We start from the raw sequence: 72,089 nt of genomic DNA on the forward strand, positions 1-72,089 counted from the left end.
CTTTTCTACCGCTTCTCAGTCATCCTGCTTTCTGGAGAAGGAACAGCGCGTATGGACAGAGAGGAATTATTTTTCTGTGAGAGTCGAGGATGCTCCTCAGTTTCATCCTGCGGTCTGAGCAGCCGTGCTGTATGTGTGTTCTCTGAACCGCATGTGTTAAGTGCACTTAACACCATATAGCTGTCAAAGAGCCCGACTGCTCTTTTACAAAAAAAAAGACACAAGAAGTCCCTGCAGTGTGGTCGGCTGCTCTGCTCCGACCGGCTCCGACCGGCTGCTTCATGTATTATTTTTATCCGTGGATGCATCACTGTCACATTAACGGCGCTGCCTCGGTCTAATGACTGTAAACAGATGAGAGTATTAACCTCCGTCTCACACCAGCGGTTAGTTGGTGCCGGTGCACAGAGCTTGAACCGATAGAACGGTCATCCCCAATCAAACCTCTACACTCTCGAACGGTCATCTGCCTGCTGTGGAATGTTTGATAATGTTGTCATGGTAATCTGTGTTGATTTGGTGCACGAGACTCTCGAGAAAGCTGGCGCGTTACCATGGCAACGGCATCGTTTTGGATGAACATCCCAGCGTTCGGTTGTGATGAAGAGCTTCTAACTCTTTGTCCACACAGGAGAACAGTCTGTGTTTACATGATGACAATATCAAAAGCCTATGGAAGCCAAGCTAGGTTTAACCACAGAAATATAACAAGTGTATATAAGTGTTATATCTCTATGGGTTCAACCACAGAAATAGAACGGATAGAACCGTCTTTCCCACTCAAATCAACTACTGCTAACTTTTCTTTTCCACTAAAGGTAGGACTGAGCTATGTTAGTTCCCAGTGGGAGGACCGTTCTACCCAGGCCCCCTATTTCTGAATACAGTCACCAAAATACGTTACACCAACCTCCGTGGTCTCTATGGTTACGTTATTAATTCAGTCGGTTGGAGACAAACGCGTGAAGGCTACACCGCGAAACAGACATGTGAAGAGGAGTTTGAAGAAAGAGAAATCTGTCTGTGAGTTTCAGTCATTGTGGAAAAGATGAATTCACCTTCCTCACTGAAAGTTTTAAAGGTCCCATATTCTCCTCTGTCCCGTGTTTAGATAGACCATCCAACTCCTTTATAATCACAGAGGCAAGGGGAGTCCTGTTTTACACCATGTGGACCTTTAAAAGCCAGTTTAGACCAAAGATTTGCGACGAGACGAGTTGAAACTTGCAACTACTTGCACTGCGCCGGGTCTGAAACCTGCCAGTTTACACCAATGCGACTAGACGAGACGGTGTATCGTTTCCATAGCAACGACTCTCTGTACTTCCGTTCTTACTGCCGGCTTTTCAGGCTTTTTTTTGCAGCTGGATAATTTGCAGCGTCTTAACATATGAATGAGGATAGTGATAGTGAGTTACTTGCTACAGTTGCAGTTCTAGCATTGATGAAACGGCGTAAAAAAAAACGAGAGGGTTGAGAATTTGGAGCCGTCCACGGGGGCTTCAACGGAACACCCAGGGGGATTATGCAAATTTAATGGCGTGAACTTGAGACAGGAGATCTCCCCTCTTTTGTCAGTTTCTCCCGTCTATTCCCGGAGCAGTTCCGTCGTTTAGAGGAGTTGGTGTCACCCCCTTCGCTACGAGCTGATTGGCTGTTGAAACAGGTGACAGGCGACGCCACCAGCCGGCTGGAGTCGAGCTGAGACGGCCAGTTCACACCGCTGCAACTTTTCCCTGCAACCGTCTAAAACGGTTTCGTCTCGTCGCGAATCTTTGGTCTGAACTGGCCTTAAAGGAAAGAGTGTGTCTTCTGCAAAGTGTGTGGAGTTGGTTTCTGCGTGGAGCGTCGGGTCGAAATGAAATGATGTCTGCTACAAAGAGACAGATGAGCAGTAATGACATCAGGATGATGGCATCAGGAACAGAAGCATTGTGGGCATGCTGGGAAAAGGAAGATCTGCACTATATTTTAATTATTCTTTATACAAGACGCCAGAGTGCAGGAAACGAGTCTCTGAATGTCACATGTTCTGTTGGAGGATCTCCACTCCCTCCGCTTCGGTTTGGAAAATCTCTGTTTCTGGACTCGCAGAGTTCAAAGTATGAACTGTAGTGAAGAAGCTGCCAGGCTTCTGTTTACTGTAATTATACTGACGCCTCTGAATGAATGTGCTGATGATTTCCTGATGTTAAAATGACACACGGAGCCGAGGAGTTTCCTGATGCTTTGAACATTCGCTGTCGGATGATTTATGTGAGCCGTAGCTGCATTTGTTTCTGTGGATTTTAGATGATTGGTAGTATATGTGTACACCACATCCTGATATTAAAGGTCCCATCTGGTGTAAAGCAGGACCCCCCTTGCCTCTGTGATGATAAAGGAGTTGGATGGTCTATCTAAACATGGCGAAAGTATCAAAACTAAATCCACACAATCCATATTAGAAAAGCGAGCCTCTAAGACCCTGTTTACACTTGGTTTTAAAATGCGTCTTGGGCAATCGGATCACAAGTGGACAGCCGAGACACATCGCCGTTTACACCTGTGTTTATCACGCGTCTCCAAGGTGTCCAGCTGACCACTTGTGTTCAGATGTCGTTACTGCCTACGTCACTTCCGCTAGAAGGTCAAAGGACGCCGCGCACAGTTATTACGTCAGTCTGTCGCCAGACAAGCGCCAGATTTGTTTAGCACGGGCTAGCTAAGAAAACAACAACGTTTCAAGAACTAATACACATGTACGGGCTCTTCCAACTGTTGAGATTGACAGGACCGTTGGCGCGCTGTCACCAAAACAACCGCCACGTCCTGCATTGATGACGTATTTTCCTGTTACGTCCTTGTCGGATGCATTAGCGTTTACACTACAAAAGATATGTGGTCAAATGCGTCCCAGACCACCTCAGCAAGTGGTTTGAGTGATCGGATCACAATGCGTCTTGGTGGTCTTAGTGCTGTCCACTTGTGATCCGATCGCCCAAGACGCATTTTAAAACCAAGTGTAAACAGGGTCTAAACGAGCCGTTTGGACTTCCGTAACTTTGTGGCGTCACAAAGGTTCGCTCATTATCATTTTTGTAAGAAATAATAGATTAACAAAGTGTTTTTGGTGCATGACACCACACACACAGCTTTGAATGGACCTCAAGACACAAAATAAAACACTGGAGAATGGAGAATATGGACCTTTAATTATGCTAAACCTGTGGCTAATGCTGTCATCACCTGGTAGCTAATGCTAGCCTCTGTATAAGTAAGAGCTTCTGTTGAAAGCTTAAGTCAAAATGTGTAGCCGCAGCCCGGATTAAAGGCTTTTAAACTTTTGCAACAAAGAAGTTTGTCTTGGACTTTTCTTTTGGGGAGATCAGTCTTCTTACCTACAAACAATCAGCTTCATTCCCTCTTTTGCCTTTTGACACCAAGCGGCCAAAACCACAGGTGGGTTTTGAAGTCAATCAGGAAGTGGCGGCAGGCGGCGGTTCCTCTAACGTCCGCTAGAGTCCGGCTCCAAAAAGACTCCAAACCTCCAACTCCATGAAGTCAACGGACCACAACCCAACCTCTGATACAAATATAAAGTCAATACATTTTTTCCACAAGAAGTTTTGGTCTCAGTAGCTAATTTCACTTCTTATAATGTGCAATTTTCAAAATAATTGCGTCATTAACAGGATATAACAGTTATAAAACGGGGTTGTTTTCCTAGTGATCGACAGGTCGTTGATAACGGGCCAATAGCAGGCGGAGCTGCGGCTCTGTGTCGACCCTCGGCTTCACTCTGGCTGCTCCGGCTCCAAAAAATGTCAACATGGCGGCGACCGTAAACCCGATCTTCTGGCTTCAGAAACCTGCGGTGACGTCACTCACTGCTCCATCTGTTCATCAGTCTGTGTGACAGACAGCAGATCTTGTGTTGAGGACGGATGTTGTTGTTCAAAGCGACACGTCCATCTTCCCCGGCGCTGACTCGGCTCATCTCCAGGTTCTCCTCTCTTCAGGGTCAGAGAGCCGGAAACCACAGCAGACAAACCCGAACCTGCCGCCATTTATACCTTCAGCTCTCCACCTCTCCTCCCTCTTCCCCCTCTCCTCTGTTTCTCTCCCAGCTCTTCTCTGTCACATCGTCCTGTTGGACCACAGGAGGATTTCTTCCATCTGTCTGGATCTTGTGGTGGGAAAGGACTGATATTGTTCCACTGATATTTCATTAATAATCAGATATCAGCCAGTCGGTGTCGTCCAGCTCTGATCTGATGGATCTCATCATGATGTTGTTTCATTACATATTTATTATATGATTCTGACCTGTAACTGTGCAAGGAGAGACACTGAAAAAAAATGACTTCAAAGTTTTTCTCCTGACCTGAGAAAAGTAATATTGATACTGAAGTGGAGGTGAATATTTTATTTGATCAATATGACACTGACCGAACAGCATTTTGAGAGCATCTTACTTCCTTAATGTGATGTATTTCCTGTTGAAACAGGATGTTGGGGCGGGACACACCGCAGGGAGGGATCAGTCAGAAGTGTAAACCAATGGGAGATCAGTTAGGGAGAGAAAGGCAGTTTGATTGGATGGGAGGGGCGGAACTGTTCAGAAATCTGTGATGTTTTATTGGTTGTGTTATGTGAAAGTGGCTCCGTGGCGCAATGGACAGCGCATTGGACTTCTAGGTGAACGATGTGATTCAAAGGTTGTGGGTTCGAGTCCCACCGGAGTCGAGCTTTAGGAGGTTTTCCTTGGATGGTTTTTATTTCTGCCTCCTGGTGCAGCGTGATGTCACTATTAAAGATACTGTGTTTTCCAGGAAGGAAAAGGAATGGGATTTTGATATAAAAAGGCAAGAAAATTGGCATTTATTGTTAAATGTGCGGACATATTTTACAACATGCAAAATTAGCTAAAAAGGTAAAAAAGTCATTTTTCATTTCATTGTGACTTAAAGGATAAGGCCCGTGTATTTTAATGCATTTCTTACCGTCAACAAATCCTATGAAAATAACCAATGCAATATAAGCATATAAGCATATAAGCAATGCATTAAAAAACACCAGCCTGATCCTTTAAACACAACTGACTGCTCACGCCGCGACACGCTGGTGTGTTTCCAACATTACTAAATACAATATCCAAATAAAGAAAGGCTTTTTAATATTTTTAGAAGAAGTCGTCTGGATTATTTCATCTTTTCTTTCCTGTGATTGTCTAAACTTTCTGGGTCTCGTTGTGGCAAACCGCTCCCGTCTGCTGCTACAGCTAAACTTCAGCAGTGTGCCGGACAGCAGGTGACCCGTCACAGCAGGAAGTGGACAGAGAAGTTCCTACATGACTCACATGTGTTGACAGACTGGAAGACAAACTTTCTCCACCTGCCATCATGTGTTTGTCTGCAGTTTCCTCTATCGGCCCAAGTCAGATCTGCTGTAGGCAGAGGTGAGACCGAGTCGACTTTGATCGAGTCCCAAGTCAGTCTCAAGTCTTGAAGCACGAGTCTCAAGTCAAGTCTCAAGTCTAAATGTAGAACAGCAAGTCAAGTCCATGTCATTAATGTCAAGTCTCAAGTCTAAATGTAGAACAGCAAGTCAAGTCAGAACAAATCAAGAGTCCAGTATCAATTTAATATCTTAAAGAAAACTAAATATCTAGGACTTTTCAATGCAATATGGTTTTAATAGGATAAAAACTTGGTAAGAGCATCATGAGTTTGATTTCTATAATCAGTTTCAACTTCAATAAATTCAATCATTCCATACAAATTCAGAAAACAGAATTTAAATTCAGTCGTCCGCTGGAACAAATCTCATCACTTTCAATCTAAGTCATTTACACAAACATAAGATCTCAAGTCAAGACTTTAGAAACCTTTTCAAGTCATCAAAGTACAAGTCAGAGTCAAGTCCCAAGTCACCAGAACCCAAGTCAAGTCAAGTCTCAGGTCTTCTCTTCATGCAGCAAGTCAAGTCTCAAGAGATTAAAACTGGGACTCAATTTGCCTCCGCCTCTGCTTCCTGTGTGTTGGACTGAAATAATGTTCAAGTCTTCTTCTGTGTTTCAGTTTTACAGCACCAGTCCTGCTAGTTTCCCTCCTGACTCCCAGTTTCTTCTTCTGTTAATACGAGCTAGACAGTAGCGCTCGGTGATAATTCAATATTCTGGTTTATGGTGGAATCATATGGTGATGATATGGAGAAAATCACGACTATGGGAAATCACGACACACAATTCTGCCGTCTGAACTTCATGATAAGAGGCTAATTTTATTTAAAAACTCGGACAAAATGAGGTATATGAAACATTTTAAGGAATATTATTTGAAAATGTAAAGTTTTGTTTGACATCACACCGAACATTACCATTCAGTTCAATGGGATGAACATCAATTTGATTATTTAACGTGATTTTGCAGACGTGAGCCATATCGCGATATATATCGATATTGAAAATAAATCCTTATGATTATCGTGATATTGATTACACAGTTGAGTTATACTGGATCAGTTGCTGCTGCTCTGTTATGTTGAAGTTTATTCTGTTGGAAAGCTGAATCACTGACACATAAAACTGAATACAAATGATCTTTTATCTGCAGGTAGCAGCTTTGCTTTGAGTCCAAAATTCAAGTAACTGAAACAGAACCGACACAAACCAGAACAGTGCCACTATAATATTCCTTTAATATTCCTTTAATATTCCTATAATATTCCTGCAGGGAGTCACAAATGTGTCTGTGAATTCATAGAGACCTTAATGTACTTTATGGTCTGCTTTATCCTCTATTGTATCATTATAATATTTCCAATATTCCTATAATATTCCTATAATAGGGAATATGATGCTCAATAGTGAGTTTAAAGTGACTATCATACTTTATGGTATGCTATGGGATCATTATAATACTTATAAAATATTAATATAGGAACTTCTATTTCTTGTTGTGATGGTTGTGTGATATTCTTCTATAATAATAATAATACATTTTATTTTTAAATCGAAGCACTTTACAGCATAAATCATCAGTATATCATACAGGTTCAGTTTGGCTGTTTTGGGATGGAAACCAGATTTAATCCTCATCTTTCCTGATTCTTTGTTTAAATCAGGAATCAGTTTAAAAGATCAAATCAAAGTGAACAGGAGGAAGAGGGGATTTCTGACATGACGGAGATTTAAATCCTTGCTGAAGTCTATTATCGGTGCTGAAATAGTTTGTAGAAGACTGGAGGTGAATCCACTAAAGCCTGACAGGAGTTGCAGGCTGAAGCCATCTCCCTCCAGCTTCACATTCATTTTCCACCTGAATAATTTAAACGTCTGTAAATCTGTTTTATCATCTCAAATATCCGCAGGGGGGATTGGATTTAAAAAGAAGAAGAAGAAGTGTGTCTCTTTACTGTGGGAGTTCTCTAGGATCTTTCATGATTCCTCATACGAAGAGGAACCACAGTAATCCTGCAGTGCATTTTACACGGATAGAAATCACAGCAAAACTGCAAGTCCCTATAGGAATATTACAGGAATATTACAGGAATATTACAGGAATATTATAGGAATATTACAGTGATACCATAGGAACAAAAACATCAGGTGCAAGAAGCTCACTGTGAACTCACTACTAGTCCCTGCAGGAATATTATAGAGATATTACAGGAATATTACAGGAATATTACAGGAATATTACAGTGCTGTTTGTGTTGTGAATACTACATGAGGATTTGAAACGGCATCAGAAATGATAGAAGCTTACCTGTACCTGGTACATAACTCCTGAATCGACCGTTTCCACCAATTCTGGGTTGAATTTTCAGCTCCGTAAAGCGGATTCTCTCTCTCTGTCCGTCCAGTTCGGTCGGAGGAGTCTCCAGCCCGAGCTGCAGCCGGGAGGAGTCCAGCCCAGCCCGGCTCCGGTGCGCCGAACCGCTCGGTGTCTCTCCGGCCGGTCCGCGCCGCGCGGTGTTGCCGCAAACACTCGACGATATCCCGGGTAAAAACTGCGTCCTGGTCCGCTCCGTCCTGCCTCCGAGTTTGTCTCTCCGCTCCGGTTGAGGGCGGGATGGAAACCGAGCCGCCCCGTCCCGTCCCGAGCAGCTACTGGGGTCAAGCTGGCCGGGGTGAACAAGAGGACGTCCGGTGAGGGGTTTCACAATAAAAGCCTTATTGTGGAGCAGGTGTTTTTGGAGTAGTGCAAATCATCAAAATGAAAATAAAGAGGATATTTAAGGAGGAATCTGTTGTGAATGAAAATACAATTGATGTTTTATTCCCCAAAATGTCTTTTTCACAGCATATATGATATTTACACTCTCCGGCCACTTTATTAGGAACACCTGCTCATTAACACAAACAGCCTGCTCCTCCAGACAGAGACTCATGTGGCAGCAGCTCAATATATAAAGCATGCAGACATGATGAAGGAGTTTAGTTTTTTGACTTTGAGCGGCCTGACTGTTCAGCGGCTCAGAAACAGCTGCTGCCCTCCTGGGATTTTCACACTACAGTCTGTAGAGTTTACAGAGAAAACAGCTTGTTAATGAGAGAGGTCAGAGGTCAGAGGAGAATGGACAGACTGGATCAAGCTACCAGAAAGACAAGGCATTCTTTCATTGGGAAACACTACCTGCCATAATCCAGTATAACCCTTTTAGATTCAGTGTTATCGCCATAGTTTCACACCCTATGTAAGATAATGATTGCTGTTGGTATTTTCATGTGTTTTTTGTTATTTTGCACACACCAACACTTATTTATTCTCCATCAGTCTCACATTTTGATCAAAAGCGATAACAAAAACAATGCTTTTATTTTGAAGGCAGAATTGCCTGACTCCCGGTCTCACTCCGTCTGTTTCTGGCTGCTTGAAGCAGCAATGTGAGAAATATATCAGATGATGGAAATTAAAACTGTATATGGTTATTTATGTCACAATTTTACTTCACACCTTTCCCACATTAAGTCTAACTGTATGTCAATAATAACCTAAAATATCTAACATTCCCCCACACTACACACACACACACACACACACACAGACTCTCTCTGTCACACACACACACACACACACACACACACACACACCCCTCCCCACCCCAGTGTGAGTTAAAGCCCTCCTGTCTGAATGGGACCTGCAGCAGCCTGTCTTGTCAGTGTTAACAGTGATAACATGTTAAGCTCCTCAGCCTCTCCTCACTCTGCTGCCAATTTGTTCAAACAAGAGCAGGAACCAGTCTGATGAAGCCCACTGAGCTGAGAAATTACCTCCCTGCACTCCGGCGGGTCGCAGGGTTTCTGCCTGTCTGCCGCCCCGCTCCGGCTCCATGACATCATCAACATAATGACAAGAGGACACGCTCGTTTGTGGTCGTACGGGCCGGTCCATCCATGAGCTGAAGTGAGGATGCACGGTGAATCCAGTTCAGTGTGAAAGTCTCCCAGCTGTAAGGAAACAGAATGTGAATTAAATTGGAATGACAGGGAAAATAATTAAATTCCATGAAACTCCACTTCTAAGAGAGTTTGTCTCGACCCGCTAAATCAAATAGGGATGCACCGATACTGATACTGATATCGGTATCGGTGCCGATACAAGGCTAAAATGAAATATCAGTACCTGAGATTTTACCCAAGACTAAAATACCGATATCCAAGGCCAGGAGTAACATGTAAGAAATAAAAGCAAACTGTCTTGATTTTCTGGCACATAGAAGCCTGTATTTCTCAAATGGTGGAAAAACAAGAATTTTATCTCAGTAATTTTGTCCACTGACCCCAAACTAAGGAAGTAAACCTGCACTGTTCAGTAAAAGTAATGGATCAGATCGGTACTCGGTATCGGCGAATACTTAAATTTTCGTACTCGTAATTGGTATCGACATTGAAAAAGTGGTATCGGTGCATCCTTAAAATCAAACATTATTAATCAAATAAGACAGTTCAACAAATCAAACACATTCAGTCATAATGTATGGATTACCATCACATGTTCTGCATCAAACACCAGCTGGAAGGTTCCTTTAACATTTTATGATATTCAGTATTGATAATATATAACACTGTGTGGAATCTCAGATATGTGGGAAGAAAAAACAAAAAACATGGAATTTCACAGAATTTCATTGAATTACATTCAACTTCCTGAAATTCCAATTCATTTCACATTCTGTTTCCTGTTGGGGTTTTTTCAAATTCCAGTTCCTCAGTTGAATTGGAATTGTACATCAGCCATGATGTGCTGTTAGCGTGTCGTAACAATGAGTCGTCTGACATGTTTATGAACATGTTTACCAAATATATGCGCTACGAATTTAACAAATCTAACAAAACCGAAGAGAGAGAAAGTTACAGATTACAGAAGAATAACCTATTGCTTTTTAAAACTTTCTTTACTGGTTGCTTGAGTAATAAAGTACATTATTCCAATGAGATCTGGCTCTATACATCACAGTTTTTTCCATCGCATTGATTCTAGGTTGAGGAATTGCATCGTCATTCTTCACCTATCTGGTTTCATGGTCATGTCTACTCTCATGTCTATTTTTGAGTCAGGTTGTTTTAAAACAAATATATTTCTAAACAAAATTAGAGGACTGCATACACTGAACTTGAACAGATAGCACGGTCATTCCCGCTCAAATCAGCGTTCCAGGTCGGTCAGAGCGGCGGCCATCTTGCTGTGACCCGTCGGACTAGCTTCTGTATAAAGAGACTCACAGCAAGTCACTGAGCTGAGAGGTTTTACAGCAAGAACCAAAGCAGCTTCTCTGTCTCCTTGCTGCCATGGATTGCTAACATGCTAATGTTGACTAGAAGAGCTAGAGAGAGAAGTACAGTCTGTGATGAAGCTACGTTAGCCTCGTCGCTAACGTTAGCTTCCAGTTGAGTTCTGACAGTTTGCTAACAGACTCATCTGCTCAGTTCTCACAGTGTGACAGACTTTATTAATGTCCAGACTTGTGTTGTCACCATAGCAACCAACCCATAAAATACCATAATCGCCATTATATCCTGTACTAGCCAAATTAGCATGACAAACAGTGGAAGGACCGTTCTATCCATTCTAGTTCTGTGACTGCGTGTGAATCTGTCCTCCACATTCAGCCAGGCAGACTGGCTGAACTGGTCAGCTCCCAGTCTGAATGTGTGTTACTGTGGAGCAGAGCGGACTTCAGTCGACTTTCCATGGAGAAATAAAGATTAAAAATAAAGAAATAAAGTTCAGTGCAACATGAAGCCGTCAGACAGAGGGAGGGAGGCTCGTCTTTTAAAACATCACACTGAATGAAATGAGTTTTACAATCCTGTCAGCTGAGAATCCATCATGCTGATAGACTGGATTACTCCCACTCCTCACACACACACACACACACACACACACCTACACACACACACACACCTACACACACACACACACACACAATGCACAGAACCAAACAGTCATTCTCATTTTGTCGGAAACATAAATGTTTCCCAAGTGAGAATTTATTAAGTGTTTGCTCTTTTTCTTTCCTTTCAGTTTTTACAGTGTGTGTGTGTGTGTGTGTGTGTGTGTGTGTGTGTGTGTTGGGATGTGAGGAAATTGGATGAAATAATTGAATGGCTTCACTGAAGGTACAAATTTAGCATTAATCCACTCAGATAGACAGACAGATAGACAGGAAGTGGTTTTTGTTTTTTTCTCTTATGTAACTCTTACTTTCAGATTTCCATGTTTGCATGAGAGCAAAATTCATTTTCACAGGGAGGAATTATCATCATCCCCTCCCACACAACCTGCTGGGCTGGAATTATAATATCTGTTTGAACTCGGAGCTCAAAATAAACGCGGTCACGAGGCGGAGTGAGGCGAGCGGCCCGGTTCAGCCGAGTCACGGGTTCGAGTCTCTGCTCTCGCCTCGGTCTCTCCTGTCACCGTCTGATAATATTACTAATAATAACAATAATGTTCTCCTCACAGAACCTGAATGAACAGAACAGTTATTCCCGTTCAAATCGGCGTTCCTGGACGGTCGGAGCGGCGGCCATCTTGCTGTGACCCGTCGGACTAGCTTCTGTATAAAGAGACTCACAGCAAGTCACTGAGCTGAGAGGTTTTACAGCAAGAACCAAAGCAGCTTCTCTGTCTCCTTGCTGCCATGGATTGCTAACATGCTAATGTTGACTAGAAGAGCTAGAGAGAGAAGTACAGTCTGTGATGAAGCTACGTTAGCCTCGTCGCTAACGTTAGCTTCCAGTTGAGTTCTGACAGTTTGCTAACAGACTCATCTGCTCAGTTCTCAGTGTGACAGACTTTATTAATGTCCAGACTGTGTTGTCACCATAGCAACTAACACTTAAAATTCCATAATCACCATTTTATTCTGTACAGGTCATATTAGCATGACAAACAGTGGAAGGACCGTTTTAACCCGAGCCGACCTCCCTGCTCTCTGCATCACCCTGCTTGTGTGATAAAACCTCATAAGTCTTAGTTTTGGTGAGTGATTTTTTACTTTATAGAGAGTTTATAATGTCCTTTATGTGCTGAGTCAGTTTCATTCCCTGAAGTCAGGAAAATACATTGAAAACTCACTGCAGCGGATCAGAAATGCGCGGCTGCTGATGGAAAACGACTAAACATGTCGTTCCCCGTGAGTGATGCAGGCGGCCCTTGGGCCAATCAGGAACAAGACGCATCATCACTCCAAGTTCCGTGAAAGGTCCCATATCCTCCACTCTCCAGTGTTTTATTTTGTGTCTTTCTGTCCATTCAAAGCTGTGTGTGTGGTGTCATGAACCAAAAACACTCTCAATCCATTTCTCCACGTTCATTTTCCAGCATCTCTCTGAGCCTTACCAAGAACAGGCCGTTTCTGTCGCCGTGTCTTTAAGGCTCATTAATATTAACGACCCCTCTGTTCCGATTGGCTAACCGTTTCGAGAGCGAAACGTGAGACGCCGCGGCCCGGCGGCTACAGGTAGGGAAAACTCTCCGGTAATAAACGATGACGACCGCTCGACCGCTTTGAAAAAAACACTTTGTTAGTCTATTATTTCTTACAGAAATGATAATGAGCGAACCTTTGTGACGCCACAAAGTTACGGAAGTCCAAACGGCTCGTTTAGAGGCTCGCTTTTCTAATATGGATTGTGTGGATTCAAAGTTTGAAATTTTGCCCTTTAATTACAGCGCCCCCATCAGGCCAATTAGTGTTATGTTTTTAAATGCCAGAACATAATGCCAGCATGCATCATCGCTCCAAGTTTAGTCAAAATCGCACCAGCAGTGTCTGAGATATCACATCTGAGTTAAACATTTTGATCATGGGAGACTCTAAAAAAATAAATAATTATATATAATAATATTATTATTATATAATCATTTTATTACATTGAACACTGTTTTAACTTGTGGTTGATCATGTATGTGAAGTTGGGAGTTGAACCCCGGTTGTCGAGTTGAAGGTAAATGTCTCAACAATCAACATTTTCTGCGGTTGCTTCTTCTGTATTCTGATCATTTATGTGAAATGTATATGGTGTAAATAATTTGTCGTTACCTTTTCACAGTTATCAAAGAACTGCATTAAAATAAAATAAAAAAACATCTCACAAAATGCTAACAAGCTAGCAAACTTCCGTGCAAACGTCCGTTCAGGAGAGGAGTCGTGTTCGTATTTTGAGACTTGCTGTTGTTTGACAACGACAAATTATTTACACCAAATACATTTCACATCAGTTATTACAGCACAGAAAAAGCAACCACAGAAAATGTCGATTTACTGGTTTTTCGCGCTCGTACGGCACGTTGCGGGCGTGGCCTTTCTGCGTCGTCGCCATTCGTCTCTCCGGAGCCCGCCGACACCCCGAGCTCTCCGGGACGAACACCGCGAAACATTTCCATTCCTCTGCTCTCTCCTGAATGATTAGAGAATGTAAAACAGGAAGATGTTATTGTTATCGATGCAGACCGTGCCGCCCGAGCCCAGAGCCGACCTTGTGCTTTTTATCATTATAATGCAGAGCGAAGACCAAACAAACATTTACATGGAAGACAAATCTTTAAAATACGCTAATTCACATCATCGAGTTTCCCTCTGAGCTGATAGTTTGGTGACCTGCGACTAATAATTGATCACACTGACAAAATAATGATATTGTGTCAGTGATCAGTCAGAAATGCATATCAGCAGGTTTGGTAGTTTTGTTGGTGAATGATTTTAGACGCAGGGTTTAGTGTGTTCATCTGTTCTTTAATCTATGTAAAACATTGGTGCCCTTGTTTTTTGGAAAACAATAACAATAATTACAGTTATTATTTATCACTTGCTCTCCATTCCCAGTGTGAGTTATGAGGGATTAGCATGCAGAAACCTGCTTGAGCCAGTATATCATGGGAGCAACCACTGTGATCATTTACAAGGACACACAAACTAACACCTGAGTGAGTGAGTGTGTGTGTGTGTGTGTGTGTGTGTGTGTGTGTGTGTGTGTGTGTGTGTGTGAGTGTGTGTGTGTGTGTGTGTGTGTGTGTGTGTGTGTGTGTGTGTGTGTGTGTGGCACATCCAGAAGGCAGCAGCACAGCAGGTACACGCTTGCCTCTTCATTTGTATGAAGCGGTGAATTACTCACATTTAGCTCTGAAGACGCGCGGCTGAAAATAGAAGCTGGCAACATGGAGGAAACACATATGGATTATTTCAGCTGCACAACATCCACAGCTGTAATGGAAAAGTACATTTCCAGAACATGATATATCCATTTCACAAAAATCATTACAGCACATGAAGTTCATCATTCGGTCGATTAAATCGAAAGCATCCGGCGTGTGAAGTGTCGCTCAGACCTGCCGGCCCTTCACACCCATCTCTGCTTTCATTTTGCTCTATTGATTATTTTGTAAAAGCGCTTCACTGAAACTCTTCAATTAGTTATTGATCATTCTGATCAATGTTTACGGCCTTCATTATTAGGGTTTGACTGATATGGGTTTTTGAAGGTAGACGCCAATGTTTCTGTGCTGAAGCTGCCAGTAGCTGATATTCTGTGATAGTCCATCAACATTTTTATTCCAGGAAAATCAAATGTATACTCTCTGTGTATAACTCAAGAAAGAACAGGTATAATAATGTGATAATTTTATATGTTGTTTGTATAGCAGAGTTACTTTAATGAGGAAAGCGGTAATAAACAAAAGCCAATAAGATGAACAATACAAATAATAGAGATGGAATAAAAAACATTTTACTGGTAGGATTATATTCCAAACAGTTTTTATTACTTACTGCAGTAACTGTTGTAGTAAAAAACAATTACTGCTACTAGTACTAATATTACTACTACTGCTACTACTACCACTAATATTACTACTACTGCTACTACTACCACTACTAATAATAATAATACTACTACAACTTCTACTACTACTACTTCTACTACTTGTCTACTACAGCTACTGCTACTACTACTACTACTACTGTTAGTACTACTACTACCACAACTACTACTACTACTGCTGCTGCTACCACTACTAATAACTCTGTACAATTTAGTTTTTCAACAGGAAAAAGACAATGTAAGTGCAAAATGAGATGTGAAAGTTAAAGGATAAATTTTCAGTTTGAATATAATTAAAGATTTTCTCCCATGTGCAACTTGATTTGTAGTTCAGGGATTCTGCAGAGCGCCAGAAAACCTTCTTCATGTACAGGCTGCTGTCCTTATGTAGACTGGTATGTGTAGAGTATATTATGGTCTAGTGTGTATATAGACTGATATGCATGTTAGTTGTGCTGTTAGTTGTCAGTATATTTCTGCATCAATGCCACCAAGACTAATCCTTGTAGATTCATTGTACTTGCTGATGAAAGTGATTGTGTGAGTTTGGTTTCCCCGGCTGCAGCGGGACAGCGGGACAGCGGGACAGCTGGGCTGCTGTCAGACAGGAGGAGCCTCACACTGAGGTCAGAACAGGGAACTCTGTCCAAAAAAATCTGAAAAGTAGAAAGTTGACTTTGGGCAGAGGTGGCAGAAGTACACAAAAACCTTACTCAAGTAAAAGTGCAAATACTCATCTAAAATTATTACTTCTTGTGCTTTCTTGTGTCCTCCATGACGGGTTTCACATAATGTCTAACCGGTGAGACGCGATTCCAAAACAAAAGAACGACAGCAGGGAGGATGGATAGAAAACCCGGACGTTTCCTTGCCAACCTCAAAATATTGAGGATGCATCGGACGGAGCATCAGGTCCGAGCAGCGCTGCCGTCTACAGGACAGAGGCGTCTAACAGCTGTGTGTCTTAATTACTCACACACGCAATGTCCATCTCAAACTGTCAGGAAGCTTCTCTGTGTTCACTTTGATGAGAAGATCATTCTCCCCGATATGACTTGGGAAGAACTTTCTGCACAAGGACACGAGTATCAACTACTCACAAACACCCGTCGTCTAAAGAAACCGACGCCTTGGTTTACTGGCGAAACTCGTGCACAAAAGCAGGCGTGTAGGAAGCTGGGACGCAAACGGCGCTCATCCAAACTTGAGGTCTTTCAGCTAGCTTGGAGCGATCGCCTGATGAACTACAAGCTCTCCGCTGCTAGGGCCTCCTGTCTCTCAGACCTAATTAACACTAATAAAGATAACCCCGAGTTTCTATTCGACACTGTAGCAAAACTTACAAACCCTCCCCTGTAGCGAGCTCTCCGTTCACTGCAAATGATTTTCTTCATTTCTTTAATAATAATAATAATAATAATAAACTTTATTTGTATAGCACCTTTCATACAAGAAATGCAGCTCAAAGTGCTTTACAACAGAGAAATTACATGCACGGAGTGCTTCACATAAAACTTGATAATGATAGTGAGAATAAGATAAAGAGGAGAATAGAATACATAAAATGCATCTTCACATGAAAATAGACATAGAATGAGCATAACATAAGATGGAAAATAAAACCCACTGAATAACAATAGTAAAAATATGAGGAATGCATAACATAATCACAAAATCGACTGTATTAGAGATGAGATTATCAATTCATTCCCCACCGAGGGTGTTGATCCCTCTCTGCATCGTGCACCAGGTGCTGCAGAGACACCGCCGTACTCTCAGTAAATTAGTACTTTCCTCTAAATCCACAACCAGCCCATCTGACCCTCTTCCCGCTAAGTTGGTTAAGGAACTTCTCCCAATATTAGGCCCCTCCTACTCAGCATCGTTAACACCTCTCTCTCCTCTGGCGTTGTGTCCTCCTCCTTCAAATCAGCCGTAATTAAACCTCTGCTCAAAAAATCTAACCTCGATCCTGATGTTCTTAATAACTTTAGACCTAATAATCTCCCCTTCCTCTCTAAAGTCTCGGAAAGAATAGTTTCTATCCGACTAACCGACTCGTGCGATAGTCTTCTGGAACCTTCTCGGTCTGGCTGTAGGTCTCTCCATAGCACTGAAACCGCTCTCACAAAGCCGGTAAACGACCGACTCCTCGCCTCAGACTCCGACTCTTCTTCTGTTCTTATCTCGCTCGACTTTAAAGCTGCGGTAGGCGAGACGTTTATGTAAAAATACACCCGTTTTATCAGGCTAAATCACAAAGTGGGTCACTTCTCCTCCCGCAGTGAGGAAGAGTGAGAAGAGATAAATCCAGACTCCAGAGTGAAATCCAGACCGTCTCCTAAACGGCAGCGAGCAGCCGGACTCACCGACGTTCGATCTTTTCCTCTCTCGTCTCTTCGGTATAAAGCGTGTTGTCTGTGATGTTTCGTGATCTCTGGGTGTTGAAGTTCAATTTTCAGTCTCCTCTTGCTGTTATTTGGAGCCTCCGATGTGCAAAGTTGCCTAGTGCCGCTTTAAACTGGCACACAAAGACAATAAAATACTTAATTGAGAGAAAAGGTGTAAGAAAGCAGACCGGCTTTGAGTGGGCGCTGACATTTTTGGAGGATTAAGACCGGCGTAGCCCTCTGTGTCACAGTTCAGTCGCTAACTACCTTTCAAATTCACATTTTCATCACCTTTTGTAAGTTGTATCCTTTTTCTTCCTTTAGTTTTTTGCATCCGCCTGGTGCAGCTTTTAAAGACCGGACACGGCGAGTCTCTCGGAGGGGAAGAAGGCCGAAGAGACGACAAACATCTTTTCAGCTTTATTTAGACTCGGAAGAGGGAAACAGAAAGGCCGCATCTCTCCTCTAGAAGCACGAGACAGAACGACATATACATACTTTACAATAATAGTACAGTATATAGGATAGGATCATTTAGGGAATTAAATAAATAAATAAATGTACAGCAAAAATAATTCTCATTTTGGAATAATCTGTGCTTTTTCAGATCATGCATACCAGCTTATTAAAAGTGAGTAAGTATGATTTTTCTGCCCCATAGAAACAACATGAGCATAACTTCTCTACCAGGAGTCGATAGAGTTCTTGATCAATATTCATGTCAACAGTCTCTGTCTTTATTCTGGCTTCAGTCCTCCGTCTCTTTCTCTCTGCAGCTCAGATCTAAACTGCTACAGACAAACCAAACCACATCACTCAGATCCTGCACGGGATCCCTGCTCCGGTTCCCCGGTGGGGTTACACTTGATTTTAAAATGTTGCTGAGTCAGATTTTTACTGCCTCATATAGCACAAAATGACCATAATACTGTATATCTGCAGGGGGTTGATAGGGCTGTCGATCAATACCAGCGACTCAACTATTATTTAATCGGCCGCTGAGATTTCTGGCATTTCATCTACCGAAGCTAAAAAGCCTCGTTCTGAAGCCAAATAAACAAATGACAAAGCAGCTTTATTATTGAATTATTATTTATTTATTATTTATTAAGTAGCATGGTGATATACAGTATTGTGTTGTTTTAATGTTTTCCTGCCCAGGGACTAGAGATGTAGATTAGTGATCTAACTAACTCTGGCACAATACTGTGTTGCACCCTGACTCCCTCTCTCTCTCTCTCTCTCTCTCTCTCTCTAACTCTCTAACTCTCTCTCTCTCTCTCTCTCTCTCTAACTCTCTCTCTCTCTCTCTCTCTCTAACTCTGTCTCTCTCTCTAATTCTCTCTCTCTCTCTCCCTCTCTCTAACTCTGTCTCTCTCTCTAATTCTCTCTCTCTCTCTCTCTCTCCCTCTCTCTCTCTAACTTTCTCTCTAACTGTCTCTTTCTCTCCCTCTCTCTCCTCTGTCACCACTTTATCCTCTCTCTCTCTCTGTCTCTCTCTCCCTCTCTAATTCTCTCTCGCTCTCCTTTCCCTGTCCCTCTGTCTCTCTCTCTAACCTTCTCTCTGTCTCTTTCTCTCCCTCTCTCTCCTCTGTCACCACTTTATCCTCTCTCTCTCTCCGTCTCTCTCTTCCTCTCTCTCTTCCCGTCTCGCTCTCCTTTCCCTGTCCCTCTTCTTCTCTCTGTCTCTCTCCTCGGGGAGTTCTCCTCCTCCTCCTCCTCCTCCCAACCCCCACAGGGAACCCCGCTCCCTGTGCACTTGCTTACACAGCTGCATCAAGCTCGCTGGGGTTAGCTACAACAACACAGGAAGTAAATCTTGCCTTCAGAATAAAAGTGTAAACTTTGTTACTCCTTGAAAAAGGGATAATTAAGTATAAGGGTTAGAATAACAAAATCCTATCTAAATTCTTGGAGTGTCATTCAGTTTTGAGAGTTGTATTCCAGGCAGGGAAAGTCGGGGAATTGGATAAATTCTCTGGGAAAGTTTTGCTTTACTTTACAGGAATATAGAAGAATGTATTTTACATCTTGTTTTACACATTCATTACATTAGTTGATGGTTTTCAACTGGAGTGGAGACCAGACTGTTTACTCCTTTAGAAAAACAGCATTAACAAACCAGGAAGGAAGAATTTCTTGAAGTCATGGAAACACTCTGATTTGGAAAACGTGTGGAATTTGACATCAGGATCACGGTGGGAACCCTGCAAAATATTCAGCAGAATCAGGAAACTCTAGCCATTCCATGTTTTTTGCAGAATGTCCTTTTAAGAGCATACTGTGTATTAATAGCCATATAGCCATGCAGGATGCTAGATACCCAAGGCTGATAAAAATATACAAATTCTATTTTCACTTCTGTATGTTCAAAACAATGATGAAACTCGTTTGTTTAAAAAAAAAAAAGGGTTTTATTTTGAAGTTGTGACCGGAAGTCCTGCTGTTTATTCTAGACTGCTTGACACTGGTGGTTTAACCATTGAAACAGTCCTATGGGTTTACATTGAAGGCAGGGAGAGGGCAAAAAAAACAAAAAAAATAACAACAGAGAATAACAGAATATTCCATTCTCCTGTCCTCCTGTTAGAGATTTATCAGCATCAAAAAACATTGTCTTCCATTAACTCCATTAACATATTCGGAGAAACTAATAACATAAATGATGGTTCACCATCATTAATGTAATGTTACTGCCTGTGTTTACCCTGCTATGACACGTCAACATGGCTGCTGTCTACGTAATAACAGTTATGCTTAGTATTTTGCAAAATGTGCTTAAGCATTTGCATTTAGTGTGAACACAGTGAGAGTTGAAACAGTGCTGTGGCCAGTTGTGTTAATGTCGTGGGGCTTTGAGGCACTATTTTGAGAATGAGGTTAGTGTTTTGGGAAATGCATCTAAGGGATTGAGGAAAAACTGTAAATACACCCTTCTTACCTTCTTTCTGTATTGCAGTATGTCAGCTGCCTGTTCCTACACCGTCAGTCTGTGCATGACCTCATGACCTCATGACCTCATGACCTCATGACCTCACAGCCACGCCAGGGAAGCATATTTCTGTGGTCACCATCAGTGGTAAATAGTTCTGAAAGCCTTCCTTTTTGTGCAAGTAGTATTGTGCGACAGTATGGGGGACAAATTAATCTTTCATCTCTTGTACTATGCATTTCCTAGAACTTAACTGTGTGCAACGCAAAGCTTTTTATCACCTGGTCTACGGTGACCAGACGTCCCGGTTTGTCCGGGATTGTCCCGGTTTCAAGATGGGTGTCCTGAGTCCCGACAAATATCTGTAAAACACTAAAATGTCCCGGTTTTCAACATTCACTACCAAATTGTCCCGGTTTTCACCACAATTAAAATAATAATAATAGTATTATACTTGTTTTCAGCGCTTACATAGACATTTATCATGTTCTGTCCCGCTCATTATTACCTAAGCCAATAAAACATAATTTTTCGTTTGCTGAGGCTCTGTCCATGGTGTTGAAAGGTGCAGTCACTAGGTGTGCTAAGCACTGAAATAATTGTCCCCCATCCTGATGAAAACGCCTATGGTGCGTGCATACATACATGTGCGCATGCATGAACATGCGGTACACTTAAGGGTCCCGGTTTGGGGGTTTGAAAATGTGGTCACCCTAACCTGGTCATTTTCAGACAACTCCCAAATGCCATGTCAAATAGCTAATATATCATGTATGCACACCTCTGTATAAAATACAATATGATCAGGCAAACTGTAGAAATTTGATTACTGAAATATCTTTAGTCTTTACTATGTCCACTTGTTCACAGGACGATACGATGTCCGCTTGCCCGTCCATCCTGCTCCACAGACCGGACTCCCGAGGTTAAAGACCTGCTTGTTTATCGGTACTGGCCAGCTAGCACCAGCTGCCAGAGCCTGTACAAGTTTGATGTCTTCACCTCATTCGACCGTATGAAGGTGACGTGCAGCCGTGTCCCGGCAGGCCTTTCTGAAGGTGCTGGAGCACAGATCAGTTCAAGCTGGAAGGGTAAATCTGCCTGAATCACACTGTAACATACAATAAACAACATCATCTTACTGTATACCATATATTGAATTGTGGGGATTGCTTTCAAAAACATTTTTGTATATACAGACAGGCAGTATCTGTGCAACTGCTATATCTACTTTATAAAGCAACGCTAAATTCAGACGAGATGAATGATTGAAATGTTTCGATCCAGCTCTTTAATCTCAAACAGAAACTCGGGCATCTCCAAGATCGTTAAACTGTTGCATAGAATTATTTTTCTTTTGTTAAAATAGATAGTAGATTAACAGGTGTGTGTGTGTGTGTGTGTGTGTGTGTGTGTGTGTGGCCTTGGTTGAGAAGTGGATGTTTCTGGTGCAACCCGGCCTCAGAGTTAAGTCAGTGAGTGATGTAAGCTGTCCTTAAGCTGCTCTGCACTACTGACCAGATGTTGGCGTTACATGAACTCAAGCCAACCGGCCACACACACACACACACACACACACACACACACACACGCTCACCAGCAGGTTATTAACCCTATGGATCCCACATCTGATCTCCAAAAATCAGGCGCTGGACAAACTGTCTCGATGAGGTTCCTCTGTGCCCAGGCAGCAGGAGGAAGTTTGTTTCTGTGTGAACAGCCAAAGTCTGTCTGGACCTTTTTATTTGGAATGACTGCTCAGCCTTCAGTGTCAGACTGAGCAGAAAATCGGGAGACATCTGCGAAGTTCTGCCCCAGGTCAAATAAGGCACATTTACCGCTCCGCAGCGTGTGATGTCACTCCCCCCGGTCTATTTTGGGTGAGTACCTGTGAGAAAACCTGGCCTGGATGCTGCAGGAGGGCCGGTGGGTGAGAGCGGGTCAGTCGGGGTTTTCAGGTCAGATGTTAGATCCACAAGACCTGCAGGAGGACCCGCAGGACCCTGTGGAGGACCAGCAGGACCCTGTGGAGGACCAGCAGGACCCTGTGGAGGACCAGCAGGACCCTGTGGAGGACCGGCCCCACCTGTACCTGCTGTCACCACTGATCAGACGTTACACAACGCTGACACTGCAGATACTTAAAAACATTTCCCCTGTAGTTTCTAACCTTACCATGAATATCAGCCACAACTGAGGCTTCATGGTGAGGTGACTCGGCCTCGGGCGGCCATGTTGGAGGTCCTCAGTGTTTGACTTGGCTTTCTCATCAGTGTGGAGTAGATATGTTTCATTTCTGTTCTGTTTTTGACTGGAGACTGATTATCACTGATGTGATTGATGATAATATCAGCTTGTTAGATAACCATAGTATCTGGTCAGCTAACCATCACTGTCTTGTTGTCTGATTGGCACAATAACTAACGTTACATGGCTAGTAACTACTAGTTGCAACTTGCACGTTAATTACAATTAGTTGCTTTGCTAAATTAGCCTGCTGGCTGTAGCTAGCTATCGAAGCTACAGCTAAAACTTGAGAGGAAAAACTTGGAAACAAATCTGCCCTATCAGAGTATGAAAGTGTGATAAATAAAAGTGATATATAAAAGTGGATTCACTTTTAGCTACAGAGCGTTACTGTATGGATCCACACCCTCTTTTTCAGATATTTCTCATTTTCTAGTTTTGATATTGAAGCATTATTTGCATACAGCTAATTTTCCAATGGATTCTAATAATGGAGCCAGACTTCAAAGCCTCTGCAGGCTGACAGACGGTCGACTTCTGACTCTAAACATGAAAGGAGCAGCTGACCCTGCTGGCCTGAAACATTCAACACATGAGCTGATACTGAAACATGACAGGAGACAGATCTATAGACCAGACCAGCTGATTGAGGAGGATCGCACAAAAACAAGACAACACCATGTGAAAAATGTCTCGAAGTTAGAAGCTTATTTATCAAATAATGTAGAGAGGTAATCATCTGTTTTTTTGTAAAGATTCAGCAATAAATAAACACAGCTAACTACTGTTGGGGAGTTTAAACTCTAACAATGCAACATATTTTATGAGCTTATCTTATGTTTTGCATGTAAAACCTTATTCTGCAAAGTAACTAGTAACTCCAGCCGGCAGATAAATGTAGAGGAGGAAAAAGAACAAGATTTCCGTCTGAGATGTAGAGGAGGAAAGTAAAAAGGAAGTAAAAATCTGAACTGAAATCTGATCTTGGTGAGGAGATTATATTCTGGTTTTCATGGTGGTTAAGTGCTGAATAACCCCCATGTTAAAACTAAGTGGAATATTGCTTTAAGAAGACATTCATGAATCCCCAGGTGCCTTTGAGCAAGGCAGCGACGCCCCAGCTGCTCTGGCTCTCCCTGCAGAGTGAATATAAAGCGGGGCGGAGCAGGGCAGCGGCCCGCCGCTCGGCCGGCTCTCCCCGGGTGAATAAAGGTTACGATAAATAAAAAATGTCCCTTTTGCAAAGTAAATTTCCCCCGTCAGACGTCAGAGCTTAATCCTCCCGCCGCCCGCCGTCACTTTTCGGAGTAATCAAATGCCGATCCAATCATCTCTCCTGGCAGGGCGCGGCGGCGCGGGAGGCAGCGTCTGGACCTGGCAACCCCCGTCCTGGCCGAGGTCAGGGCCAGAGGAGGGCGGGTTGCCAGGTCTGGTGGAGGCAGAGGTCGGCGGCTGCTGAGCTCTCTCTCTCTCTCTCTCTCTCTCTCTCTCTCTCTCTCTCTCTCTCTCTCTGTCTTCTTCTATCTTGTTCTCCCCTCCTTTCATGTTTCCCCTCTCTCGTTTTCCCCAATCTGCCTCTTTCTACAACACTCCCCTCTCTCTCTTTTTGTCTCCCATTCTTCCCCTCTTCTTTTCTTTTTCTCTCCTCTTTCCATCTCTTGTTCTCTTCATCTCTTTCCTTCTCTCCTTGGATCATCTCTGAGTCTTTACAGCATCTAACCGCAAAAAAACCTAAAACAAACCTTTTCTTTTTTACGCTTTTCTAACTGACTGACTGACTGACTGACTGACTGACTGACTGACTGACTAATTGACTGACTAATTGACTGACTGACTGACTGACTGACTGACTGACTGACTGACTGACTGACTGACTGACTGACTGACTGACTGACTGACCGGCTAGAAAAGCTAAGAAAAGAAAAGTTTTAGTGCGTTGTGAAGAGCCAGCAGGAGGCTTGGTGTTTACAAGTCGGTCTCTCTACACTGAAAAAAATCTCCATTTTAACAAGTCGTTCAGTCTGATATTGAGTCCTAAAATCCTAATATTCTTAAAATAAGTTTTTTTTTAAATCTGCCACTGGGGCGACATAATTTCACTTGTTTCTGATGCAAATCAACTTGCTTCAAGAATATGTCATTTTCTTGATAGTTTTCTTGATAGATTTTCTAAGATACTTGCACTCATTTCCTGAAACAAGTGAAACTGCATTGGAAACAAGTGAAATGTGATCTGTTCTCCCACCCTGCTGCACCTGATGGATGAAATCCACCTTCAGCTGGTTGGAATAATAAAGTTATATAAAGCTGGCAGAGAGTACTAAGCTTTACAGTCAGGAGTCTGCTGCCTTCAGATCCAGTACTGACAGGTGGAGGAACTGAAGCAGCCATCTTGTGGTTTTCAGCCCTTCTCTCTGACCGCTGGACCAGACTGTCTACCTGACACACTACAAACCTGCTGCTGAATGAAATCCATCATGTCAGCTGGTTGAAAAAGCAGCAGCTCACTAATAAACAGACAGAAGCTCTGATCTGCAGCCTGCAGCTTCAGGACGTTTCTACACTTTACTGACAGTAAAATCACTGAGGAGAAGCTGCAGGACTCAAACCTGAGACCTGATTACAAGACAGTCTCTCTAAACTCTGGACCTGCAAGGATCTGCAGGATCTGCCAGCTGATAAACTCTGCTGAAAAGAGCTGAGTCCAGTACCAAGACATGAGCAGAGTTCAAACCTCTTCCACAGACCTCAGATCAGTGCAGACTGCAGCCTCCAGCTGAACAGAGATTGTGTAGAGGTAAGACTCTCCACTCTGAAGTCACATGTGGGATCCAGCATACAGTCAGCATACAAGGTGGGTACTGGAAAAAATAAATAACAATAGATATTCTACACTGCCTGATACTTACTTGATACTTATCACAGAACACCTCAACCTAAATGACTCAAATAAATGGGGAAAAAAATGAAAAGTAAAACAAAATCACAAACCAAAAAACTACTAAAGGAGAACCAAACAAATGCAGCAACCAAAATGAAAACTCAAACAAAAGCTAGTTTTCACTTGTTTTTCCTCCTAGAATGTGTTTGCTATCTTTCTCTCCTTCCCACTCTCTCTTTAACACACACACACACTCTCTCTCTCTCTCTCTCTCTCTCTCTCACACACACACACACACACAGACTGTCCTCTCCTCCTCTGTCAGTGCTGTAGGTCATGCAGCCATCTGCTCTGCTGACTGGACTCTGCTTTGTGTCTCGAGGTGCAGCTGAAGTCCGGTCGCTCCGCTTCACATCTGAACCGCTCTGAACTCTCAGTAAAGACCCACGAAGTGTCACGGAGAGCGTGATTTGCTTCTGTGTGTTGACGTATTTCCGAATGAAACAGAAAGTCAGGGCGGGAAGCGTCAGTGGGAGGGGCTTATTTGAATATTAATGAGATATGGAGGAAGTGGTAGTGGAGGAATATTCTCCTCCTCCGTCGCTCCGTCTGGGAAAAGAGTTTTAGGTGAAGCAGCCAGAAACAAAAACACTCCTTCGTCCATGTTGCAGCTGAACTGAGCTGCATGCTGGGAAAAAACAGCAGGGGGGAGGGGGGGGGGAATAATTCCAACAGTTAAATCAAAATTTGATTGGATGAAATGTTTGTCTCCGCCCCCCCAAGTGCAGGATGAGTCATCAACAGAAACATGCTGTTTACTGGAAAGAGACGCTCTGTTCATTTTGATATCAAATTTCTAGAATTCAACATTTCTTGTCATTTTTTTGTCCTGTATCGGTGAACAGGTGAACACACAAGTCCAGAAACATCGACAAAAAGGTATATTTTTAAAAGGTAAATGTCATGGGGTCTAAAACTCAGACATCAGCTGGTCCGGTGGTCTCTGATGTGAAGCAGGTTCCTGTCTGAACACAGACACAGAGGAACAGACGGAGGAACCTAATCTTCACATTATTCATGTCCAGTTTATGCTCATTTCATGACACCGTGTTGCTTTTTTCTGACTCGAATGTGAAGTTTCCATGGTCATTTATAAGTGGAGTGAGCTTCATCACCTGTTACTGTAAACCTCCACTCAGAGGGGGGGACTCGAGTCACATGACTTGGACTCGAGTCCCAGTTTTAATCGCTTGAGACTTGACTTGCTGCATGAAGAGAAGACTTGAGACTTGATTTGACTTGGGTTCTGATGACTTGGGACTTGACTCTGACTTGTACTCTGATGACTTGAAAAGGTTTCTAAAGTCTTGACTTGAGATCTTGTGTTTGTGTAAATGACTTAGATTGAAAGTGATGAGATTTGTTCCAGCGGACGACTGAATTTAAATTCTGTTTTCTGAATTTGTATGGAATGATTGAATTTATTGAAGTTGAAACTGATTCTAGAAATCAAACTCATGATGCTCTTACCAAGTTTTTATCCTATTAAAACCATATTGCATTGAAAAGTCCTAGATATTTAGTTTTCTTTAAGATATTAAATTGATACTGGACTCTTGATTTGTTCTGACCTGACTTGCTGTTCTACATTTAGACTTGAGACTTAACATTAATGACTTGGACTTGACTTGGTAATCTACATTTAGACTTGGGTCTTGACTTGAGACTTGAGACTGACTTGGGACTGGAGCAGAGTTGACTTGGTCTCCCTCTGTCTCCTCTGTATGATTTAATAAACCCATCAGTGAGAAAATCAGCATTGATCTGCATTACCAGCAGGTTTTTATCCCATTAGAAGCAGAGAGAAACTTTTCTTACAATATAATCATCAGACAAACATCAGAAAATTACACTCAATTATACATCATGTTATTAACTATGCAGTTGCTCCATAAATTATTCAACCGCTTTTGCACTTTGTGTTCATTATGTCACACTCTGATGAAATGATCATGCACTCACAGTGTGCTGATAATGTTCCTATAATGTCTCATAACACCTTGTGAGCCTTGTGAGCCTTGTGAGCTGCACTTCAGCTGAAGTCTGACCCAAGAAAGATTTTACTCTGCTTGATGTGGGAAAGTTTTTTAGCAACAAAGAAATGCAAAAAATTTGATGGAAACACATTTGTTGAATCAGTTTTGACATGGAGACATTTGTCAAATATCTATCCAGCACGACCTGCTAGAGGAGTCATACATGTTGTTTCTAACATGTATTTGTGGTTATATGACCATTAGTCGCAGTAGAATATCATATGTATTGTTTATATCATGTATTATAAAAATAATGATAATAATAAAACTTTATTTTTAAAGCATCATTCATACATAAAATGCAACTCAAAGCACTTTACATAAATAAACAGACAAAATCAAAAATACAAGCAAAAGCAAGACAGAATTTGTCTAGAAGAATGACATGGAAGTACAGGGAAGTAGAAGAAGAAGAATAGGAAAACATTTGGGATGAATAAAGCACAAACTAAAAGAAAAGAGTGTGTGACTTGAATTTGATTCTGATAATAATAATTGTCACCTCTCACAATGTGCTTCTAAAACCTTTCTAAAGCCTATTTTTACTTGATTTAATTCTTTTAACGCATTATGCTTCTAATGCATTGTGCTTCTTCTTTATCTTTTTATATGTTTCTTCATCTGCCTTCTATTGATGTAAAGCACTCTGAGCTGCATGCTGTGTATGAAAGGTGCTTTACAAATAAAGGTTATTATTATGATGATGATGATGATGATGATGATGATGAGCACAGCATCTGCAGCGTCTCCACATGCTGCCTGCTGGTGTTCAGGTTGAGCTGACAGTCGCTGCTCAGTGTGTCTGTCTGACTGATCCAAGTTTCACTGAGCAGTGTGTGTGTGTGTGTGTGTGTGTGTGTGTGTGTATACCCTCAGTGTGTTTGTGAGTGTCTGTTCCTCTATGTCTCTTTGTGAAAGTGTGAATGTACATGGGTTCCTGTGTGTGTGTGTGTCCATGCATCCGTCTATGTGTGTATGTGTATGTGTGTGACAGCGCATGTGTCAGTGTGTGTGTGTGTGTGTGTGTGTGTGTATACCCTCAGTGTGTTTGTGGGTGTCTGTTCCTCTATGTCTCTTTGTGAAAGTGTGTGTGTATGAATGTACATGTGTTTGTGTGTGTGTGTGTGTGTGGGTGCATGTGCACATCTGTCTGTGTATACCCTCAGTGTGTATGTGAGTGTGTGTGTGTTCATGCATGGGTGTGTGTTTGTAAAAGCGTATGTGTGTTTCTGTGTGTCTCTTTGTGTAAGTGCATCTGTCCTTGCATCCAGCTATGTGTGTATATGCGTGACAGTGCATGTGTCAGAGTGTGTGTGTGTGTGTGTGTGTGTGTGTTAGGTGTTAACATGTTTAGAGCAGTGTGTGATTTATTCAGACTGAACCCAAAACCCGTCAGAAAGAATCAGTGAATCATCAGTCAGGAAAACACTTCCAGAAGTTTCTGTTAAAAACACAGACACTAAAACTCTCCACTTCCCACCAGCTGAGACACTAAAACTCTCCACTCTCTACCTGCAGACAGGACAGCTAAATGGATACAAAAAGCTACAGAAAGCTAATAAAACTACAAACTTTATTTCCAAACCAACTCAGCTGACAGGACTTCAGCTCAGTGTTTCTCATGACAAACAACAGGACAAAGAAGCACATCCCATAAAAAGAATAGAGAAAAGCCGGATCATTGATCATGATCAATACCACGAGCTCCTTCTTCTTCTTCATCCACCTTTCACCAGGTTGGACCAGACAGAGCGGCTGTACTGCCATCTGCTGGAGACAACCAGGTAAAAGACATTTTCACTACAGGGATGAGTACAGTTTTTATGATTATTATTATCATTATTATTAATATTATTATTATTCAAGTACACCTACACCTAATAATTTCCATTTCTCTAATTTAAATACGTGGGGAATGCGCTTGAATAGAAGTTTAATTGTATTTGTCTTTAAGTCAAAGTTGTGTTTTGTTTTTATTCAGTTAATCCTACATTTCCCAAGTTGCCCTACACACGCAGGAAGTACGTCATCACGTGTGACCTTGGCTTTCTTCTTCACTTGACGTTAACATTCTGCAATAAGAAGATAAGCATGGCGAATAAAGAGCCTGGCGTAAGTGTTTTCTAACTCTGACATTTGAAAGTGAAGTTTGAGATATTTCTGTCCGGTGTTGGTTGAACTGTTTCGCGGCTCGCTGCTGTTTGCACGCCGGTTCGTGTCATTCTTATCTAACGTTACACATGTGAGTCAAGCTAACGAGCTAGCTTACGACTCTCTGGCTAGCAACTTTAAGCTAGCTTGTATTAACTGAATCAAATGCAAGTTAGAGTAAATTACATCCAGTAAGCATGTAGGCAAAGTTGGAAATAGAAAATATAGACTCAACTGTTACAGGTGGAATGTAGTTTTGGTGAAGCTAATGTTGGCTAACAGTGTTACAGTGACATTAGTTAGTGTCTTAGGTAAAGCTTGTCTTGAGAGCGGAGAGACGTAAACGCCAGGTTCCATTCAGAAACCTGACAATTTAATGTTGCCTGGCTTATCGGCAAATGTACTTGCCCTATAAAATTTGGCTCAATACTTTTTCTAAATTAGTAGAAGCCTCTCTTCAATTCGGCGTACAACTAGTCCACCTAGTATCTTAGAATTATTAACAAATTCAGTTTTTCGAATAGCTCCGGCTGTAATTCCCACAATGTTCTTCCTCCAATATGCATCGCGGTTGGCGGTAGAGGGAACTGTGATCCAGTTATACATTTTGAGATTCTGTTGAAACTAAGTGCTGCATGGTGGATTATATATATGCCGAATTGACGAGTGGATCGCATAATTCAGAAAGGGTCTTGCGTCATGCTCTGCCTGGTGTGTAGTTCTGCCGATGAGCCAGGCAATTTTAAAGTGATAGATTTTTGAATGGAGTTCGGCATTCAACGTTGCTGAGAGGAGATGGCTCCCTTCAGTGTGGGCGGTTACCCAGCCAGTGTGATAGGTCACTCAATGTCATATCTGTCCACTGTGTATTTAAAACATGAGCAAGTAGGAATACCTTGACACACACACACACACACATATTCTTCTAGTGGGGACAGGCTGCAATTGAATCCGTTTGTCAGTGTGCAGTGTGATATGTGTCTGTAGCATCAACAGGTTCTAAATTTCATGATGTGTTTTACTAATCTGAAACTGTGATACCTGTGTGTGTGTGTGTGTGTGTGTGTGTGTGTTTAACAGGGTTTTCTGCAGCAGCTGAGGCAGATTGCAGGCAGGATGTCCTCTGGGCCCCGGGGTGCAGGACTGGGTGTCAAGCTGCTGATCGGTGCTGGAGCTCTGGCCTATGGAGTGAAGGAAGCCACATACACAGGTAGACCTGTCTTCCACCTCTGTGCTGCCTGACGCTCTCACACTGTACTACACTTTCTACGGAAGAGGATTAGGGCCACATGTGAAAAATGTATTTGAGTTCTGAGTTTAAAGTCAGAATTCTGAGAAAAGGTCAGAATTCAGACTTTAATCTCAGTACTGAAATACATTTTTCACATGTGCCCTTAATCCTCTTCCCTAACTTTCATATAAGCTTTCCATCAGTGTTTGCATCCAACTGTGAACAAACGTAAAGCAAACTGTAGAAATGTTGCAATAAACAAAATGTGAAATTGTTGTCAGCTCAGTTGAAGTGAATAAATTAACTTCCTGGGTGTAGAAAGGACACATGCAGCAGAAAAATGGAAAGATTCTTTACATTAATTTATTTGACAAATGCGCTTCCATCACTATTTGATGGATAACTTTATTATTGACAAAACCTTTTGTCCTTTAAGCAAGTGTGAAAACTTAGTTGGAAGGAATTCCAGCCACAGACTACAGTCAGGATGCTGTAACAGGTTATTAAGACTAAAAGAATGAGGAAAAAGAGGAATATGTACATAAAATCCTATATAGAATAACTTTAATTTAAAATCCAGATTAAAAAGATTTGTCTTTAACTTTTTCTTAAAAATACCAGCAGAACTCGCTGTTCTGAGATCTTGTGGGAGGATTTTCCAGAGTTTAGGGGCATAAAACCAGAAGGCGGATTCACCAGTGCTGCTGTGTAAAACCAGTTGAATGTAATCTAATCTAATCCTGTGTTTGGTCCCTCTGTGCAGTGGAAGGCGGGCAGAGAGCCATCATCTTCAACAGGATTGGAGGGATCCAGCCGGACACGGTTCTGGCTGAGGGACTCCACTTCAGGTAGGAGAGCATCGTTTTCCAGCGCTGTAGTCGAGTCGCCAAAAACCTCAAGTCCGAGTCGAGACCCGAGTCCTCAGCGTTCGAAGCAGAGTCGAGTCTCGAGTCCTCCGCGCTCGAGTCCCAGTAAGCAGTCTGAGTTGACGTCATCCAGGCTGGAACAAATGAAAGAACACATACGAATTCACATCTGTCACATTAAAAGATAGTTTATTAGTTAGAATGGAGACTCTTAAGTTGTAGTTTTCAGTCGTTTCATTTGTTTTTCGATTTGTTTTCAGTCGAGAAAATGGTTCGCACTTATATTCTCATTTTTTATTTATTTTTATAAATGCAGAAGGGAAATCATGCACAGACGTTTCAGCTAGTGTGCAGGTGCAGGTTATAAAAAATAAAAAAACGAATGTAATGAGAAAATAAAAGGTCTTGGAAAACGTATTTCTTTTTTGAGTGGGAATCATTTTCTCAACCGAAGACATTTGATTGGTTCTTACACACCAAACAGAGCAAAGGTGAGCGTGGAGATTTCTCCCATAGACTCAATTTGTGTTTTGAAATCACCCAAAAAAGGATTCCTGTCTAACTCTCTCTCCATTCAGACACACCGCTGCTCAAGTTGCACACGTGTGTCATAGGTGCAATGCATCATGGTCATTGTAGTTCATTGAATCTTGGTTGTTTGAACGCTCCATCAGTCAGAACCAGCAGCTTCATGCGTCACGGCAACAAAATGAACCCAAAACAAAAATGTAGCAAATGATAATAATAAACTTTATTTATATAGCACCTTTCAAAACATTGTCACATGTTTAACAACAAATAAAACTACAGAGTAAAAATTTAAAGAAAGTAGAATCAGTAACTACAGCAACAAGAACAATGAAGTTAAAATAGAACAACTGCAAGACAAGGAAGAGAAAATAAACACGAATAAAATAAGTATTATAAAAAAGCCTCTACATAAAAATGTGTTTTGAGGAGAGACTTAAAAGAAGAAACAGCAAAAGCCCGGTCACATTTAGAGAAACACTGTCTTCTATCAACAGCTTGACTGTTTTCAACCACAGTGGACGTTGTAAATGAAATTAAATGATTAAAAAAAAGATATTTCAGTGTTGCAGAAGTGCAGATTTATTCAGTGTGGAAATAACATCTGAACAGGATTAAGCACGCAGCATTAGTCTCATCCATCTGACCCGCTCTGCCTCTCCCTCGGTCAGGATACCCTGGTTCCAGTATCCCATCATCTACGACATCAGAGCCAGACCCAGGAAGATCTCCTCCCTCACTGGAAGCAAAGGTGAGAACCAGACCGGGACTCGGAACCAGACCTGAGCTGATTTCAAGGTCCCCACGGGTCCTTGAAAGTTTTTGAATATAGACATAAATAGACATGGGTCATTGAAAGTGCTTGAATTTATTTATTTTGTGCAAGAATAGAAATTGAAGTTCTTTTGATATTTTTTTTACTTAACGTTGTCTGTTTTTTACGTTCCGCTGTCTGCATGCGTGTCTCCCGCCGTCTGTGCGTCCTTGTTGTTTTTGAGGGAATTAGGCCTGGAAAGTCCTTGAAAAGTCCTTGAATTTGATGTTTAAGAAGGTGTGGGAACCCTGTGATTGTCAAAACCAAGAACGCCAAGTCAATAATAAACCCCTTTTCGCAAACATGGCTGACGTTCTTCTGCAGGGTTTAGATCGGTTGTCAGCAATGTTAAGAAGCAACTTTCTGTCTCCTCCGACTCGTCCGTGATCCTGATTTAGTGTTTCAGGATAACTTCTAACACAATACAGCTGTTTCTGTTCCTGTTGTCAGACGACTGTATGAGGCAAAAAGTGATTCGATCGAGGGTCACAACATGCTAACCGGCTAACCAAGGCTAACAGTAACTTCTGTGCTATTAGCATTTTGTGACTGTCGATCAAATCACTTTTTTATAGTTGTGCAGAAACAGAAAGATCTGTCAGTGGCAGCAGCTGTGTTGTGTTATAATCTATCCTGAAACACTAAATCAGTGTCACAGAGTCGGAGGAGACGGAAAGTTGCTTCTTAACATTGCTGGCGATGGTGAGACCCGATCTGTAACCTGCAGAAGAACGATTGGTTCTGTCCATTGAAGTTCTGTGTGTAGAACAGAGATGGTGAAGGCCCTGTGTGTCCTGTTGTCAAATTAAACTGTTCTCAGGTCAGATCAGTCCTGCTGTCTGATCCCATCGCCTTACTGATGTCTTTCTCCTTTCTTTTGAAGTGAGACATTTTTCGAAAACCTTTTAACTGTTTCTCTCACCTGCACAACGTTGAACTTTTTAAATGTTCTGTCCGTGTGAGTGAGTGACCTCTGACCTCTCGCCCCGCGCCCGCAGACCTGCAGATGGTGAACATCGCCCTGCGGGTTTTGTCCCGTCCGCTGGCGTCCAACCTGCCGACCATGTACCAGCAGCTGGGGACGGACTACGACGAGCGCGTCCTGCCCTCCATCGTCAACGAGGTGCTGAAGAGCGTGGTGGCGAAGTTCAACGCCTCGCAGCTCATCACACAGAGAGCACAGGTACGTGAAGGCCGAGTCGTAGTTCTGCATCCACTGGTGCCGTGATTCTGTGCGTAGACCACGGAGACACTAGATGGCGGTGTGGAGCTTTGTTAACGCAGAAGTAATAACAGAAGAAGTCGCCTCCATTCTCTGAAACTCATGTTGTTGATATTTATACTGCAAGACTGGAAGAACGGCCTCCAACGCCAAAACAAATGCTGAGAAATATAACCTAGTAACATAGTTAAGGGTCCCATATCCTCCACTGTCCAGAGTTTTATTTTGTGTCTTTCTGTCCATTCAGAGCTGTGTGTGTGGTGTCATGAACCAAAAACACTCTCAATCCATTTCTCCACGTTCATTTTCCAGCATCTCTCTGAGCCTTACCAAGAACAGGCCGTTTCTGTCTCCGTGTCTTTAAGGCTCATTAATATTAATGAAACGGCTCGTTTAGAGGCTCGCTTTTCTGATATGGATTGTGTGGATTTAGTTGGCGACCGTGCGTTTTGATGCTTTCACCATGTTTAGATAGACATCCAACTCCTTTATCATCACAGAGGCAAGGGGAGTCCTGCTTTACACCAGATGGGACCTTTAAAGGTGCGATGTGGAGCATTTTTTACCATCAATATGTCATTGTCAGATTAATGTTGCTACCTTGGTCTAATGACTGTAAACCAATGAGAGCCTGGTGGAGCTGATTGTTCTCCTCTATCTCACAGCAGTGGTTTTGTTAGTTCTAGTGTTTCCCCACATTAAGACTACATTTCCCATCAGCCTCGTTGCTCCCTGCCCCCTCTCCCCCTCCCTGAAGAGGATCAACATGTTGGAAGTGATTTCTCCATCTTCCTTTCCCTCCTTCCACCATCTGCTGCCAGAAACTCTTTCAGCTTTAGCTCCGTTTGCTCTGGAAGAACAGAACCTCTTCCTGTTTTGTGCCGTAAAGCGATCCAGCAGATTTCCCTCCAGATCCACCAGGTGGAGAAACTATGGAGGATGCAGAGTAGAGGCTGGTAGAGGCTGACAGGCTGACCACTGATGCTCTGGTTTGTTTATATTAAAGGATCAGGCTGGTGTTTTTTAATGCATTTCTTACCGTCAACAAATCCTATGAAAATAACAAAATCAGCAATGATTTTGTTTTGCTAACAAGTCTCGTCCATGTAGCGGTGCCCAGTGCAGCCTCATGTCCCAGCAGCCATAGAACTGCATTGTATTAAAAAACTATTAAAACCCGTCACAGAGCCATGCTGCTGCTCTGCAGCATATTTCATCATCACGATGCACCGGGCCGGACGACTTTTTCCTCAAACGACTTAATAAGCCGACCGTAAACACGTTTTCCATCTCATGAAAGTAGTTCCGTAGCACAGAAAATAGTCCCCGGTGTAATGAAGAATTTGTTCCCATTTGAATTTGATTTAGTAATAACTACAACAGTCTGACTTTTCGTGGGAACAGTTGGCGATTTTTAAAATGTAAACTATGTCTCTGTGAGCTGTATTTAAAGGTTTTTAGCTTACAATTGGAGCCAATGACTTCCGGGTTGAAGGATAAAAAGGGAACGAGGGAAGTCGGAAAGTAACGAGAGTAGAGCAAACACATTGTTGATTTTGTTATTTTCATAGGATTTGTTGACGGTAAGAGATGCATTAAAACCGGCCTTATCCTTTAATGTGTCAAAATTAATGTGATTATGATTTATTGATGTTAAAATGATAGATAGCACATTTTTTATGCTCCCAAAATGCGGTTTGACTGTGACTTAAGTTTCTACATGAAGCGAACGGAGCATTTCTGTCTCAAACAGAATCATTCCAGGTGTGTTTTGTGTCTCTAACTCCACCCAGGTGTACAGAGTGTATCTGGAGTTGGTTTGTATAATAACTCGGCATGTAGGCAGCCGGTCTGAAAAGAGCCGACCAGCCGCTCAGCAGAATGAAGAAAAGCACGACTTCTTACACAAAACACATGTTGGCCTGCAGCCAGCGTCGGGTCATCCGTCTTAACTGTCTGTTTATATTGTAATGAGGTTAGTCAGCAGATTCTGTGGAGCTGCAGGTCTTCCTGCTTCATTACAGCCGTACAGTAACCAGAGCAAAGCCTACAACTACACATTATTATCTTATTAATTAATCTGTCTGCTCTTTAACTAGCAGACTGTTTATTCTTTCATCCTCTCTACCAGATTAATTACTCTGTCAGCGGATCTACTTTACAAAACAACTTTTGCAATTTAACTTTTAAAAGTTTGAGATTTGTCTTTTTAATTTTCATGCAGAATAAGTTATAACCAAACTATATTTCGGCATATTTACTACGGTATAGACTTACAGAGAGTCCAAATAAGCTTCAGCATTACATCTGTATCTCACTGCATTTGTGAAAACCTACAGACTCATCCAGTACAGCTTTGAGAGGAATCATTTGTCTGTTAATCAAACAGTTACAGCTGGTGTTACCTTGTTATTGTCCCCCACCTAAGGGGGGACTGTGGATCGGTCTCCGTCCGTTAGTTTGTTAGTTTGTTAGTTTGTTAGTTAGTTAGTCACACTGTAATGTTGACTTTGTGCCACTAGGGGGCGGCATTGGCAATGAATGGGGACTCAGTGGTAAAGCAACACAGTTAAAGTTATCATAGGTAACATAACAGTCTACACACTTGGAGACATCAGACTGTGTTGATGTGTTGAAGTGAGAGTCAGTGGAGAATTTTTGGGCAAACCTCTGACCACAAGACACTGTAGTTACTGTACAGTTGTTGGACTGTTGGACTGTTACTGCATCATCACTGCACTACCACTGTGCCGTCAGTGTTTACTTATATCATATTACCACTTACCTACTGTGCAATACCATATATCACTTATCATTTAGCATTTATATTATTCATAACACTCACACTCCTGGTGTTGTATGTTATATTGTATTATAAATTGTATTGTAGTGTGCATTGTGTAATGTACGGATTGTATTTATTGCGTATTGTAGTTCTTATATTTTGTACTGTATTGAGTAAAAACAGGACAATTACAGTTACTACATTTCAAGATATATAACTTGTAAGCCTAATTCTGAGGAGAGTAGGCAACAGAAATATATGGTCAATCTGTCCTTTCATTGTCCCATACCAAACTGCTTAAACAATTTCACTCATATTTCAAGTTCACTCAGCAATCACTGACTGACCCAAGGGTGGACCTACATCACTGGTGGGGGACAACATGTTTACTATTTGCTTGTATAATAATAAAGAGCTAGCTAGCCTGTTAGCCTAGCAGTAATAGCTCTGGCCTTGCTGCATGTCACATGCATCAGGCTCCTGCTCAGGTGTCTGTGCTCAGCTCTTAGTGTTGTGACTGTTGTGATGTTTCTGTAGTTCTCATATATCCAGTCAAGTGTGGTTCAGTATAAAACAAGCCGCGATTATGAATATGCAAATTAGTGGGTTTACATGATGGCCGTTAGCAGTGAGGTGTGCTAACGGCAGCAGGGTGAGCAGTGAAGTGGGACCAGACTTGGTTTCCTTCACCTGTCTGCTCTAACAAGTCATTCAGAAATCACTTCATCCAACACGGATCAATAAAAACAACAGATCAACTCTCCTGTTATTAGCTGATTCCACATCAAACCAGCCTGCAAATCAGCAGTTTCTTTTTTTTTTCTTTTTTTTTTGTCTACAGCTGTAACAAAGGAGGATGGGACTTTAGAGAAATAAACAGTGGGTCAATTGATTATTAAATTTACATATAAATAAACCAGTAAGGTGTACTTATATGTAAATTTTAAAGTGTTGTGAGTGAAGTTGTCTCCTCTGTTACTTTGACTAAAGGATTTTCCTCTCCAAGTAGAAAATGACCTCCAGTCAGCAGCCAGATGTTGGTAAATGTTTGTCTTCTAAGTTAATTCTAGTCTACCGCTTTTTGGCAGGTAACTAATCAATAACTGGAGGTTGTTTTCTATTCTAAACCTCTAGTTGGCTGCTGAATACGGGCAGCAGGGCGAGGTAGTGAGAGAAACTGTTCTTCAACCAGAGCTGCAGGGTCCAAACCCTATCAGCTCCTGACCCCTGACCCCTGACCTCTGACCTCTGCCTCTCTACGGGTAGCAACAGAGAAGCAAATTATCATCATTAAAGGTGACTGTCCCTCCTCTCCCAGGTGTCCCTGCTGATCCGGAGGGATTTGTTTGAGCGGGCGAAGGACTTCAACATCATCCTGGACGACGTGGCGATCACCGAGCTCAGCTTCAGCCGCGAGTACACCGCCGCCGTGGAGGCCAAGCAAGTCGGTGAGGAGGCGCACGGGGACACGGGGAGGACCGGCACACGTGGGACGGGGACAACGGGACCGCAGTGCAGACTTTACTGTCCCGTTAAAACAAAAAGATACAAGGTTTCCACCCTGAAGCACAGCGCACCTTACCGTCCTTTACAGGCTGTTCAGATGAAGCTTTTATACAGAACTGTGAGTGCAGACAGTTTTAGGAAGGGCGGTCGCAGTGGGATTTGAACCCCTAACCTTGGCGGTGTCGGTGCCTTGCTCCACACAGGACGGTGTAGTGCAGTGTGTAGCTGAGCTGCTTCTCTTAAGTATCTATATTATTATCTGTAGTACCTATATTTTCCAGTCCAAGTGGAAAAGCTGCAGGAATGTGGAATCTGCTTTACTTGACATTCATTCAGTAAGAGGTAGGTGTCAGGTTTTTAAAATGGTGGATATCTGCCTTTGGAATAAAACTGTTAGGCCCAATCCCAATGTCCGCACTCACAGACTCACGGACTTTGACGCGCGTCCCCGACAAGTCCGCGAGGGTTCAGGACGTCCCACTGTGAAATCGGTAAGTGGGCGAGGGCTCACTGGCGGACTTTATGAGCCCTTTATGCAGACTTTCAGCAAGTCTGCATTTCTGTAGACTTTGCTTGAGGGAATTACCCACAGTTCATAGCGTTTGTGACGTTAATATTCATGTATGTGGAAAATTTCTGCCAATACACCCGATACAAAAGGGGAAAAAAAACATAATTAAGGAAAAATAACCACAAAAAAACAATTAACAAAAACTTAGAGAGGAACAGGCATGAAAGGATCAAACTACATGCAAGATACAGTTAAAAGAGAAAACATTGCAACATTAAAACAGAATAAACAGCTCATTTAAGTCAAGTTTTCCTAAACATTTAAGAAGGATGTTAGATGCTGCTAATATAAGCAGCATCTAATAGGCCTATAGCCTTTCTTATGTGCTTATTTGTGCTCATTAAGCTTTATTAAAAGTACCGTTTGCTTTCAACGTACCTCCTACTGTTTCTTTTTTTTTTTTACATATTGTAATGATGTAGTGCAGGTTAACCTCTAGTAGAATGAAGACTATTTTCTACATCCATTAGCACAGTATAAACTTTGCAATGTTACAAAACATATACCTAGGGCTATTTAACATTATTCATCAACATTTTTTTCATTTTAGCTTAATAATGTTGTTTAGACAAAAGCGCAAACAAAGAGTAAATTACAAATTGATTAATTGATGGGCGATAACGTCGTCAAGGCAACACGTGATGCCACAAAGTGCTGTCCCATTCCTCCTGTACCATTTTGAGCCCTCGTGACTTCTCGCACTCTACAGCTGCACACAGGTGACGTCAGTTAAGTCTGTGAGGGCTCAGGGCTCAGTCTGTAGGGGGGACGTTGGGATTGGGCCTTTGACTCTGTTATGCTGACCTTGTTTGTGTGTGTGTGTGTGTGTGTGTGTGTGTGTGTGTGTGTGTTCCCCCTCCAGCCCAGCAGGAGGCGCAGCGGGCTCAGTTCTACGTGGAGAAAGCCAAGCAGGACCAGAGGCAGAAGATCATCCAGGCTGAGGGAGAAGCTCAGGCCGCCAAGATGGTGAGGAGCTGTTAAACCATCTATATCTATATCTATCTGTACTGAACACAAATATAAACCCAACATGCAACAATTTCAAAGATTTGACTTAGTTATAGTTCAAATAATTCAATTAAAAGAAGTTCTTGGTAAAGGAGAAATGCTGACTAACAAATTTGTGCCAAGATTTGAGAGAAATAAGCTTTTTGTGGAAAAATGATGGGGTATTGTATTTTAGCTCATGAAATAATAGAACTTTACATGTTGCATTTATATTTTTGTTCAGTATAAATTTAAGGCTTTAATTGTCTTTAATTGAGCTGGCTTTCAGGACTGAACCACGACTACTTTCACATTTTAGTCCTTCATGCTGACTGTCTGATCCAGTTAGACCTCCAGTGAGGTCCACAGCAGATCTGTCTAATCTACAGGTCCTTAAGTCTGTAAAAGTCTTAAACTATTTGAATTTGAGGCCTTCATAAGTATTAATTAAAAAGTGTTAAATCCAGTTATCAGAGGTCTTATCTTCTCAGCATGTGATGTCAGGTTTGTCAGATGGATCCAGAACAGAGTCAGGAGAACAATCTGCATCCTGTCTGCTGTACTGAACTCAGCTGGACTTCATGTCTCTTAACTGTTAATGTCCTGCTGTCCTTTTTCTTCTTCTGCATGTTTATAGTTTCTCTGCTTTCATCAGCTGTTCAGTCAGAAACAGGCTGCTGCAGACAGCTCGGCTTCTTCATTCTGGCTTTTAAATGAGTCTGAAATTCAACTCCAGGCAGAATTAATGAGTTCTTAGAAAGTCTTAGTTTGCTTTCTGAACTTACAGACACCTTGTAGAGAGGATCCAGTCTGTAGAAGTGTCACCTCGTCAATCAAGAACTTAACTAACCTTACTACCTTTTGAAAAGTACCATCATTAGTTTTAATTGTGTGCTGTCAGTCATTTTGGGAGAGCAGGTGTCATGTTGTGAAGCGGTTTAGATCTGATGGGAAAGCAACAGACGGGCTGTTTGCAGACCTGGAGGTTTGTTGACGAGTCTGCAGGGTTTATTTGTCCGGTCAGCGGGTTTGGAGGTTCGGTTCAGCCGGTCTCTGACGACACGGCAGCTGAATTACCAGTTTGTCAAGGAAATTCAATTTGATCAAATTAATTCCCAGGACTTAAAGTTGGGAAATTGAGCAAAAACAAGTGTGGAATGATATGGGAGATGATTCATGTTCAGTGTAGTTAATGTCAGGATGTGTTGAAGGTTTCAGTTTAGACAACACACTGGCATTAATAATAATAATAACTTTATTTATATAGCACTTTTCAAAATAAAGTTGCAAAGTGCTTTCCATAAAATAAAAGATAAGAAGAGTAACGATTATAATAAAACCCAACAAGGGATATGCTCGAAATAAAAGAGGGAAATAAAGTAAAACAATAAAACAAAGATAAAACACAGGGTGCAGATAAAAGAATAAATCAATAAAACTATAAGCAGGCCTTTAACAAACCTGTAGATCAACATTACTTCATGCAGTTGTTTATGAACTCATCTTTGTTAATGTCACTGTTCATGCTTAATTCATGTTAGTAAACACATTCGTTAACATTAACAAACATGTATAACAACATTACTTAATACAGTTGTTCATGTGTATTTAACAGGATCTAATCTTTGTTAATTAGTTATCATTAGTTAATGAACACTTAATGTAAAGTGTTACCAAATTAATTTTATGACTTCTTGTCATATTTGGGAATTACACTGACTCCACATTTCATGTAGTTAAATACCCGCTGCCATTTGACATACAGTATAGTGATATTAGTTGTAGTGTTGAGTAATGTTCAGCTACAGAGTGACATGGTCTAGCTGACAGTCATATTGTTTTTATTTTTTTTGCCTTTATTTTACCAGGAAGTCCCATTTAGATTCAGAATCTGTTTTGCCAGGGAGAGCAGGCCAAGAGAGAGGGTCACACAGTAAAACATACAATACAGTGGAAAATACAAAAATAATAAAATATGTACAATAAAAAGATCAGAATTTAGATCAGAAACAGGAGCAGACATCTTGCATAATTAGTTCCCACTCGTATTTCATTTACCTTCAACTTTCAGCTTCAAATAGATTCTGTTAATGAAATGCCTCACTGCTGATTTTAAAAAGAAACAAAAGTTGTAAGGAAATGCCAGTGTGTAGTAATTGTTTTCTCTTGCGTGTGAACATTAATCTTTAATAGCTGTAATAACTGTAACTCAGCCACGCCTGCAGCTTTGATGCAGCTGGCGCTCGGCGGCGTTCAGGCCGAGGAGACCGGAGGAACTGGTTGCCGCTCGGCCTCGGGGCGTCGCTCCACGAGGCCGAGCGTCACGCTGACTGTTTCTCTTGTGTGTGTGTGTGTGTGTCAGTGTGTGTGTCAGTGTGTGTGTCAGTGTGTGTGTCAGTGTGTTCTCCTGAGCACAGTAACAGCAGAGTGTTTTGTCCCTGTGTGTTCCAGCTGGGCGAGGCCGTGACCAAGAACCCCGGATACCTGAAACTCAGGAAGATCCGGGCGGCGCAGAACATCGCCAAGACGGTAAGGAGCGTCTGTTCTCTGTTCAGCCAGCAGCTCAGGCACACACCGGAAACTTCTGTCCTCATCTGACACACGGACGGTCCTGGTGACTCACTGTTTGGACACAGAATGACACTGATTGGCCCATAGGGGGCGCTATAATAAACCCTCAAACTCTAAGGCTCAGCCCCGCTGCACTGTTAGTAGTACAGATGTGAAACCTGGTGCAGATATTTATATAGACATGCCAGAGGTGTGACCAAGTCAACTTTGCTCGAGTCCCAAGTCAGGCACAAGTCTTGAAGCACAGTCTCAAGTCAAGTCTCAAATCTAAATGTAGATTGCCAAGTCAAGTCCATGTCATTAATGTCAAGTCTCAAGTCTAAATGTAGAACAGCAAGTCAAGTCAGAACAAATCAAGAGTCCAGTATCAATTTAATATCTTAAAGAAAACTAAATATCTAGGACTTTTCAATGCAATATGGTTTTAATAGGATAAAAACTTGGTAAGAGCATCATGAGTTTGATTTCTAGAATCAGTTTCAACTTCAATAAATTCAATCATTCCATACAAATTCAGAAAACAGAATTTAAATTCAGTCGTCCGCTGGAACAAATCTCATCACTTTCAATCTAAGTCATTTACACAAACACAAGATCTCAAGTCAAGACTTTAGAAACCTTTTCAAGTCATCAAAGTACAAGTCAGAGTCAAGTCCCAAGTCACCAGAACCCAAGTCAAGTCAAGTCTCAAGTCTTCTCTTCATGCATCAAGTCAAGTCACTATCTATTAAAACTGGGACTCGAGTCCAAGTCATGTGACTCGAGTCTCCACCTCTGGGACATGCTGAACATTTTTTCCTCTTGGATTCATAATGTCCGCTGCTAATTTTCGGCCGCAGGTCAGAATGACACAAAGTTTGGCAGGTACAGTAATTGGGCAGCGGTCCAGCCTGCATTAAAGAGCTGCTAACTCAAAATAATTTCATTAGTTTGAGTTTCAGTGTTTTAGTCATGAGTTTTAGTCTCTCATGACGCTCTAAACGCTGTTTCAGAGGCTTTTCCATCTGAATACCTAAAGAAAACACCAGAACAGGCCTGGATTGGGTGTGAACCACTGAGTGTACAATGAAAATCTTGGGTGGGGAAAAGAAAGGCTTTGCATACTGAAAGATGACTGACACTTACTATTATAGCTGCTGGTCCAGCTCCTGGTAAAAGCAGGTCATCCTCCTGTTCTGTAGACTGTGTCCTGCTGGGTTTGGTTTCCACCACTAGATGGCGCCATGTGAACATCTATCTGATAGAGGCGGCCGGAGAAACCGTTACAGGACAGATAGGAGAGCAGATGAACAGCTAGAATGATTTGCATGAAGGTTCATAATCTTTCTTTCCCTTCCCTTCCTCATCATCATCATCATTCCAGGCTCACAGGAATATTTCCATCTATTGTCTGGCTGCTGTGACCTCTGACCTTTCACCTCCTTACTGTTTGCTTGTAATGTTGATGATCTAGGAAGTAAAACTTATTCTACTGTTGTAACTCATAAGTCAGTCAGGATGAAAGTGTTAGATAATTTACTAAAATGTAAAATATAAATGGCATAAAACAGCACAGTCGTGATGTTAGGGCTCGGCTACAATTCAATATTATCATTCATCATCTTTCAATAGAATCATATTGTGATTAAATAATGAGTTGAGTTATGATACATGTTGTCTAAATTAATGACATAATGCAAATACTAATTAAAATCTCTCACAAAATTAGATCTGAAACAAATTAGGGGGTTATTATTTGAAAATAACCATTTTATTTTGCTTCATATTCCCATGCAGGTCAATGTGACAGATGTTTATTTGATTATTTACTGTGATTTCTGCGTATGTTAGCAGATACTGTTTTCTGTCAGTAGTCACTCTGGATAAGAGCATCAGCCAAATGTTTAAAAAGTTTTAAAAAAAACACATTTCTACATGTTTTGAAAGCACAGATGACTTCTCTCTCGTTTGCATCAGGATCAGCTGACATCGTCCTTACAGAGAAAATATCCTGACTGGTTTTGTCTCTCTAACAGTGATCAGATCACTGCTGTGAATCAGCTCAGTGTCACGGAGCCACACTGTTCCCATTGTGTTCCCATTGTGTTCCCATTGTGTTCCCATTGTGTTCCCATTGTGTTCCCATTGTGTTCCCATTGTGTTCCCATTGTGTTCCCATTGTGTTCCCATTGTGTTCAATGGGCAGCAGCAGTGCCAGGGTTTGGTACTGTAAGGCACTTACGTTTCCTATATTCTGTACTTTCAGTCAAATAATAATAATAATAATACTTTATTTATGTAGCACTTTTCAAAACAGTTGTTACAAAGCGCTTCACACAAACAGATCAAAACGAAAGATGATAAAAGCGATGTGAAGATAAGGCATAAAACCAGTCGAGTCAAATTCATCGCAGAAAATATCAGATTAAACAAGTTTACGTTAAAAGAAATAAATAAAATACAAATAGGAGCGAGTAAAGTGATTATATAAAGGCCAGCCTGATCTCCTCAGGCAGGACGTCCCAGAGTCTAGAGGCCGGAAACAGCAGAAGTCCGGTCACTTTTAGACCAAATCCTGGACTGAGGAACAGCCAAGAGGTCCTGAGTGAGAGTCCCAGCTGAGTGTTTGTGCTGTGTGTGTTTCTGTGTCCGGCCTGCAGGTGTCGCAGTCCCAGAACAAGGTTTACCTGAGTGCAGACAGCCTGGTGCTCAACCTGCAGGACAGCAGCAGCTTCAACAAGTGAGTCCTGCTGTTTCCTCGCCGTGTTTCTGTCGCTCGTTACAGATTAGGGACGGGACGGTGTGTCGAAATTCAACATATCGCGATACAGAAATGTGTCAGTCTGTCTGGTGTGTCAGGAACATGAATGGTGATATCAGCTCCATGTTATTCTGCTGTCAGGAACATGAATGGTGATATCAGCTCCATGTTATTCTGCTGTCAGGAACATGAATGGTGATATCAGCTCCATGTTATTCTGCTGTAGTAATCACTAATGAGACTCTTGACCATCACAGTTTCACAAGCTCTCCATCCAAATTATATTATTGTCACTTTGTAATGACATTTTTAAATTGTTGTTTACGTTCTAGCAGCCAATGGCATCGCTAGAAAGATTTTCATTCTTATGGCGCTGCGAGATTAGATGAGAAAAAACAGAATTTCCTCATTGAGGCAATTTGCTGTCTTCTTTTCTTTTTTTTTTTTTTAAGATGCAAAGCAGTTATTTCAACATTCGACAGTTATATCACACGGGAGAAGTGGAATCACCTTTTTAAAATAAATACTGTACAATAATCCAGCTAGGTGTCTTTTATATGTGAGATGAATTCCCCTCAGCTAGTAGAGATTTATCCCATCAGTGTCTGAAATTAACTTAATTTATCTGGCAAGACTATCTTTTTTTTACAGGCTAAAATTATTAATACCCATTTTTCCTTTCAGGGCTGTTTCATGTGTAGAATCAGGTGCTGTGTGTTAATTTAGAACTTGCTGACTCCCTTACACACTGGATTAAGTTTGTAATCCATCATGAGGAGCAGCAGAACTCAGATGTTCACATGTGTCCCCGGCATTTGGCGCTCGGTGTGTTTATTTCGGACGACGATCCTGTTCGGTTCACGCTGTTTGCTGATAGAAGAACATTGTAATGATGTTTTGATTTTTAACCTCTTATTCCTCTTTCTCTCTCTCTCTCTCTCTCTCTCTCTCTCTCTCTCTCTCTCTCTCTCTCTCTCTCTCTCTCTCTCTCTCTCTCTCTCTCTCTCTCTCTCTCTCTCTCTCTCTCTCTCTCTCTCTCTCTCTCTCTCTCTTCCAGTCTGTCGTTGGCGAAGTAACGTGAAGTCTCCCCGTGACTCGTCATTCCTTCTGTCCAGTCAGTCCCGCTTCTGCAGAACAACCAAACTTCACAACGCTCCTCACTAAACCTCCGTATACCCAGGTGTACCCAGGTTTAACCAGGTGTAACCAGGTTTAACTAGGTGTACCCAGGCTTAACCAGGTCTACCAGGTTTAACTAGGTGTACCCAGGCTTAACCAGGTCTACCAGGTTTAACTAGGTTTACTCAAGTTTACCCAGGTTTAAATAGGTTAACCAGGTTACCAGGTTTACTAGGTTTACCAGGTTTACCCAGGTTTAACCAGGTTTACCAGGTTTACCCAGGTTTACCCAGTTTACCAGGTTACCAGGTTTACCCAGGTTTACCAGGTTTACCAGGTTTACCCAGTTTACCAGGTTACCAGGTTTACCCAGGTTTACCCAGTTTACCAGGTTTACCCAGGTTTACCCGGTTTACCAGGGTTTACACAGGTTTACCCAGGTTTACCCGGTTTAACCAAGTTTACCAGGGTTTAACCAGGTTTAACCAAGTTTACCAGGGTTTAACCAGGTTTAACCAGGTTTACTAGGTTTAACCAGGTTTAACCAAGTTTACCAGGGTTTAACCAGGTTTAACCAAGTTTACCAGGGTTTAACCAGGTTTAACCAGGTTTACTAGGTTTAACCAGGTTTAACCAAGTTTACCAGGGTTTAACCAGGTTTAACCAAGTTTACCAGGGTTTAACCAGGTTTAACCAGGTTTACTAGGTTTAACCAGGTTTAACCAGGTTTAACTAGGTTTAACTAGGTTTAACCAGGTTTAACCAGGTTTACGAGGTTTACCCAGGTTTAACCAGGGTTTACCCAGTTTACCAGGTTTACCCAGGTTTAACCAGGGTTTACCCAGGTTTACCCAGGTTTACCCAGGTTTAACCAGGGTTTACCCAGGTTTACCCAGTTTACCAGGTTTACCAGATGGTATTTACACGGCAGCACACTGACTTTAATCCCCGGACACTTTCTCCAGCCACGATGCTTTGTAGAACAGAAGAGCCTGGTTGGTTAGCGGGTTGGTTCAGTTCAGTCCGCTGACTCACCAGACACACAACTGACCACCATGTGGCTGCTGTTAATTAACTTTTGTTGTAATTAAATTCTTCTTGGTAACATGTCAAACTGAGCCTGGTTTACTGCTTTGTATGGAGGATTTAGGCTGAAACCTGTTTATATGGAGGTCCAGTCAGACTGTACAGTGAGACCGGTTTGAGTCTCAACAGCAACATGAAGACAAAGAGCCGAGCTTCACTTCAGATCCAGAACTGTTTCCTCACCGCTCTGCCTTCAGCTGACTGAGACGAACAAGTGATGACATGATACGCAGGGGTTTACCATGCTGAACCCGTACCAGACCTCCTGTGGTTCTGGTCCAGTATCAACACTTTGGTTTTGTTACCAACATCCCTACCAGCATCCTGTGAAACTGGACCACAACCAGATCTGTTAGTCCGTCCTGCCAGTCGGTTCTCCACCAGTCTGCAGGTTTTTATTCCAACTAAACAGCTGGTTTCTCTGATCAGTTCCTCCTCTCTGGATCGAAGTGTGTTCTGGGTCTTTCACATACAGAATGACGCAGGTTTTGATGCAGTTTTTCTCTGCGCTCGTCACTTGGTGCAGACCAGCTCCTGACTGGATCCTTGGGGAAGTCGGAGTAGCGTGAAAAAATTAGCTAATATAACTATCTATACTATAATAGATACTATAACTAACTACTATATTATCTAATATAACTTAATATAACTTAACATTTAATATAGCAACCAATGGTCACAGATCTCCACTTCATTTTTAAACGTCTGATATGCCTTTGAGCTTTCCCTCCGACTTCCCTGTACGATTGGGAAAACTCTGATACTGTCACTATCAGTTTTTCCTCCATTTCCTTTTCTTCCTGGCCGGCCGCCTCCCTTGTTTCTATCGGACGTGTGACCGTTTCATCACAACATGCGCCGCAGGATGTCAAGCTGCACCTGAGCTTTACTTCGTTCATGCGTGAACCATTAGAAACCATTAGAAATAATGGGGTTTTTTAGAGCGCAGGGGGCGGAGTCATCTTGTCCTGTGTGTGTGTGTGTGTGAAAGTCCTTTAAATCAGTGAAATCAGGTTGGAATAAAAACCTGCAGAGTCAGAGGGAACGTTGCTTATATCAGTGGGAATGTTTACATCCACACCAATACTCCGATTACTGGGAATAATCAGCTTACGGCGATATTTCCATCACAGCGTTTACGTGTGGCGCAATTTCTCTAATAACCCGGTTTACATGGATTCATTCAATAAAGCGTCTGTATGCACTGAGCCATGCTGTTTGCTTGGTAAATCCCACATGCAGGGTGGCTGTGTCTGACCTTTGACCTGCACAGTTAGGGGAAAAACAACAAAGTAAACCTGACTAAAGCGCTCACATGCGCCCGTCAATGGAAAGGATTGAGCAGGAATGTAGTTGTTATCTGTTCTGTTACTCTAAGGTCATCAGATGGAGAGAGAGAGGAGTTTTCATGACAGTTTCAGTAGTCGGAGTATTGCCCAAATAAGAGTAAAGATTGAATTATTAGTTTTTATTGTGACCCAGAACTGTCCGGTTTTAATTCTACATAACTCTACAGCAGCTGATTTCACTTACTAGCTTATTTTCAACCAAACAGGAGGAACTAAACCTTGATTCATTCGCTGCTGTACAGAGTTTAACTGGAATAAAAAACCTGCAGAGTTCTGGGTAACGATGGCACCAAACCAACCAGGACACCAAACCAGAAGAGGTGCAGCGGTGGCGTCCCGGGCCGGCCGGCGCGTGGCGGCGGGACGGAAAGCCCGGTTTGGTGTTTTGTAACTCTCGGTGGAATAAGAGTTTCATTCTGCCGAGTCGCGCCCCGTCTCCACAAGCCCGCTAATACCAACGAGTATTTATGTCAGCTGTTGCAGAAAGCGCTGTGGGCCGCCCAATACAATACACACCAGTTACTACACACTTTAAGTCTTTGTCTTTTTTTTTTTTTTTTTTTTTTTTTTTTTTTTACAGCTGAGTGTGATGTAAACGGCTTGTATGTCCTTCATCTCTGGGTCAGTCTGGGCTGAGATGTTCTGAGACTCAAGCGCTCAGAAAAGAGTTTAAAGTCAATAAATGTGTGTTTTTTTCTTTTGGAGTTCATCTGCACATTTTGTATTTTCTTCACTACATCACACCTGTGCTGCCTCCTGATGAGTCTTAAAGGTTCACTGCTGCTGTTTCTCAGCTGATGTTCAGCTCATTTGTCGGCCTGAGGTTCAGAAACACCGTGGAGCTGGAACACAGGTTTCAGAAATGTATAAAAATATGACTCCGCATTTTATAATAAGAAGATTTATTTATATAGCACTTTTAGAAACACGGTTACGAAGTGCTTTACAGCCAAAATAAAAGAAAGTCCAAAGACAATAACTACTAAAAAAGAAAAAGTAAAATGACAACAATAAGATGGAACAATAAAAGCCATAAATGGAATAAAAGCAGCATAAAAATTGGCAGAAACGGCATAAAAAACAAAAGGCAAAACAGTATAAAAACAACAAAAGGAGTGATCAAGGATCCTAAACAGACTTAAAAACAGGAGAACAAAACGGAGACATAAAAGCAGAACAAACTGTAAAAAGGATTTCTTAAACCTGTGTGTTTTGAGAAGCGATTTAAAAGATTATACAGAGTCCATGTAGCTGTAGCGTAGCAGTCCTGTGGAACTGGAAGGAAACAATCTGAACAATTCTCCAAACTCCCGGTCGCACCCAAACACATCGTTCCTGTCACTTCTATTTTAGGTTAAATTGTTGAAAACACACTTAGGAATTTCGTTTTTTACGATTGATATTTTTATGGGAAATGTTTATGAGCTACAGAAAGAACATACAATAAACACAAAATACACATCAGAATAGTACCAATGCACATAGAGCATAATGTAACAGGACATGTACCTTGGCACATACACATAGAACAAGAAAAGAAAAGAAAAAAAGGGGGTTTGCGCAAAAACAGTATATAGAGGCGATTATGGGTTTTTGTTGATGAATATTATTAGTGCCCTCTGGTGTCCTTTAATAAGAAAACTGCAGGTAGCGCTTCCATTCAAGACGATATTTATTAATTCAAAAACCTACAGAGGAAGACGGATGCTGCTGTTTCACACTGAGGAGTTTCATGGAAATCCGTTCAGAAGTTTTTGAGAGATCCTGCTGACTGACAAAAACAAAACCTGCTGGGCGGAGCTGAGAATAATGTTCAGTTATACAGTGATCTGCTCTAGTTCAGTGGGTCTCAATATGGGGTCCAGGGGACCTCCAGGGGTCCTTCAGGGGGTTCCAGGCAGTCCCTAGAAAAATTAGGAATAGTTTAACTTCATTATAAATTTAATTAACTGGAATTTATCCCAATTAGAGATTGAATAAGAATAACTGTTATAATCCTTGGTGTCGTTCTCATCACTGTTCTCTCCCCACATACAGCAGACAGCTCTACACTTCAGTACTGAACCAACAACCAGAGGTGAGACCAAGTCAACTTCACTCCAGTCCCAAGTCAGTCTCAAGTCTTGAGGCACAAGTCTCAAGTCAAGTCCCAAATCTAAATGTAGATTACCAAGTCAAGTCCAAGTCATTAATGTCAAGTCTCAAGTCTAAATGTAGAACAGCAAGTCAAGTCAGAACAAATCAAGAGTCCAGTATCAATTTAATATCTTAAAGAAAACTAAATATCTAGGACTTTTCAATGCTATATGGTTTTAATAGGATAAAAACTTGGTAAGAGCATCATGAGTTTGATTTCTATAATCAGTTTCAACTTCAATAAATTCAATCATTCCATACAAATTCAGAAAACAGAATTTAAATTCAGTCGTCTGCTGGAACAAATCTCATCACTTTCAATCTAAGTCATTTACACGCAAACAAGTCTGACTCGAGTCCAAGTCATGTGACAAACTAAAATCTTCCTACTGTATATATCTGTGTTCATAGAAACTTGTGGGTCTGTGGTCTGATGATCTGTTTGGAGGTTTAACATGAAAATGTTGAAGAAAGAAAGAAAGTGATACAGTTTAGTTGACAGACTGAACACAGACCATGAGAACATGGAGGAAGCCTGTGGTTTGGTCTGGTCTGGTCCCCCTCCTCCACCCTCCATCCCACTAATCACTAATGCTTAATGAATTGCAGTAATGGGGGCAGTCCTGACATGTTGTATCATTTCTGGTCAGATCACCTTAAATCAACAGCAGCACACTGGAAAATCAGGGTGATTTAGTGGAAAAATTTGCGAATGTGCAGTCATTTTTAGGGAGCAGGGTGGCCCAATTAACCTCCCCCCCTCCCCACACACACACACACACACACACACCCCAGCTGAAGTGTCGTTGAACAAGACACTGAATCCCCACCAGCTCCAGACCCTGACCTCTGACCTCCCTGTGGAGTGGAGTGGAGTGGAGGGAGGCAAGAGGAAAGAAACTAAACTTCCAGAAATCATCGGGAAAATCATATTAATATTATTATTATTATTTGCCCTAATGACTGATGAAATGTTGCTGACCCGTTACCAGAAAACCAAACCGTTCCAGTTCCCTCTGGTTCTGAAACTGCTGAACATCACATAAAAAAAAACAAACAGGAATATGTATTTTTTTAAAGCGTCGGCGTTTATTTTCTCAGCCTTCGTCTCCTCGGTCGTCATCATCATCATCATCACTTCCCATTCAGACACTTTCAAACACAGCGGCGGTCCAGGAGAGAGAGAGGAAACACCGACCGCTTAGTCTCACAGTAAATACAGCAGCGTCTGGCGTGAAAACAAGGGGACCGACCCGGATATATGACAGACTGGAATAAACCACCTGACAGCAGCAACACACTGTAACGGGTCAGACTCAGATCCAGATCCAGATCCGGATCCAGATTGACCCATCGGTTACAAAAACGGAAGAACTGGGGGGGATTTTTTTTGTTCGAAGGCGAGCGCGAACACGCTGCCATTGCTCAGTTACCATTTTGACTGATGAGTCGTCCTCCGCTCAGGGTTACACACACACACACACACACAAAAAGAAGATGGCTGGTGTTATTTATAGCCCCGGCTGAGAGCAGAGAGCCTGCAGATCTGGCTGCACTGCAAACTGCAGGGGGGGGGGGGGGGGGGGGCATGGAGTCTATTGTGTGAGCAACACAAAGCAAGCTCACGTTCCTCCATGTTGTGAGAGCCTGGCAGTGCTGCTGTGTGTGTGTGTGTGTGTGTGTGTGTGTGTGGAGGGGGGTTTCAAGCCTTTCTCTGTGTAGATTTAAATTGCAGAGGGTCTTTTATTCAAGGAGGAAGGGGAGGGGGGGGGGGAGGAGAGGGTGTGTGTGTGTGTGGGGGGGGGGGCGTTATGGTATAGCCGGGTGAATATTCATCACGGGAAGGGGGCTGGGAGACGGAGCGAGCACCGGATTGGCTGCCGGTATCCGCCCACACTGTCTGTCGGCCAATCAGGCGCCTCTGCAACGTTTGAATGATGCCAGAGAGAGAGAGAGAGAGAGAGAGAGAGCTGGAGAGTTTTAAAGGAGAAAAAAAAAAAAAAAAAGCGAGCGAAGATGAATGTTCCTGTGGTTGTATGATCTGCAGCGGCTGCAGTTTGAAGCTGCAGCAAGCAGATGATGACCGGAGAAAAACCAACACAACGCACATTTACCAGACACACGGGAGCGGGTGTGACTGTTAATACACCGTTCTGACACAGAGAGAGGCTCGGGGCGGTCCGGTCCGGTCCGGTCTGGCTCCTGCAGCAGCTGATGACGCAGCAGAGCAGCGAAGTGCCGCCTGTTTGCGTTGACCTGGTTTTTGCTCCAGTTCATCAGCGCCTTTTAATCTTCCGCTGCCTCCTGCTTGATCTGCAGTGCATGATTGCAAATTCGCTATTAACAGGAAGAAGAGGGGAGGGAGGGAAGGAGGAAGGGGGGGCTGCGGCTTTAGCGAGAGAGATCCCTCACACACACATGCTACCACACACACGCTAACACATGCTCAGGACTCCACCCCTCCTTGCCCCACCCACCCGCCCTCTTTCTGCAGTGCATAAACAAGGACGGATTACCGTTCAGCTGGTCCATCGCCATGGAAACACTGACCTCACACTGTGACCGGCAATCTGGGCCGGTCGTCATGGCGATCCACCGGCGAGCCGTGCGGGGAGCTGGATCTGCCCGTTGCCATGGCGCAGCGCCGCAGCTCTCCGCAGCGCCGCTGTGCGCTAACATGGCGCCGCTTCTCCGATGGAGGCTGCTGGAGCCGTAACACTGCAGACACACCGGCACACGGGACACCGCATCCAGCACAGCACCGTGAACAGAACAAGATGGCTGTGCTGAAAATGACACATCCTTTAACATCCACCAGGCCTCTACTGTTTCTACTGGCTGGTTTCTATTCCTGTAGCACAAAACCCACAGTAAACCCTCAGTCATTTAACATTTGTGTTACTTATCAACAAAACACATAATTGCAACACAGGCCTACAGTATGAAAATGAGATATAGAGGTTATAGAGGCTTTTCAGGTGCATCACAAGCAACCTTGTGTGTCTCCATGATGGAGGAACATGGAGAACTGTGTGTTAATAAGTTGTGTTGTAAGTTAATAAAGTGTAAATCTGTAGAAGCAGCTAGAAGCAGAGAGCAGCTGAGTCAGCTTGTTGTGGTGTGGCTGTAGATCCATTCAGTAACGTTCTCAGTAAAAGTGAATAGTGTGATAAGGTGGATTTGGTTACTGTGACACAGTAAACTGTCTTGTCTTTAGCCCTAGTCTCTACTCCAAAACACTCTGAGTTGTAGCTTGAGAAGAGTCAGCTCAGTTAACCTGAACAAACTGTTAGCTAGCTAACTAGCCGGCAAACACACTGATGTTAATGTGAACATGCTAACGCTAGCTGCTACTAGATACGTTAGCTAGTGTGCTAATCAGATGTGTTAACAACAAGACAGTGATGTTAGCTGACCAGATACTATGGTTAGCTAGCTAACAAGCTGACATTATCTAAACAATAAATCAATCAGATGGATCAGTGATGAAATGATCAGTTCAGTCAGAAACAGACAGAAACCATGTCTATTGAATTCTGTTGTTTATTAACACAATCAGCTGTTCACAGAGCTGAGGACCTCCAACATGGCCGCCAGAGTTATGTCACCTGAAAGCTTCTGTTAGTATCTTTGCTTTTAGCCACAAACCCTCAGTGAACCTCCCTCTCTGTCCTAGAGAACAGGCTGCTGAAGGATGAAAGCAGCAGCAGTATTTTCAAAGCTGTGTGTAGTTTGGGAGGCAACACACTGAAATGTCAGACATGTTGAAATGTTAACATGCTGTAATGTCTGTGTGTCTGTTGTGGACTCAGGAAGACTGACTGGGGCTTCAGCTGAACAGACCCTGATACAGAACTTATGTTGCTGGGATTAAGATATCTTGAGTTTCACAGTAACATCAGTAGAGACTGATGCTGTGTTGTGACATTTCCTTTAGAAGAGTGAGGAGACGCCTCTTCATCTGTTTATCTCCTGCTGTATCTTTGCTTTTAGCCACAAGTCCTCTCAGTTCACACCTTTTCCTGCAGCCGACCCTGTATCACTGCAGGAGAAGTCCCACGTCAGACCGGTCCCATGTCAGACCGGTCCCATGTCAGACCGGTCCCACATCAGACCGGTCCCACGTCAGACCGGTCCCATGTCAGACCAGTCCCACATCAGACCGGTCCCACGTCAGACCGGTCCCATGTCAGACCGGTCCCACATCAGACCGGTCCCACGTCAGACCGGTCCCATGTCAGACCAGTCCCACATCAGACCGGCCCCGCATCAGACCGGTCCACCATGGGAGCCTCACATCAGTGACAGTTCACTCTGCAGGGGGACAGTAACCCAGTTAACTGTCACAGATTACTGCAGCCATTTTAATTTGATTAGGATGTCGGGGTCGCGACCCCAAGCCTGGGGAAGCCTGGCTGCAGCGCCACCAGTTACATTACAGTTCATTTAGCTCAGTGGGTCTCAAGCTGGGGGTCGGGACCCACAGTGGGTCGCAAAATAATTGGGATAGGAAACAAAAACATTGTGATTATACAAACGTTGCAAATTAGCCTCGGCTAGAAACCTGCATGCATGACATCTACTTTGTATTTTATATATGAAACAATGTTTAATGAATTTGTCCCTGTTAAATAAACGAGTGAATTAAAAAAAAAAATCTGTTTTTTTTTTTGCTTTGCTATTTTTGCTTTTTCTTGTGAAACACTGAATAGTTTTCTCCTGATAATCAAATGGAACAAGCTGGAAAGGGAAAATGAGTCTGGTTGAACTGTCTGGATCACTGACATTACAAGCAACCAGTAGTAAGTAGGTGAAAGGTCAGAGGTCACAGCACCTAGACGATATTCCTGAAAACCCGTTCTGTCTCTCTGCTGCTCGGCCGCAGGCTTCCTCAGGTCTCAGATCGGGTTTCAGACCGGTTTCTCGGTCGGTCCGGGTCCGGTCCGCTCCCTGTCTGCTCTCTGAGTTCGGTGAAAATGTGCCACGCTGCTGTTAATTTGCGGAGCTGATTGAGCTAATTAACCTGCTTCTCTTTCTGTTCCCTGTCGCCGGCGGTCCGGAGGGACGAGGGCGAGCGTCCCAGTTCAGCTCCGTCACGCCTGTCTGCTCTCTTTTGTTAAGCAGCTCGTGAATTATGTACATCTGACAAGTAAACGAGCCTTGTGATTGCTTTTACTCACACGGCGTCTTCGCCATTATGGCTCTGAGTGTAACTCAGATGCTGGTTTGCTCTGTCAATTAGAGGCAGGCAGCTTTAGCAGAGCGAACAGCAGACTGAGTGTGTGTGTCTGAGTGTGTGTGTGTGTGTGTGTGTGTGTGTGTGTGTGTGTGTGTGGCTCCACTGCAGCTCAGTTAGATATTAACTGCTGCTCTGTTGCTGTTGCGCTGCAGCTCTGTTTCTTATCAGGACAGGACTTTGTAGTTTAAACGGTGAAAGCAGACAAAGTGATTGGCAGTGTATTGTAACAGCTGTTGAGCTGTAAGGTGATTTCCTCTGTGATGGATCCTGTATGCAGCGACACTACAGACTTCACACTGTGATCACTACTCTGACAGATTGGCTCTGACTGCATCTCTGTAGGTCTGCAGCTACAGTTAGTGCTCGTGTTGAACAGGCGAATCCTTTCATAACGTTACATCATTTTGATGAGTTAACACAGCTCGCTAGCAAGCATTGATGTAAAATAAACAGTAAAAAAGTCAATAAAACTCCTCCAGATCTTCCTATCGACCCAACATTGGATCAACCGTCTCCAAGCTTCGTTTCTGAGACGTTTCTTCCTCCAAATAAAAGCCGTCGAGAACTGAAGCTGGAATCAACTTCTACATTTTCAACTATTGTTCACAAAATTAAATCACATCAGTAGAGAAACAAGGACATGCTGATGGTGAGAAGTTCAGCTCGTTGGTTCTCGACACCTCAGCCGAGCTCCCCGGTGTCTCTGGAGCAGAGGAACAGGCTGAGGCTGACAGTGTGAACGCAGTGAAACTGTCAAAGAACAAATTCACTTTTCTGCATTTATCTGATGCTCTTATCACGACCAACTTGGAATCAGTGAGCAGGCGGAAGATCAGTGTGTGCTGCGTGGATCGAACCTGTGGCGCTCCGGTTACTGGACAGTCTCTCTACCCATAAGGCCACGCTGCAGGCCTGTACATGAGACAAATGAGAAAATTAAAAAATAGTGAAATTCAAAATTCAAGAAAGGAGAACACTCAAGTCATATTCTGATCGGGTTTACTGATTTTATTCATCAGTTGTTTGAATTGACTGAAGGGGTGGGAATAATAAGTGAATAATAATAATAATAATAAGCCTCAAAATGTGAACTTTTCAGGAGTGAAAAGCAGCCGTGTGTTCAGCCGGACCGCCAGGAGCTCAGAGCTTATCTCGTGTTTGAAAGAGTTTCATCAGACCAGAGAGAGGTGGAAGTTTCTCAACCCACAGAGCAGCATGTAACTTCAACTGACCTGAAAACATGAAAATCACCAAATCTGTTGGGTTGTGTGTGTGTGTGTGTGTGTGTGTGTGTGTGTGTGTAAGTGGCGGGGGTGAGGCGGCGTGGGAATCGTCGCCTGCAGCTTCACACTCCGCTACGAAATCTGAAGCCCTTCGCCTCTTTGTGTGAGCTCTCTCTTCTCACACTCCTCCTCTCCTGTTTCTCTACTTTCATTCTCATTTCCAGTGGTGGCAGAGAGAGAGAGAGAGAGAGAGAGAGAGAGAGGAAGAGAGAGAGAGAGAGCATGATTCGCCATAGCCAGCGGCCACAGTCCGGTCTGAGAGGGAGATTCCCCTTTCAAATAAAAGCAAAAACAAGTCAGAACCTGTTTGCGGTGGAGGGGTTTTCCTGTTGCAACGCTCTGCAGGCTCTGCTGCGTCCTCGTTCGTCCCCTCGCTCCCTCGCTCCCTCGCTTCCTCTCCTTCACACAGCTGAAACACCACTAGCTCCTCGCTTAAACCACCGTCTTTATATTTAGATCCCATTTTAGCCACCAAGCTGAAATCTACCGATTTACGTCGAGCAGAGGAAGCCTCAGTTCCTAAATTCATTACAAACAACTACTAGTAAGAAAGTCAAAGGTCAGAGGTCACAGCAGCCTGACGACAGATGGAACAGATATTCCAGTGAGTGTAGAAGGATCTCGGCTGATGGAGAAGTGAAGAAAGAGAGAAGAGCTGAGGAGAAACAAGACAGAACAGATCAGGGCTGATGCAGAAATTCAGAAATCAGAAATAAACCGTCTCTCCGGCCCTCACTCGTTCTCAGCGGGACGTCCCGCTGAAGTAAAGGTGAAATAAACTAAACAGTAGTAGAGTCAGAAGTGCATTGTGGGCCGCGGTCTCTGGTCTCACTGCAGGGCTGAACGTCTCTCTCTCTGCTTCCTGCTTCTTTATTATGAGACTCAGGAAATGGGTCTCAAATTACCCCCCTCCCCCCTCCCTAAGTCCTGGCTAGGCTGGTGAAGAGTGTGTGTGTGTGTGTGTGTGTGTGTGTGTGTGTGTGTGTGTGTGTGTGTGTGGAGGAGTCAGACACGAGGGAAGGAAGCAGTATTGATCGACACTGTCAGGCTTGGTAAGGTGAGCCGAGGGTCCTGAAGCGGATCGGAGGTTTTGTTGTGGCAGCAGCAGACTCTGGACCGCCTGGCAGGTCTGCAAAATGAACAGGAGAACCACAGCAGAACCACAGCAGAACCACAGCAGAACCACAGCAGAACCACAGCAGAACCCTGCACGGTGCTGCGGAGAACCATTTTTACAAAGGCTCTCTATTGTCTGTAGTCACACGGCGGCCATTTTGGACACTTGAGGCGGGGAAACTACCTGGAAGAGCGAGTCCAGCTCTGTCCCGCCGCTGTGAGCCGAGATCATCCCACAGATTCCCCTCTGAAACAAACCAGGAACTAAAACCATCAGATCTCCAGGATTCAGAGGGAAACCAGTTCACATTTTAATATAAACACTCTACTGACTACAAATATTCTCACTAACTAGTCAGCTTCTAGCTAACCTCCCTGTTAAATTCAGCAGTTGTTGTTGTTGCTCCTGAGATTTGCTGCTAATTTAATAATTGTTGGGTTTATCTGCAGTCTTCACTCTGAAGTAACTCTACTTTAATATCTCTGATCGTCCATGTGTTCAAAATGGCTGCCGTATAATACCAGAAAGTCTCTGTAACAAACCAGGAGGAGTAAAGGAACTTTGTAAGAATCACACTGGGTTCTTCATGTTTGCATGTACTATGCATGTGTGTATTTATGTGTATGTGTGTATATGTATATGGGTATGGGCGTATGTATGTATGTGTGTATATATGATATGTATGTAAATGTGTTTGGATGTGTGTATATATTTACATATTATTTTATTTAGTGACCTTTTATCGTACTTTTTGTGAAGCACTTTGTAACCACAGTTTTGAAAGGTGCTATTTAAATAAAGATTTACTTACTTCTTCATTCTCACACCGATCAGCAGGTTCTTGGAGTCATTGTGGTTCCATATAGAACCGTTAACCCAAACCAAAGAACCCTTCAAGAACCGTGTTTCCTCTAGGTGTGTGTTGTGCAGACACACACACACCTAGACAACTTCATGTGCCTTTATTTACTGTGTATTTACTGTAATGTCGTGAGTGTGATTTGCACTAATGCTTATAAATACATCTTATTACCAGCAGGGATGCAGTGGAGGGTAAAGCTGATGTAAATCTTCATGCTGTAAATTGACAGTAAACAGCATCAGACTGGTGTCAGTTATGTGAACCAGGCTCTTCTGAGGGAACTGAAGCATGAATGAAGGTTTTTCTGAAGTCGTCCCTTAGGAAAACCCGCAGTGTGAATTCAGAGCACGTGTGCTTTTTGGACACTTTGGTTTTCATGTGAAAAACATTTTTTCTTTCTGTATTCTGACATCACATGTGACACATTTCAATTCAGAGGTGAAACATTTTTGCTTCACATGTGAAAACTTTATCTCATGCACAAAGCGACAGTTTGAGACAGGTGAAAATGTGCTTTGAATTCACATTTGGGTTTTCGCATTTTTTTGTAAGCGGATTTGTGTTCATTTTGGAGGTCGTTTGCCTCATGATCACTGATTGGAGGTCAGTTTATTTTAGTAATTTTACGTTAACTAGCCGTTTAAAAGACGTCTGGTTACAGATGTCAGAGCTAAATGAGGCTCCACAGGGTTTAACAGTGAAACTTTAGTATCGTCTTCTGAGGAATGTGAGAAAAATAAATCTTTATCTTGTACTTATGGACTTCTCTGGTGCTTATGTTTGATATTTACAGCTGTTTGTGCTTGTTAACTATGTGATGTGTTTCCTGCTTGGTGTTAAGCTGGGCTGAACAGACCCTGGGCTTCATGGGAGCTCGGCAGAGACGATGTTGAAATGACGTTCACCCTCATCGTCATCATCGTCATCACCGCCCCAAAAGGCTTCTCTGCCTCTGACTGAACTTGTGGTTTTAAGGTGAAACTGGAGCGTCAGTCAGGAGGTCCCGAGTGATCAGAGAGTCTGGAACCTGCCGCTGGTCTTCGCTGCTGGTCTTCGCTCCACACACACACACACACACACACACACACACACACACACACAGAAGCACTTCCTCATTCTTCACATTTCCGCCCCGGAGCCAACGGCAAATATTTGTTTTCTCCTGCAGAGGAAGAAGCTGAACGCAGCGTCGCTCCTCCCGCTGCCTGCAACCGCCCAGGGGCGCGTGTGTGTGTGTGTGTGTGTGTGTGTGTGTGTGCGTGCGTGTGTGTGAGTGTGAGGACATTTGTGAGTGTGAGGACATTTGTGTGGGTTTTCGACGTCAGGAGTGTGTCTGTGTGTGTTCCAATGTAAGCATGTCTGTACATTTGTGTGTGTGTGTTTGCGTGCCTGAACATGAGTTTGCATGTGTGTGTGTGTGTGTGTGTGTGTGTGTGTGTGTGTGTGTGTGTGTTCATAGATGTATGTGTGTGTTTGTAGCATTCATGTCTACATATATGTTTGTGTGTGTGTGTCCATATGTGTTTATATGAGTTTTTGTGTTTTTGTTTTTGTGTGTATATGTGTGTGTGTGTGTGTGTGTGTGTTGTGTAGCCTACTGTACCTACATATGTGTTTATTCATGTGTGTGTTTGTGTGATTTGGTGTTTTATATTAATGTGTCTTTGTAGTCAGGACCCAGCCATCACTCTTCATCTCCTCCTCCTCCTCTTCCTCCTCCCCCCCCTCCCCCCCCCCCCCCCCCCCCCACCCCCCCACCCCTCAGTCAGGACTCCATGTATGGTCTGAAGGAACTTTAAAACCTCCAGCGACAAAAATCCAGCAGGGAGTGACTCTGCTTTCCTGGAGTCTGAGGGCGCGCTTATTTTTAGAAGGCATGTTACTTAGTATTATGAAAGAGGGCGTGTGTGTTTGTGTGTGTTTTTCTGCCTGTGTGTGTGTGTGAGAGAGAGAGAGAGAGAGAGAGAGACCGAGACGAGTGGAAAAAGTGACATTGATCGATAGCTTATCATGTCTCTTCATGTGTTTGTGTAATTGCTGGCTGTCCTGGAGCAGAAAGCAGTAGAGTTACAGTAAAGTGTGGAAACAGAGTCTGGCCTCGTGGAGCCGCTTCCTCTTTTGAAAAACAAACGGCAACAAAAACACATTTCATGTAAACTTCAGAGTCTGGTCAGAGATGCGGCAAAATCTGCAAAAAAAACTGCTCAAAATGTGTTGGAGATGTAGATCATATTGATTGGAAATCTATTGTGAGGATCCAGAAGGTTTGGATCTGACTTCAGATCTGCAGCATGATGTCAGAGCAGACAGGAGGAAGTCAACGGGAGTCTGCATGCATAAACACATCTTCCGCCCGGTTTTTGCATATTTTTGGAGCATATCCCTCTGAACACACTCAGCAGTTCGTGTGAAATGTGTTTTTTTTTTTCTTCAGTGCGTTTGAAGTCACTAAACTGTCCATCGATACGACAAGTTTCATTTCCTCTGTGGAGAACAAACAGGATCCGCTGAACCCTGAACCGCCACAAAGTCCTGCAGAGAAGATCAGTCAGCAGCAAAACTACCAAACTGAAGACTGAAGACATGTTGTTATTATTCTCAGGTCAATATGATCAGTTATTAGTTGTGGGTCAGACAGGAAACTGGTCCTGATATGAATTTTCTTTCGGTTTTTATGACTTCCTAATACATTTCTGCTGGTTTCTGCTTGATCTTTGCTCTGCAGTATAAAGACAAGAACTACAACATCAGCAATATATTTTCAGAAAAGCATTCATTTTTGCTTTCTCCCCTTACAGAACCTGTTCTCATATAACTTACATCAGTTTGACACAACTTACTACTTTACTGTGAATCATAACACTGTAATATTCCTACAGGCAGTTAGTGTGTCTGTATTCAATAGTGAGTTTATACTGACCTTTATTTTATTTCCTATGGTATCACTATAATATTTCTATAATATTACTATAGGGATTGACAGTAGAGTGTGTTGGAGCCAGTAGTGAGTTTCTATTGGCTTTACTGTATTAGGTTAGGGTTCAGGTGGTTTTCATCTCGTCTGGTATCTCTATAATATTCCTGTGATATTCCTATAGTGATTTACAATGTGTCTCAGTAGAGTTTATAGTGACTTTTATCTTTTAACTTTTCCCTTACAGTTTATTTTCTAAGGACACATAAAGCTTTATGTCAGGCCTGTAAAGGTACTAGTACTACTAGTACTACTACTATTACTACTACTGCTATTACTACTAGTAGTACTACTACTACTACTAGGCTATTACTACTACTATGCTACTACTACTGCTGCTGCTACTACTACACTACTACTACTACTACTATTAATTCTACTACTACTACTACATGTGCAGTGATATGTATAGTGTACTGTGTCAGTATGTATTGTATTGCTGTACCATGTGTGTCAGTAGATTAATTCCTGTACATGTTTTTAATTTAAAGGAGTATTCTGCAGAATATAAAGGCAGATGCAGTTTCAGTTTCAGTGCGTTTCTCTGCTCGTTCCCCTCCTGACAGCAGCGAGCCGGCGGAGCCCAGGCGGATCCGGATCCAGATCCAGATCGGGATCCGCTCCGGGCTTTCCTCCCCGCTCTCCCCTCCGTCCGGCCGCCATTTCAGGAGCTGCAGAGGCCTTCCTGTCCTGCTCTGTCATGGAAGAACAATAAAAGCTCTGTCTTTGTCTGCTGCACGCTCTCTGCAGGCTCACAGCTACAGCAGCATTTACATGACAGAGAGAGAGAGAGGGAGAGAGACACTGAGACACTGAGGCACAGAGAGACATACAGAGAGACATACAGAGAGACATACAGAGAGACATACAGAGAGACACACAGAGAGACATCCAGGCCTTAAACACAAACACTTCATGCAGCTAGAACTGAGCAGTGAAGGTGTGAAGGAGTAAAGGTCAGGCAGGGCCGAGCGAGCCGACACTCCGACACACACACACACACACACATTCATACATGTTCCTGTGTTTAAATGCACTTTTCTGTGTGTATAGGTGTGTGTGTGTGTATATATATGATGCTTATTTCACTTAAATATACTCCTTTACAGGCTATAATTCTAACAAACCATAAAAATATATTCCCCAAAATGTAATTCTATCCAAATTATGTTTACTGGCATGAAATACCAGAGTACATGTTGCTAAAGCAAATGTCTACAATGCAGAAAACAAAATATGAATGATAAAAGAATGATAAAAGTCTGTTACATATTGTTTATATAGGAAAAGGTGTAGATAACATGTAGATAAAAGGTGAAAGCCCTCTTTGTTTTCTCTGTCTGACATCAGTTTATGAGGAAAACCAGTGAACTTTAAGAAAACATTTTACTTTTCTACTTCCTAATCATCAACAAGGAGTCGTTCAGTTTACTATAAATCTGTTTTACCTGAGAGAAATCATCAGTATGAAAACTACAAGCCAAACTAATGAGAATTCACTATAATATTCCTGTAATATTCCTATATGGTCTTACAGTGCCACTTTACTGTGACTTTATTGCACTTTATAGTATTTTTGACTCCTGTAGTATCTCTATAATATTCCTATAGAGAGTTACAGTGTGTATAGTATCCTATTACAGTGTGTTTTACATTACTACAGTAGTTTCTCGTGGATAAAACCTCAGTTCAGCTCGGATTTTACAGCAGAATAAATTATGTATAAAAGGTCTGTAATCTAATGATTTATGGTATAGAAACTTCCCCCCCTCCTCCTCCTCCTCCTCCTCCTCCTCCTCCTCCATAAAGGCCATCTCATATCAAAGGAGCCTTTGATGTTGAGCCGGGTGGGCGGGGCTGAAAGGGGGGGGGGGGGCAGAGAGAGAGAGAGAGAGACAGAGAGGGAGAGAGAGAGAGAGAGAGAGATGGGGGACAGAGAGAGAGAGAGAGAGAGAGATGGGGGACAGAGAGAGAGAAAGAGAGGGAGAGACCGAGAGAGAAAGAGAGAGGGAGAGAAAGAGAGAGAGAGAGAGAGAGAGAGAGAGGCCTCCAGAATGAACCAGTACTATAAGGCTATAATATAATTATGATAACTGTAATATTCCTATAGTATTCCTGTAGGGACTTACCTTTATCACGCTTAATGGTATTTTGGTATCACTATACTCTTCCTATAATATTCCTATAGTATCCCAATAGGGACTCATAGTGTTTATAGAGACATTACAGTAGTGTTTTATGTATTTTTCCCCTCCATGCTATGCAAAATATATCTATAAAATTCCTATAAGGACTCCTATAAGGAGTGTCTATGGTAACCAATAGTGAGTTTATAGAGGTTTTTATCATGCTTAATGTCATTTTCCCTATGATTTTACTGCACTATTCCTAATATATATAAGTTACTGCACTATTCATAATATTCCTATTCTAATAGGGACATACAGTGTGTCTGTGGTGCTCAGTAGTGAGTTGATATATCCCTAAAATATTTCTATAATATTCCGATAAGGACTTGAGTATCTATGGTAAGCAACAGTAAGTTTATAATGACCTTTATTGTGCATAACAGCATTCTGGTCTCCTCTGGTATCACTGCAACACTCCTGTAGTCTTCCTGCTCAGGTGAGTCTGAGACCTTATTGTCAGTGTAGATTCATTTCAGTCATCCAGGTTGTAACATGTCAAATAAAATAAAGTAAAATATAAAAACAAAATCCACTGGACATAAAATGAAGTCCAGTGAAGTTTTTAGTCTGGTGATTTTTGTTTTTACTGGACTCTAGTGACCTTATGGTAGTTTATGTTATATTTGTGTCTCTTATAGTCTTGCTGTAGGGTTTTCTGTGATGTTTTCTAACCTATAGCCATACCATGTTTTAAGATTGCTGTGTTGTGTGTATATTATTGGTAACACTTTACATTACAGCACAGTAATAACAGGGTAATACCACCATTATTACTAGGTAATTACTATTTATTTAATGTAATTACCTATTCATATTAACATTATTACATTGTAATAATAATTAATATATGAGGTGGTATTTACTAGGTAATATTCACCATATTCCTGGATAATAACCGATTTTTTAAAGTGGTAATTATCAGTGTTGCTTTAATTCATCCTCATCTCAATATCTACATTAAAGCTTTATTTATTACCAGGAAACAGAGCTGCTAGTTTCTGTGTAATGAAGTGGAGTCAGGGCTGGAAATGGATGAGTGTTGATTTGTGCTCTGATCAGACTTTTCTCTCAGTAGAAGGAGAGAGTTCGCTCATCCAGAACAGCAGAGCAGCTTCTGACTGCTGGAGAGAGAGAGAAGAGTGACGCTGCTTCCTGTTTATCTGAAGAAACTCTTCTTCTTCAACAGGAAAATGAGGAGAAAGTGTAAATACAGCTGTAGGGCCGGAGGACAGCCAGCATCTCCGTGTGCTGTTCCACACAAAGTAGATCCTGAGGTGGATCCTGGTGCAGAGGAAGACTGAACTCTTCTCATCACTGAAACTAATACAGATAAACAATCGATCAATACGTCATCCCAGAGAGAGAGAGAGAGAGAGAGAGAGAGAGAGAGGTGTCCGGTCATGAAGACTGAGCCCGTCGATTTCACATTTCGCGCAGAATTTAGTGAACTTTGACCTGCAAAATTGTGCAGCCGGCCAACAGAAACACTTGATTGGCTGTGTTGACCTCTGAGGAAAAAAGTCCAACGTGGATGAATCCATAATATTATTTAATATAGATGGTAAGATAAGATAAAGATAAGATAAGACAAGATAAAATAAGATAAGATAAGATAAGATAAGACAGCACTTTATTGATCCCCTGGGGGAAATTCAGGTGCCACAGCAGCAACAATGGCATGGAAGTCAAGTATTCTTCATTCATTATTTCTTCATTGTTTTATGATGATTTCTTCAAAGAAGTCATATTGTCATGAATCAAGTGAAAACTATTGAAACCAGCAGATTATCTGCCAGTGCAGAGAGAGAATTTGATTAAAAATATCATGAAACAAGCTGATAGGTCTGGAGACGAGGGGCGCGGGGGGTCCAGAGTCTCCTCTGCCCCGGACCCACGAGTCCTCCGGCCCTGGTGAGGAGGCAGGGGGACAGGAAGGACCTGATGGTGATGAAGGTGATGATGGTGATGATGATGATGATGGTGATGATGGTGATGATGATGATGGACTGGGAACAGAAGAGGTTAAGTGGGAAATGTTGTTGTTTCTCTAAATAAAAATCTGTATAATATTCCTTTAATAATCCAATAGGGATCACCTTATGGTTCTTTAAGGTATTTTTTACCTCCTATAATGCCACTATAATATTCCTATAATATTCCTATAGGGACTTGGTGAGTATGTGATACTCAGTAGTGAGTTTAAAGTGACCTGATGTTACTTTACGCTATTTTTTATCCTTTATGAAATCACTATACTATTGCTATCATATTCCTATAGGGATTCTGTGGTGATCAATAGTGACTTTACTGCAACTTTATTGTACTTGCCATTTTTCATATGGTACCACTATAATATTCCTATAATATTCCTGTGGTACTCAGTAATGTACTACTTAATGGTATATTTTATCCTCTATATCACTATAATATTCCTATAATATTCCTATAGTGACTTATGTCTGTGGTACTCAATAATGAGTTTATAGCAGCCGTATTGTATTTAAAGGTATTTTTACCTCCAGTGGTATCACTAGCCCTATAATACTTCTATAATATTCCTATAATATTCCTATAGGGACTTCTGTGGTGCTCAAAAATGAGTTTACAGAGGCCTTATTGGACTTTATGGTTGTTTATAGAGACTTCATCATGCCTCAGGGTATGTTTATCCATATGGTTTCACTCAGCCTATAATATTCCTATAGTATCCTTGTAAAACTGACTGTAGGATCACTATAGTTCTTGTTGTCATGCTTACTGTCCGCTCCGTCTCCATTTTCACCTCAAAACAGATGATAATGGAAGTGAAAATATGTGAGGTGGAGTGAGAATTGGTGTGAGTTTGATTCAAGTCGAGGCTTGATGATGAATCCCTCAGTCGTCAGACAAACTGATCTGAGGACAGCGCAGGAGAGGCGGTGCATGTGCTGAGCTGCATGTTGTGTCTCTTCAGGTTTCTTCAGGTTTGTGTGTCAGAAGGCACAGCGGCTCCCAGCAGGACAAACACTTCACAGTTTGGATTTCCTTGTTATCAGGACTTTGTTAGGAATTCATAACTGCACATTTAAAGAAAAAAGGGAATATTTTTGACTTTCAAACCTTGGGTATCGATGTGACAGATCCAGGAACAAGAGGATGAGTATGTTTCAGATATTTGTTGTACACCGCAGGACCTTCAGCTGAGGCCGAGCGTCACCTGGCTGCTGCTGGGAATTTTAAAACATCTCTCCACCTTCTGTACAGACAAACATTTACATTTTCAAAATCACATCAGGAAATATTAGTTATAATTACGTAATATATTACAGGCTTGTTGGCCTCCTCTCTCACCTCCAGACTCCTGACTCTTCTGCTGTTGAAGTCTTTTCTGACATGTCAGAGCTGCTGAGTCTGACCAGCAGATGGCAGCAAATCAGCAGAGAGTCAGAGTTTAAAACCACAGAAAACACTTCAGAGTTATTTTACTGACTGACATTTGATATGCTGGTCACAGATTTACTACTAGTAATAGTAATACTACTACTACTATAACAATAATGTAGTAATCTTTGTTTATATAGCATTTTTCAAAACAAAGTTGCAAAGTGCATCACAATCAAAATTAACTACAAATGAACTACTACTACTACTGCTACTACTACTACTACTACTACTACTACTACTACCACTACCACTACCACCACCACCACTGCCACCACTGCCACCACTGCCACTACTACCACTACTACCACTACTACTACTACTACTACTACTACTACTACTACCACTACTACCACTACTACTACTGCTACTACTGCTACTACCACCACTACTACTATAGACAATAAAGAATGATTTTTCTCTAATCTAATTTAAATATCACAGTGTTAGTTTGTGTCGTAACGTCTGGAATCTCTTCTTGGACCGCTGCAGGTCTCCAGACCGCGGTTTGGAAACCAAAGTCTTAGTCTGTGGTGTTTTAGCTGATGTCCAGATGATGTTGTGTTTCCCATAAAGATTTCTGTCAGGCCTGTAAAGGTACTACTACTAATACTACTACTGCTACTACTGCTACTACTAATACTACTACTAATACTACTACTGCTACTACTGCTACTACTAATACTACTACTAATACTACTACTGCTGTTACTGCTACTACTAATACTACTACTAATACTACTACTGCTATTACTGCTACTACTAATACTACTACTAATACTACTAATACTACTACTACTACTACTGCTACTACTGCTACTACTACTAATACTACTACTGCTACTACTACTAATACTAGTACTACTACTACTACTACTACTACATGTACAGTGGTGTATAGTGTACTGCCTGTCTACTGTCTGTCAGTAGATTAATTCCTGCATTATTTTAATTTAAAGTGACTGTTTGTTTCTGTCACAGTAATCTAAGAATAAACTGAACTGTGTTTTGATCCTGAGGACAAAGTCCAGCTGTCTGTACACAGCGCTCTGTCTGTCTGCAGCACTCTGACCCGGTTCATGTCCCCATTATTAATTGACTTGCCTGGTTAAATAAATGTTAACTTTTCATTTATTTATGATTTTTAACCAATGAAAATACATAATCAAAGACCAGGCAGGTTTCTATTTGCTTTACATTGTCCTTTTTAAACGGTCCTGCACAGTGGTGTCTCTCTCCTGTGGGAACTGAACCCCCAACCTGCAGAGTCACAGTCAGGGCTGCAGTACCTGCAAATTAGCTGATGCTATAAATGTTATGATATGTGACATTAAAATGTTCTGTGTCTATGTGTCAAATGAACAGAGTGAACACCTTGCTGCTGCAGCTCCTGCAGGGAGAGCAGACTGACTGATCCACCAGCAGATGGAGGCAGAGGCTGCAGCAAGACCAGCTGATCTGAAACCAGCAGGAACCACTGAAGACTGACATCTGATCAGATCATCCAACCATCTGTCTGTCTGTCTGTCTGTCTGTCCGTCTGTCTGCATGTCTGTCTGTCTGTCTGTCTGCATGTCTGTCTGTCTGTCTGTCTGTCTGTCCGTCTGTCTGCATGTCTGTCTGTCTGTCTGTCTGCATGTCTGTCTGTCTGTCTGTCTGTCTGTCTGTCTGTCTGTCTGTGTGTCTGTGTGTCTGTCTGTCTGTCTGTCTGTCTCTCTGTCCGTCTGTCTGTCTGTCTGTCTCTCTGTCCGTCTGTCTGTCTGTCTGTCTCTCTGTCCGTCTGTCTGTCTGTCTGTCTGTCTGTCTGTGTGTCTGTGTGTCTGTGTGTCTGTCTGTCTGTCTGTCTGTCTGTCTGTCTGTCTGTATGGAAGTATGTATGCATGTACACTACCAGTCAAAAGTTTGGAAACACCAAATTTTTCTTTATTTTCACTATTTTTCCACATTTTAGAATAACAGTAAAGACTCAAAACTATGAAATAACACAAATGGAATTACGCAGCGACCAAAAAAGTGCTAAACAAATCAAAACTATCTTATATTTTAGATTCTTTGCCTTGATGGAAAGGAAAAGGCTTTGGAAAGAAATTCATACATAGGATCAACTTCACAATTTATATTTGTCTAAGAAACTAATTTCAAGCATTTAAGCAGAAGACTTTAGATCAAAATGAAACACAGAACATTCAGTCAGGAGTCAGACTGTGACTGCTGGTGTGTGTATTTATGTATATATATGTATGTGTGTATGTATTTCTAGACTAAAGCTGGTTTTTCCATCAGAACTCCAGACCAATTTTTCTTTTCTCTTATCTCTTTTTAAAAATACACTTATGAAAAATTATAGATTTTAATATTTTTGGTTGTATACATTTCCTATATTAGTATTAGTATTAGAATTAATTCAATATTTTTGATTTAATGTAAGAATTTTTATTTATTTAATCTTATTATTATTATTATTATTATTATTAGTGTTATTATTTCATGACTGATTTGAATCTCCCATCATGCATCATGCAGGTTTTTTGATGCTGATGTTTTAAATCCTGTTGTAACTGACAGACTGATTCATAAAAACATTATAACCTGACATGAATAAATCTGTCTCATCGCCCTGGAAACATGTAGCATGATGGGAAATTTGATTATTTATGATGTTATTGCATGATCGTAATACACACACAGAACTGAACGTGTGTATGTCTGAACATGTGTAAGCGTGTGTGTGTGTGTGTGTGTGTGTGTGGGCCCATCTGCCTGCAGGACTCTATAGAGATCAATAATTAAACATGGCTAATGGGACATCTGTCTGACTCAGTGTGTGTGTGTGTGTGTGTGTGTGTGTGTGTGTGTGTGTGTGTGTGGATGTGTGTGTGTGTGTGGGTGTGACAGACTGAGCATGCTCAGTTCTGCTGTATCATAACGAGGTCAGAGCCTCCATTTGACCCGCTGACCTCCAGAGACGAGACATCAGCTGCTCCACAGGATCAATACAACTAACAATACTGATACAGTACTGATACTGATATTGATACTAATACTGACACTAATACTAATACTGATGCTAATACTGCTAATACTAATACTAATACTAATACTGACACTAATACTAATACTGATGCTAATACTGCTAATACTAATACTAATACTAATACTGACACTAATACTAATACTGATGCTAATACTGCTAATACTAATACTAATACTAATACTGACACTAATACTAATACTGATGCTAATACTGCTAATACTAATACTAATACTAATACTGACACTAATACTAATACTGATGCTAATACTGCTAATACTAATATTAATACTAATACTGACACTAATACTAATACTGATGCTAATACTGCTAATACTAATACTAATACTAATACTGACACTAATACTAATACTGATGCTAATACTGCTAATACTAATACTAATACTAATACTGACACTAATACTAATACTGATGCTAATACTGCTAATACTA

The 72,089-nt window shown here is 42.1% G+C and overlaps 1 protein-coding gene and 1 non-coding gene across 19 annotated transcripts; both read left to right on the forward strand.

Annotated features, from left to right (window-relative positions):
• Nucleotides 1–4,642: 4,642 nt before the first annotated feature.
• Nucleotides 4,643–4,728, forward strand: trnar-ucu (transfer RNA arginine (anticodon UCU)). Its single transcript is given in 2 exon segments — nt 4,643–4,679; nt 4,693–4,728. It is a non-coding gene; the product is annotated as a tRNA-Arg (tRNA).
• Nucleotides 4,729–29,904: 25,176 nt separating this feature from the next.
• phb2a (prohibitin 2a) lies at nt 29,905–48,057 on the forward strand. Of its 18 annotated transcripts, none has more exons than XM_078287851.1 (15): nt 29,905–29,971; nt 31,091–31,220; nt 32,005–32,089; nt 33,307–33,386; nt 34,448–34,632; nt 38,775–38,904; nt 40,396–40,499; nt 42,972–43,049; nt 45,731–45,810; nt 46,889–47,001; nt 47,052–47,090; nt 47,186–47,223; nt 47,314–47,360; nt 47,785–47,805; nt 47,864–48,057. In XM_078287851.1, the coding sequence occupies exons 1-10, from the start codon at nt 29,951–29,953 to the stop codon at nt 46,905–46,907; spliced, it is 912 nt and encodes a 303-aa protein (XP_078143977.1). In that variant the 5' UTR covers nt 29,905–29,950; the 3' UTR covers nt 46,908–47,001; nt 47,052–47,090; nt 47,186–47,223; nt 47,314–47,360; nt 47,785–47,805; nt 47,864–48,057. The 18 variants fall into 18 exon arrangements, with proteins under 18 accessions (XP_078143977.1, XP_078143970.1, XP_078143963.1 ...); XM_078287844.1 differs by lacking the exons at nt 47,052–47,090; nt 47,314–47,360 and adding exons at nt 47,091–47,129; nt 47,460–47,478 and having other exon boundaries at nt 47,186–47,251; XM_078287837.1 differs by lacking the exons at nt 47,052–47,090; nt 47,314–47,360 and adding exons at nt 47,111–47,129; nt 47,260–47,287 and having other exon boundaries at nt 46,889–47,031; nt 47,717–48,057.
• The last annotated feature ends 24,032 nt before the right edge of the window (nt 48,058–72,089 follow it).

Source organism: Centroberyx gerrardi, chromosome 13, assembly GCF_048128805.1.
Source record: "Centroberyx gerrardi isolate f3 chromosome 13, fCenGer3.hap1.cur.20231027, whole genome shotgun sequence".
Taxonomy (NCBI): Eukaryota; Metazoa; Chordata; class Actinopteri; order Beryciformes; family Berycidae; genus Centroberyx; species Centroberyx gerrardi.

What these genes read in the sequence shown, in the direction of transcription:
- phb2a (XM_078287843.1), top strand. Translation starts at nt 29,951, where the DNA reads ATGGCGAATAAAGAGCCTGGC. An exon ending in AAGCTCAGGCCGCCAAGATG is followed by an intron (nt 40,500 to 42,971) that starts GTGAGGAGCTGT and finishes TGTGTGTTCCAG; the next exon opens with CTGGGCGAGGCCGTGACCAA. An exon ending in CGCAGAACATCGCCAAGACG is followed by an intron (nt 43,050 to 45,730) that starts GTAAGGAGCGTC and finishes TCCGGCCTGCAG; the next exon opens with GTGTCGCAGTCCCAGAACAA.